Genomic DNA, 69862 nt, shown 5'->3' with positions numbered 1-69862 from the left:
TTAATGCGTATTTTGTAACAAAATCTGGTGAGAACCCTGGCTTTCCCCTGATCCCTCTCTCCGCTGTCTGGTAATTCAAGAAATTGCACAGCCTGGGCTGAAAACTTGTTTGTAGCAGAACCTGTCTGAGAAGGTAGGAGCTGTGGAGACTGTCATTGCAGCAAGGACCTCCTGGCCTCAGCAGCAGCGTTCCTCTCCAAAGGAGGATTCTGAGGATCTGTTCAGATATCTCCTGTCTCTGCCAGCAGGTCAAGATGCGAGAGCTTCATGCAGCTCAAACTCCTGTTTAATGATCACGAGTACAAACTGTCCCATCTTGCTCTTTCTTTCTGCTTTGTTTTTCTTCGTTTCTCCTGATGCCTGAACTCCTGATAAGACTGCCCTGGTTTGATGTAACCTGCAGCCTGACCACTGGGCTGTTTTCTATTTGTTGAAACAAGAAAACAAAAATGATACCGAGGCAGGAATCTGACTGCAACTCCTCTGAATGTAAAGAGTCAATGGTATGATAGAAGAACTTTTATTTTTTTCAGATCACCAGCACGGAAATAGATGTTTTCATGGAATACATCCTTAATAAATATTTTCTTAGGCAAGATTTCTTGTGATTGGTTGTAAATTTTCTTTAACTTGCATCATTTTTATACAGCCTCCCCCTTCTTTCAGGTTGACTGTTGTGTAGAGTAGATTTTTTTTATTGCTTCTTAATTTTCTAATTTTTAATAGCACATGCTTGTTTTTCACTATTGATTAGATTGTAGCAGTTCTGTTGTGGGAATCAGCATATACTGATTATGTACATTATTACCTGAATATACTAATATTTATTTTCTACCACTGGAGTTAATTGGACTCTGTCATGTACAGTGGTCAGAAGAACAGATCTGTAGATTAAACTTCTGCATATGTCTTTGTCCCTAATTGTTGTGCTGGGTGAAAATCTCTGAAAATCCCTTTCCCTTTGTCCTTGCTGCCAGGCAAAAGAGCTGCCTAGAGATAGGGCTGCCCTGCAAGGGGACAACTTGAAGTTACTTTGTCACTGTCCCTTGTTGTGGCAAAATTCCCTATTTGTAATGAGGCAACAAGTCTTCCTTGCTGCACGAGCAGGGGGGCTTGCTCAGCACTTTGCAGTTCCTGTTCCCAGATGCTCCTCTGGAGCTGGAGCCCGGGCAGCCCCCGGGCTGCCTTCCACCCTCCACGGAGGCCGATCTCTGCCTTCCCAAACGGCACCTCCTTTTGGAGCCGGGCAGGAACTCGCGTGTTGCTCCGGGGTGTGCAGCCCTCTCGGCACCCTGGCAGGAGGATGCAGTTAGTGCTGCCTTTCCCAGCAGATCCCCCTCGATGGATTAATTAGGCTGCTGATGGCCTTGGCATTTGCAGGGCCTTGATTTCCTTCCTCTGACATCTTTAAAGGTCCTCGCTGTCACATCCACGTCTCACAGGACTGAAGATGATGTGTCCCTGGGAGCTTCTGGCAGCTCCCTGTGGTTGGTGCTCATTAATGCTGGGGACGGGCACCTACCTGCCTGGTGCTTTGGCTCCCTGGGGAATGCTGCAGTGCCATAACACTGGAACACTTTTTTCTTTTTTTTCGCCCCTTGCAGAAGAGGAAAGGCTGTTGCCCATTCCTGTCCTAGTCCCATGCCTAAATGCCTTTGGGGAATGGGGATGGACAGATACGGACTCTGCCTCTTTCAGCCACACCAGGGAGAACAACAACACCAGTGGTCCTCACCACTGTGCCGTTTTCTGTCATGATTTAGATGTCCCTCTTGTCTGATCCCATATGTCAGCTCCTTGATCTCCTCCCTTCAGGCTCTGGGGAGGACAGCACATGGGCTGCACCAAGGTTAGTGCTGCACCCTGAGGTCACACTTAACCATCACTGTGATGCTACCTGAGGTACAGCTTCTGAAATGGAGCAAAAGCAGAGGACTGCATTAGGGCTTTTACAGTAAAATAGAGATGCCATTTCTAGGTAACAAGAAGACCTTGCACAAGTAAAGCTCCAGCCTCAGCTCTGGAGCATATAAAGTATTGCTTTTATCTTTCTTTGCTTAAAGAATGGAAAGATTGCTTGGTGATTAAGGAGCAAAAGAGACGAGGCCTTTACGTGTTTCCCTGGAAAGGTGACGTATCTGGGAAGAAGGTACACGGCAGCTGCCGGAAACGCAGGCTTAAGAAAAAAAAAAAAAAGGCGCGTGGCGAAGGCAGGTTGCTGTTCCGCTGCGAGGCTGCTCGTCCCTGCAGTGGGCTCCATAGGGATCTGCCACATCTCTCACATTTATTAACATAAAGTCCTTTCCAGTGAAAACCCCTTTGAAAAATGCCCAACACTGCGCTGCGCTGGCTGAGCTCTGCCAATTGCCTTTCCCTCCCCTAGCCTTTTTGCCTTTATTTCTGTGCCCTGGTTCTGTCTAAGAGTTATAGCCATAAATAAGAGCAGGAGACACTTTAACTGCTGGTGGCAAGCTGAGGGGATATGAGTGTGACATTATCTTTCAAGTTTATTGTAAAAGCAATCAAAACAAAAAACCTTACCCCTTCTTGTCTAGCAATGGCTATAGAGAGACCAAAGTTTAGCTGTAAGTTTGTGTGTATAGTGTTGTCAGCTTTTTGCTATTTGGATAACATTTTCCATATGTTTGCAAGAATTATGCCTTTCATTTTTCTTCTCCAGTCCTTTTGTGATGTGTGGGTAACGATACTCGATGGTGTTGTACAGCTGTGCATCTGAAAACGTTTTGTTGATGTCTTAGAGACCAGCTCTGCTTCACAGCAATTTTTTTCTCCATACAACAAAGGGAATCTATCCTAGGAAGAAGATTAGAACTGGAGAAGTCCTTAGACTGGAAAATATCAGATTAAACTGCCCATCTCTTAAACAAATTTTATTCATGAGATAAGAAAGTTGCTATAAATCCACTATAAGATGTTCTCAGCGTGGTAGCCCTAGGTGATTACCACTAGATGGTAATATTAGACCCTCAAAAATACCCAGGTATCTTTTTTTCTCTGACCTGTAAATAGAAATTAGGGCTTTTTTGGCAGGGCTGTGTTCTGTTAACACCACACACCCCAATCCGGCTCCACTGCTGCTGAGGTTTCCATTTGTAGTGCAATATAGCAGGGGCTTCCTACCAGCTTCCCAGTGTAGTAGCTCTGCATAGAGAGGCCAGAAGGTGGGTAAGCCCAGATGGGTTAAGGAGCTGGATCTCCCAGCCGGCTGGCAGGTGAGGGTTGTGCTCTCCAGGGACACAACAGGGAAATGTGGCTGGAGAGGGACGCCCGAAAGAACCTGATTTGTCCCGTGTCGAGGAAATGAAGGACTGAGGGACAAGGAGATTAATATATAAAATGGTGGGAAAAAGTAGTTTCATGATCAGTTTTCTAGCACACTCTAGCAAGAACAGAAAGTGATGACAATGTCAAGAAGGGAGATTCGGGTAAGTCATGAGGAAAAGCTTCCTTATGGCACTTGCGCCTCTCGATACGGGCCCTGCCGCTCCCTCACAAGGTGCTGAGTGACTCCTTGGTTGCAAACCACCTGCACTGCCCTCGTACAGACCTGGAGGCGACTGGAGCTGAAATGGGATAACCAGCTCTGCCCCGGGCATTTTGCTGTCCTGCTGCCTCCATGCCCTTCAGACACCCGCCACCAGGACCGATATGCAGCTCTTCTCTGTGAGCTGCTTTAGTTCATCTATGCCTGTTCTGGATTTTTATAGCTCTTAAAAAACCATGAGTGGTGTCTTCCATGACGGGGAGGTTTTATTTCACGGCAGTGCAGCTGGGATGTGCCACGCGCCACCGAGGAGGTGACCTTGGCATGCGTGCGCTCTCCGCTTGCCTCCTCGCAGGGTGTTTGAGCACTGCGTTCTGCTCTCCCGGCCAAGGGCTTCCACAAAAAGACAGGTGGCCCAAGGGAATTTGTAGACAAGTGGAACTTGCTACTTCCCAAATATTCTCACCTGCTCGGGAAGAAATACAAAAATAAACACCCAGCCCCCCAACAAAAGCCTTTCAATGTGGCCCAAGGTGGGAATGGTTTCAGTTCAGCTTTTGTTTTCAAAAAAAGCAAACTGTTTTCATAACTTGATCTATGTGTCTATCAATGGCCCTTGCTATTTCTGTTTTCCAAGGCTGAGAGCCACTCTCCCCTGCAGTTGGGAAGGGCACAGTGTAGATCACCCTGTCCTGTCTAAATGCCACAGAGCAGGTAGGCTCCCAATGACTTGTCCATTTCAAGAATAGAAGCTAAAATGGTTATGGGTTTTTCTACCAACATGATTTCCTGAACTGCATATAGAGTTTAAAGAAAGATTATGAGCCTTTTTTTTTTCTTTCCCTAAGGAAGAAATTTAAAGTTTTCATACAGATTGATCTTTGAAGTACTCTACTCTCTAGCTGGCTCTTCTTTCCAACTTACAAATGGGAAATACAGGGAGTAATGATCAAAAAGTACAGATGTATAAGGAGATTTGGAGGTAAGCTATTCAGAACTGCACATCCTAGCTTCCAAGACATTAATGCTCTGGATGGTCTGGTAATGAAAAAAAAAAAAAAAAGGACTTGAGCAGGTGGGGTCACAGTAGGCCACTGCATCTGAAGTGTAGTCTAACTGAAGTCTAACAGTGTAATAGAGATGAAAGAAAGGGTTCCCAAATACAGCAAGACTAGTTTTAGGAAGAAAAAATACCAAAAGCAGAGAGTGAGACTTGAGCATTTGATAGAGAACAAACTGCTCACCATGATTTGTAGAACCAAAGCTGAAAGCTCTTCAGAGAGAGGACACGAGCTTTTCTCTCTAGGAGTATCTGCCTATCCTGCTTCTTCATTTTCTGATTTCTACAGCATCTATAAGCTGTCTTCTGAATCTAATTCAAAACTGTGAACTCCTGGCTTCAATAAATCCACAAGGCAGCGTGGCACATGAACTGAAGTTAGGAAATGACAAAATCACTGGCGGCACAGAATCAGAGGGACGTGGAAAGCCTTCTAAATCTAGATGCCCTGTCTATAGCTGTTTATCGACTTCTGCTCAGTGTAGGAGGAAAAAATGGGCAACTTCAATTCAGTCCATGTAAGGAAGTGCTAGGCCACTGGTTCCCATGTTTTGTTAGCAGAAAAAAATGCGTCTGAGCCAAAAATGAGCTTGCAGGTTTGTTATTTATACTGCAGTGAAATTTGGGTAGGCCTCAGTTTAGGATGAATGGCTAATGACGTAATGGTTTGATGCCATCACAAATTATTTCTTCTGCAGATGATTTAAAACAAATTGAGATTTAGGTGGATATCTCTTGTACGAGTAACCCACCTCTGTTCTCAGTCTTCTCCCTTGCTATACAGCTGAAATTCACTCACTGCAGTAACTGTGCTCCTGTCTAGCAGTCCTGGCTGTGAGTCAGTCCTGAAGTGAGCAGGGCAGTGCTGAGTGTGCCAGGATGAGAAACAGCCCTTTGCTTCTCCTTGTGATGCCCCAGCCTCGGAGCCGAGGAATTCCTGGCATTCCTCTCCTGCACAAAATAGCTCCTCTTGCCAGGGGTCTCGCGCTGCAGCTCCTGCTGAGCTTGCAGGAGTCTGGAGTTTATTTTCTAGGTCTGCTGGACGCTTTTCATTGCAATTCTCATTTATCATTCCCAGCCTTACTGTCTCAGACCTTTTATTTTCCACTTCCTCACATCATAAATGGCTGTTGACCTTTGTTACTTAATGATAGGACTAGTTTTCTACTAGCTAGCAGGAACCTCTTCTCTTCCTTGGCTATCATTTGCACACTCACACTGCTGCTTAGCTCTCTTTTCTGGATCCAGGTGCAAGAAGAAAGCAAAAAGAAGGAGATAGGGAGAACTGGAGCATTTGCTTTTCTCTGTCCATTAGGGATTGGGGCTTTTACTTTCCTGAGTGTGATAGCTTTCCCCTAGCTTGTCCTGCAAACCCCTCTTTTTTTCCATCTGTTCCTTTTAAACCCAGTTTGTCTTCTCTTAATCTCTCTTCTCTTAATCTTCTCTTAATCTCTCTTCTCTTGTCTTCTCTTAACATCTTAGAGATGTTTCTCTAGAAACATCTCTCCCTGATTCATTGCTGTCCGTGCCTGCTGCGCGTGCACCATGCCAAAGCAAACCTTTGTGTTTCTGAGAGCAAGTCGTGTTTACTCTGTAGGCAGGAGGATGATGCACATGTATGCTCCCGTAGCCATCGTATCACTTAGCATTTCATCACTGTGTGGGCTGGTCGCAGCTCTGCTAAGGCCACCTACAAATTCAGGCAAATCTTAAGTAGTTTAGGGTGATGGTGAGATCATTGCCACACAAATCTGTACCAGTGTCAGTAATGGGACAACCTTTAAGCTGGTTTAGTGTGATGCTCTCAGACCAATTTGTGGCATAATTAGAGTCTTAAACTCAATTAAGTTATCCTTTAAGCTGCTGTGGTAGAAATGGCATTGAACCAAGAGGTAGAGCCCTCCAGATGCTGTTTTGGGAGCTGGAGGGTCACAGTGGGAACCGTACTGGAAGACCTCCGAGGATGACTTAAATGGCTGGTGTAAAGCCTAAAATATAGCATGTGGCTTTGCTAGGCCTTGTGACTGTTTTATTCATTATTTTTGTTAAAGGGAGGATTTGTCCATCGAAGAGTCATTCTGAGCAGGAGAGAACAAGGAGCCTGAGGCTGGGAGCAGATGTGGAGATGTGGGAGTAAATAATATTTCAAGCTTGCCCTGGCATACATATAGCAGGAATAGAGAGCCTTTCTCCAGCCTGTCACTGTGAAGGCACTTGCCATGGCTTTAGATGCATGAAGAGCCTTGCTGGATAGGGCATGGTGAGCTAGTACATGGGATGTGATGACAACCCAAAATAATAGGGATGGGTCCATTACAGATGGAACACGTAACACACGCTGGATTCAGCTAACGATGCTTCTGCTTTTCAGCTACTGCTTTGCTCTCCCAAACTTGACTGACTCACAAGTGCTGAGCTCACGTTTAACCATCTTCCCCCCCAACCCAGGCTAACTCTGTTCTGCACTCAGATTTAACAGAAATAAACAGGCTGCAAAGTGTTTAGCAAAATCACAACCTCCTCTGCCCTGCAATCCCACATGTGGAGGGGAGTTTTGATTTAGAAACCTCAGTCTTACCTTCATGTCTGACTCCTGCCTCCATACTGGGCAAAAATAGAATCTCAGATCCAAATGACCCTAGTGCTCTGAGAAATTTATATCCAGCAGGCCTAGCTTTGTAGTATTAGCTCTTCCACAAGAGATGGAAGAGCTAGCAAAGGAGGGGAGGGTACCTGGGCTTCTGGTTTACAGAAACTCTTGTTTTTAATGACAATTTACAATGGTAATTTCTGAGAAACAGAATGACTCTTCTCCTCCTATTTATGAGATCTACAAACCCTGGCAATATCCATGTTTCATTTTTCCTCCATCTTCTCCCATGTTTTCCTTTCAACCAACATTATTTATACTGCTCTAAGAATGAGAAGCAGGTTTTTCCCCTTGTAAATAGCAGAAGGACTTAATCCCAGGTTGTTACTTGAAAATAATTAGCTGTAACACCTCCTGCCACAGCTGAGAGGTATGAAATGTTGCTCTTCTCCTTGGCACCACTCTTCAGAGAGGAGTTTAATGAAATCAGATCTTTGCTCTTGAACAGCAAGCCGTGTTAAATCTGCATCTTGGTTTCTCTCTGAGCACAGGAAAAAATAAATGCCCTTGGAGAAAACACAAAGAGAGGGAATGTTGGAAGGCCTAAATTGGGAAATAAAGCTAGGCTTCAAAGCTTGCATTCAGCAGTGTGACAAGAGTGGCTGTGGGCGAAGCAGAGCTCTGAGAGCACAGCTGCTGCCCCCATCTAAGGAGGACATGGCGGTCCAAGGTCTGTCATTGGACAAGCCAAATTTCCAAATGCAGTGAGGCTGCTTACATGGCAGTCTTTAGAGAGAAATTCTACTGCATTTAAGGGTGTAATGGTGACAGAGCAGAGGAGGTGCTTTTTCCTAAATATTCCTTGAGACCTAGAGAATAGAAATCAGGGAAAACAAGCTTCCGCTTCAGCCACTATTACAGAGCTTCCCAGCCATTTGTGAGAGCCATCAAACGACCCTATGAGACACAACTGCCCTCCCCTGCAAGCTGCTCCCTGCCTGCAAGGATAAAGTGAACCTCAAGCTCTCCTGCCCTTCTGGCTCTGCTCCCTTCCATCACTCTGATGGCTTTCTCTGTGGCTCCCAGAGCCATTTCCAGGTAGGAAAAAGCTGCCTCTCCATCCTTGGGGATGCAGGATCATCCTGCTGTCCAGCCCAGGGCAGGCACCAAGGGAGACCTCATGCATGGTCAGGGAGCTGTGTGGGGGGACCAGGAGAGTCTCGTGCATGCTCAGGGAGCTGCGTGTGGGACTGGGACCTGGGCTTGCCCCATGCTCAACTGGGGCAGGGACGCCTTGCTGAGTGAGCATCCTCAGGCAGCAAAGAGCTGGGTTGCAGAGCATAAAAAGCCTGTGTTAACAGTGATGTTTATCAGCACTGGAGTCTCTGGAGGCTCAGACTGCAAGTAGTTGTATGAAGGGATTTAAAACCTGGGACTTAGGGGCCTACCACGGTGGTTATTTTAGCCTACGCAGTTTTCACAGCACTGAAATAACCTGTAGACATTTTCATTAGGCAATATGATTTTAATTGTCACATAGAACTATTTCCCATTCTCTTTCCATGGAGAAAAGTATGTTGTAGAAGAAAGACTTGTAGAGGAGCTGTATGCACAAGAGAATTGTGTGCTAAGTATTTTTTTTTCCTCTTCTTTTTAATCTTGCTGTGACCTTTATTAGCAGTCCTGGGGGATCTTATACAATATAAAAACTCTCTAAATCTCATTTTCTTTTGTGGGATGTGATCTAGAAATCAGGAGCCTCCTTGGCCTTCTACAGATCTCAGACATACTGAAGGTGGGATGATGTGATCTGAGTTCCCTAAATCCCTCTGTGGTTCTGTAAAGCAGATCCCCCCAACCCTCATCACCTTCAGCTGGAGTCAAGTACTCTCAGCATCTTGCAATCTTGTAATCAATATAAATTGGCCCTGTTGCCAAGGGGATAACAGGTGCCTGCCACGAGATCACTGCTGCTAGAGCTCCTTACCACCCCACCTGTCTTTATTTCAATATGATGACCTTAAATTAATGAGCAGGTCAAGCTGCTTTTCTTGTCTTCTTACACTACCTTGGTGCTTAACACCCGACATGAGAGGAATGCTGAAATCCTGATATTGAAATCCTGACAATGAATGAAAAAGGTCTCAGCATGACAAGGCATGGAGGAGCGGCTGTTTTGCACGGAAGCTCCTGGACTGCCCACTGTGTTATGCTACCAGTGGAGGCTGAGAGGCTGGAGTTGCACGGGGATTTACTTGCCAAGTCTTGCCAGTAAGAGCTCTTGTTCCTGAAAGTTTCTGATGGAGAATGATTGCATCTGCATGATCCTATAGTGTAAGAGTTTTCTGCACTGAATGACTTTATAGAGCTGCAAGAGTTAGTGACTCATTTGTGAAAGATTAGGAATCTTTCAATGAACTATCATTTTAAGTAATCACAATAGAAATGGCTGTTGCTAAGTCCAGAAAAGGTGCTTTATTCTTAAATGATGTTGCCTGGAGATTGATCTAGATCCTGGTAAGCAAAAGAGTACCTGATTGTTATGGGGGTGGTGTGGTGCCTCTGGAGTAGACAGGGTGCCTTTGGAGTGGACATAGTCCCTGTTTCTGGCCTTCTCCCAGTCTGAAATTTTGGATGCCTGGGGACAGAGTTGGAATGTTTTTACAATATTTTTTTTTTCATTAACTGTCTACTATATTTAGAGTGGTGGAGTTTCAAAAATAAATACATTATTCTTGCTTTTAGGGAAGTTAAGTATTTTTAGTGTGCTAGATTGAAAACAGTTCACTGTGTAGGGGTTCAAGCTGTTTTTTATGGGATGTGCAAGCAACAGTGTAAGGATATTTTTCTGCATTATAGTCCTTCCATGTGGTGTTCCTCGGCAGTGGAAGACTGAAGTTCCATCACTTTGCCAGACGAGTGTTTCGAGGTACTTCAGCTTTGCAGGAAAGAGAACTGTTGAGAGCACCAACCTAGTGGAACTGGTGGTTATGCTGGAGTTTAAAGGCTTAATTTCTATGAGGATTAAATTGCAGTTCAGGCTGTAGTCAATGTTATGGTATCTTGCCAGTAAAGGAGAACAAGTATTCATCAGATTGTAATAAAAAAGATTTTATTGTTAATTCATTCTGATAATCATAAAAAGTGCTATGTGCTTTGCCATCAAGGTGGGGGAAAAATCTGTCCTACAAGGGTTTATTAAAGATGCAGCAAGTAAAAGCAGCAAGTGAATTTGGGTGGGAAAAGGAGATGTAAGTTTTCATTCTCCCTCCTACCATTTTTCACATGAGGCTCATCAAGTTAATCGGTTGATTATAAGTGAATTTTATGGTTTAATTGTTTGTGTGCATGTGTAATTATTAATTTTTAAAATAGCTATTCCATTTTTACTTTAAAAAAGAAATCTTATGATGGGTGCATGGTGATCTGAGCATTTTCCTGTGCCATTGATCACTCCTGCTGTAAACTAATTTCTTGGACAGTTCTGCCACAACTGCACTCTTCATCCTTGCTCTGTTGGGTTCCTTGCACAGTCGATGCAGGATTGGGTCAGTTGTCTCCTGACACCACAGACCCCAGGGCAATTCTGACCACTAAATGTGGCTGCTAAACGTGGTGATTCACCTCAGCTTTGCTGCTGAGTTGTTCTGCTCTCTGTTCTCCTTACTGTTCACGTGCCAAAGCAGGAGATATTTCTGCCTGGCTCAGTATTGTTCTGCGTACTTGATCTTCTATCTGTAATATGCAGAAATAACTGGCATGAATGCTCTGTGCCTATTCTCATTATTTGGTATCAGAATAAACTAAGGATGCAACTGCACTTGGATGAGTGATTTGTTAGTTTGGCTTTTTTTCAAGTGCCTGTGTCTGTGGCGTTGGCAGTGGACAGCCAGGAGCTGTCTGAACAGCGTTTAGCTCCAGGCAGGGCAGGATCAAAATGAGCTCTAGGCAGTTGCACCTTGGTTCTTGGTAGTGATGGGGGACAAGGAGCTGGTGGGTCATGTATGACCTGGTGCACAGCAGCATATTTTGTTCAGAAATCCACATGCATCTCTACAGCTTCTGCCCATCACCAGGAAGCTTTTTCAGACAAGGTGGGTATTTCGGATGAGTAGGAATTTGACCAATTTAGATGAATAGTGGAAATAATATTTCTCACCACCATTACAGCATGGCTAAGCAGGTCTCAAAGACTTGCAGGGGTGTGACTTAGACATGGGTGAAGAGCTCAGCTGCTATTCACATGTTATGGAGACTTCATGGTTCTTTGGGACAAATGCTTCTCCTCCTCCTTTTCCAGTGAGGTGATGTGAATTTTTCTAAGCTGAAATCAGGGCTGAGTACTGAGTCCTCTCCCTCTACCAGGCTGCATTTCTCTTGCCCACCCCAACTCAGCACCTGGAAATGGACTGCTAATGCTGCTTGGGAAGAGACCAAGACCTCCTGTGGGGAAGGAGATGCCCCAGCACAGGGAGAGACCAAAGGAGGAAGAAGGAGCCACTTGATGGCATCAAGCTCAGGGAAAATCAGCCTGGGATGTCCCACCCCCTTCTCCCAGTTACCCTGCTCTGGGGCAGCAGAAGCTGCTTCCTGAGCAGGATAAAGTGCTGCTCTTGTTTCTCACTGCTCAGATGGTGGCTAATCTATGTCTCTAGGCAGGGAAGCATCTCCTGCCACCCCCATTATCAAAAAACAAACAAACAAAACTCCCAAACTGTCAAGGGTTCAGCTGCACATCTTGTCAGCATAGGTTCCTAAACCCTAATGGCAATTTTCTTGAAAGATTACTAACAAAGCTCTGGATGACCCTGCTCAAACTGTTTCCAGGGTCTAGGTAACCCTTATATTCATTTTTTGAATGGCATTTCCACGTCTGGAGGCCACAAATACAGTGTGTCCTAATTTCTCAGATCAGAGTTTTGCTAAGAAAAACCTTTGGAATTTTCCAGATGTTCTGCAGATGAAAGCTCAGCTTTTTTTTTTTTTTTTTTAATGCCAGATTACTCCAAAACTGTATGCTGTGTGCCTTGATAACTATAAAGCGTCCACACTTCAACTTTCTGAGGACAAATCCAGAGGATGCTTTAATTTTCTTTCATTGCAACAAAGTTCTCCATAGTGCTCTGTGGGCAGGCTGAAATGCAGGTCTGCCCTCCTCAGTGTTATCAATATTCTCAGCTAAGGAGACAAAACAGGCTTCTGAAGTCCACTCTTTAATATTGACAGTTCTAGGAGATTTCTTCCCATAAAAAGTGATGCTGATTAAGACCTCTAATTATAGAGAAAATAAGGTTTTTAACCTCTTTAACCCCTTTCACTTTTTTTTTTTTCCCCATGTAACTGGTCATATTCCTCCCTCCCTTTCTGTACCTAGACCATTCATCAAATACTTGGGCTAAGCCTGTGTTAAAGAATCAGCCACTTGGATTCTCAAGGAGTCCCTTACATTATTCCAGTGTGCAAAGCTACTGGGGTTGTCACAAAATAAGAAAAGATTTAGTGTCTTTTCTTTAGTAAATTGTCAGTTACAGAGAAGGAGCAGCTAGAAAGGAAATGGAAGAAGTATGATGGTGAGACCCCTAAATTCTGCTGTGAGGGCTGCCTAATCTTGATTTGTTGTTTAGTTTATCATATTACTTTTTAAGTCGCATCTCCCAGGCAATAGGACATTTATTGAATTAGTTCATGTTTTTGAAAAGATCAGGAATGATATATTATCATTGCTGATATTCATAATATGTCTCTATCGCAGACTGTACTGAGAGCTCTGGGCTATACTGCCTCTGGTACCCCTGTTAGCTGTGACAGGGCCCACCCGTACCTGTAGGCAACGCTGCAGCTTATAATGTAGCTACACTTGAGCAATTTGCAATTTCAGAGGTCCATATACAGCACAAAGTTAGAAAAAAACTATCATTTAATAAACAAAAGATTAAATTTAGGAGCAAAACTCTGCCACTAGAGAAGAAATCACTGTAGTTTTGTACCTGCAGAGTACAGGGCCTTGGGTACGACTAGCTCAGATCTAGGAGCCAGTCATCTTGTGGGGAGATTTGAGTCCTGGAGATGAAACATCACTGCTGAGATGCTTCCAAAGCAAGCAGATGGTCAGTGCTGCAGGAGCATGTGCCTTTTCTGCAGCAGCTCTGCTGGTGATGTCCTGCCCCTTCCAGGTCTGCCCTCTGCCCACCTGCCTGCACTTTCCAGCCCTCCTTAGACTGCATGGGCCCCAAGGATTAAAGTGTCTGCAGGCTTAGTTTATCTGTGCTGAAAGGGGCAGCCCAGCTCTGGAAGTGCTCTGTGCTTTTCTCTTTGCTGGAGTCATGGGTTACAGCAGTGCATGGTCTGGCCTGCTTTTCTGTTGGACCATTCAGTGCTTTATGTGGGTCAATTCATGCTGGTAATGGGGGTGTGTGTGAAAATGACTTTCTTCTAGGAGACAAGACCTTAAATTTCAGCTTTTCATTCCTGCATTGGAGCTGACCTCTGTGCAGGGCTCTGCTGAGACTTGCTGCAGAGCGGTCTGCTTGCTCCTAGCAGCTGCATACAGGGCATCCAGAGAAGGAGAAGGGTGTTCAGACGAACATGCTAGTTTGAGTTGTTGTCTCTTGTAATTAATGAACTGATTTTAATGAACTGAGTTAATGAAAGAAAGCAGTGATTCTACACAGGACAATTCCTATCATTTGTATATTTTCAGCAGGCCATGTTGCCCATGTAGTGCAAGTAGACTGAGTTCCTGTTTTTTTGCTGCTCTTTTCTGAGAAGGAGCACCTTGGAAGTGCTCTAGAAATAACGGTGTGCTCAGGACAGGATAGCTTGGCAGTGCCGCTTGCAGGCATGAGGACTTGCTGCTTAGAGCTTCAGAGATCCTCCTCTCTGGGAATGCAGCTCAGGAGGAACTGAAGTGCTGCAAAAAATATAGGGCATCTATGGCCCTGGGCCTGCAGTGCAGAAAGAGCACCAGGCAGCTCTGCCTGGAAGTGGTGTTCCTACTAAAAAGGGAGCAGCAATTAAAACAGTGCTGTCTCTCAAGACCCTCAGCAATAAAGAGTTGGGCAGCTGAGTTTTCTTCTGAGCAAAAAAAGAAAGCAGCTGCATTATGTTATAGCGGGCTTCTCAACTGTTAGATATTTGGCTGGAAGATGGTTGTGGGGTGGGATTCATGACTGTGGTGGAGGCAATTGAGAGGGAAGCAGCATGTAGGTGAGTTGGGAGCGCAGTTGAAGAAGTAAATGCATGGCTGATGTGGGAACTCAACAGAAAATGCCATGGAAAGCACTCTGTTCAGTCGCGCTGGGTCAGAGGGAATTCTTTTTGTTTCAAATATGCTTCTATTGGGGCTTGAGTGACCTGCTTTTCTGTAATGAATCTCACGGGGCAGTGAGAAAAGACCAATGAAGAATGGAGAAATGTCTGGTATCTGCACAGGAGTGAAAGGGGAGATGGTATGTAAGCTGGCCATGCTGTCACAGCTCACAAGCACAAATATTTTCCTTTTCTGGATGAGAAGCTCTTCTGCTTGCTTATCCCCATGTCCCCCTGCGACCCACACTGAAGAGCTGCTGCATGTGAACCTGCCTGTAAGCGAGCAGCACCTTTCCTGTAGGACTGTGAAAGAAGTGGATGCTGGAGGTGGTAGGAGTGGAGACAGGCATGTGCTAGTCACACAGATAAGCTCAGTCTCAGCCCTGCATGCCCCAGGCCCCTTCAGCGGGTTGCTTAGCCCTTGGACTCCCTATGCCACGCAGTTTGTCCTCGTGAGCCATGTGCTCTGGTGCCCGAAGTGCCTACGGGGCTGGATTTGAGCAGTTTTATATGTATGACAAATCAGTGCCATGTGTAATGTCATCATTGTTCTCCTACCCTCATTCCCACTTCTCCCACCAGTGCCCAAGGTGCAGCATTGCCCAGGATGCCCCGGTTCAGGGGCTGGTTTTGACCACTGCCTGCGGAGGTGCCCGCCTTGGAGCTGGGCCTGTGGCTGCCCAGGGGCTACTGTGGCAACCACTGGGCTGCATCCAGGCACTGAGGAAATCTGTTTCCACCGGCTTCATCGTCACTTCAGCTAGACCAGCTGCTCGGGGAGGGACCATCTCTAGCAGTGCCAACCCCGCACTGGTGGCGAAAAACCCTCACAGCGAGGGAGGGAGGGAGCTCCCCTTTGCCGCGCGCCTGGAGGCCGAGGTGCGAGAGCGTCGGTCGGGGCTGGCAGAGCCGGGGCCTGGCAGGCGCGCGCGATAGCACCCTGCGGCTCAGCCTCCGCACCGGAGAGAGCGGTGGGAGCAACACAAACAGCTGGGGCTGCGAGCGCCCGCCCGCTGTGCCGGGCTGGAGGAGCAGCGAGGGGGAGAATCCTCTCACCACTCCTCTGCCGCCGCCTCCTTCCTGCGCTCGCCGCCTCTGGAAAACTCTGCTGCCAGCTGAGCCGGGGCGCCGCTGGGGCTCTCGGGATGAGGAGGATCAGGGCTAATGCCATCGCCATCCTCACCGTCGCCTGGATCCTGGGCACTTTCTATTACTTATGGCAGGACAACAAGCCGCATTCGGCAGCATCGGGCAGATCTGCCAGCGGCAGCAGCAGCAGGAATGGGCAAAGAGCAGCCGGGCGGCTGGAGATGCACCGGGAAGAGAGGACCATCCCCCTCATCGTAAGTAAGACAAACGGAGCATGTTATGTTCCAGTTCTTCCGCGCTCCTTGTTTCGGGGAGTGGGGATCGCTTGTCACTGCTGCTCGCAGTGCTGCCTTAGGCAGAGATGCTCGTGGGAATGTTAATCCCAGTTTACCAGGAGACTGGGAAGAGGAGGGTTGATGAATGAATGGGGTGAAGAGGGAGAGGGGAGAGGAGGAGTTAGGTTGGCATTTGAATTTCTTTGTATTTGTTTTAACATTTTTTTGCCTGTAACCATGGCAGCGGTTACAATTGGGGAGCAGGATCGGCAGATCTCAAGGGAATAGAGTAATGCTGTGTGTAAAGTATTTGCAAGTTGTCTCCGCTGGCTTGCCCAGGCTCTGCTGCTCTGCCAGGGAGCAGGCTGTCCTTCCTGGGGGGGGAAAAAGGGTGGATGAAGCAGCTGGAAGGTTTCTGGTTTGTGCAAGAGGGGTGTGTGTGTATGTATATGAATAGTAATGCATGACTTCTTTTGTTTTTCCTGGCAAGATGAGGAAGATCTGCATCCTCTAGCAAGCCCTTGCTCCTGCTTGCTGGGCTCTGTGCAGCAGGGCTGGCTGGGGAGATGCGAGCAGCACTTGCTGCAGGGGCACTGCGTGCCATTTACTGGCCTCTACGTCTTCTCCCTTTAATCCCAGATAGCTAAAACACAGGAGCACAGCCCTTGCTGCCTATCTGAGGCTTGGGTTTGGCAGGGTGGGAGATGGAGGAGCAAAGAGGGGACCTCAGGAGCGCTCCGCTGACCTGAGCAGCGTTAGCTGGACTCCCTACATGTTGCCTGTTTGTACTGTTTCAAAACTGCTTTCAAAGCCCTGTGGTCTCTGGATTATCTGTGGGCTTGTTGCAGTGATAAACCAAGCTCTTGACTTAAGGAGGACGGCAGGAACCTTCCTGCTCTGTCCATGAAGGACATTTGTGCCCTTGTAGCCTGCAAGGTAACAGGAATGATAGAGCTCCCCTAGCTCTAGGCAATAGCTTCATTAATAAATAAACTGGCCCCTGGGGTTGCAGTGACCCAGCAAGGCCATTCCTAGGAGTGACCCAGCCAGCAGCTGGAGAATTGCACTGCGCGTCACTGCCTGTGTCTGGCTGCAAATCCATTTATCAGCCGGCTGCACACGGACAGCAGCGAACAAAAGCGGCTGCCTGGCCAGAGCTGAGCAGGGGCCAGGCGCTGGGGCTCTCCACTTATCTTGGGGGGCTGTGATTTTTAGCCTGAGTCTCCATTTTCTTTGCCTGCAAGGCAAGGGTGGCAACGTGGGGCTTGGGAAGCCTTGCAAAGGTTTGGAAAACGCTACTGCAGCAGCCCAAGTCCTTGGGCAGCGAGGTGGGAATCCTTCTGCTTGGCCCTCGAGGCATCACTTGTAGTGGCAGAAAGTCACGAGTCTAAAGGGAGAGGCTTCTCAGGGAGATGGAGGATGTTGCTTGTTGCTTGCTGTGACCTCTGGGCTGGTGACAGCTGGGTCTGTTTTGCTCTGGGAGCCTCCCTGGCACAGAGCGGTGGAGCTGACAGTGGTGTCACCTCCCAGTGAGGAGCCCCGTGCAAGTGCTGGGGCGGGCGGTGGCAGAGTTGAGCAAAGCGAGGATTTGGAGCACCATTTGAATGCGCTACTCGGGTGGTTTTTTCTCTGTTCCGCTGCTTATCCTTATTTATTTTTGTTATAAAATAACATTTACTTTGTTCCCTCTGAGGGTTTGTGAGGTTTCACAATTCCGTGCCTGCCAAGCTGCTGGGATGGAGGTGAACCTTGGGGAATGGGCGTCCTTTGGCCATGCATGGCCTTCAACCCCCATTTCATTGCAGGAGGAGTTTAATTGCTTGACTTAATAACTAATGGCAGTATTGTGTAAGAGTTGGCGTGTGCATGCTCTGGATGCTCTTGAGGCCCTTGGCCTTCCACACAGACTGTAAGGCAAGCTGCACATTTTAATCCAGCTTTTGGTTTCCTGAGCTCTGTACGGTTGGTGATTCTGGAGTTTAGGTTTGGGCTCATCTGCAAATAAGGGTGACTCATGTGACCTATGATTCTTAGGAAAAAAACTTTATTTATTATTATTTTTAAATTGGCTGCTTTTCTGTCTGGAAGAAAAAGTGAGTCAAAGTTTCACTCTTGCATCTAGGCTATAACATCCCAAATGCTGGGTGAATTAAGGCGAATTGAAATTGAATTGCTTTTAAAATTGAAAAGCATGTCTTGAATTGAGTTGTGATTTCCCTAATTCTCTCTTGATATGAGGAATAAAAAACAGTTAAATTGTAGTGGTTCGCAAGCCTTAATGTTAAACCAATTTGTTTATTGAGTTCATATTTACCTGCAGAATGTTAGCTTAAAACCCTGTTGTCTGACTCTGGCAAAGATTTGCCTTGCAGAATTTGAATTCTTAGGAGTAGCCCTTGGACTTCTGGCAGTTTTGCCATGTGCCTTCCCCTCGAGCCTTGATGGGCCTTTCTGAAGGATGGGCTTCCTTCCTGTGCTCTTTGCTCCCTCCTTCTGCTCCTTGGAAGTTTCCCTGAGGCAGAACATGCAAAATGCATCTTTGGAAGGGTTTTGGCATCATTTTCATACAATGCACAAATGGTTAATTATTTGCCTCTTGCTGCTCCTCTGTTTTAGCACAGAGCTGATGGACAGAGCCCAAGACTCTGTCCTTCCTCCTTAAAAGATTGGAGAGTGGGAAACATGCCCGGTATGTTTATGTCCCATTGAAGAGATCAAGGCCACCATTGCTGCACAAGAGAAGCCTGTTAGTCAGGAGGATAGCTGGCGTGTAGCTTTGAAAAAGGAGTTTTGCTGGCAACGTTCGTGGTGAAGATGCAGGCATTTGCTCTTATTTCCCTGTCAAAAGCTGGATGTGGAGCTGCCCTAGGGTTTCTTCTGGTTGCTGGCATTTTTGGGAAGGTACGAAAGCAAGATTAACGGGAAGGGGAGATGGAAAAGTGTTAGGTGAATGCTCTGAATCTTGTTAGGTTTGTGCCTGACTGCTGCTTGAAGCAGGTATCTTGTTACTGTTGTCCAACCACCTTTTGAGACCTGCACAGCATCCCTATGGTGGCACTAGAGACCAGCTGGTAGCTGGTGGATCCAATATTGGAACTCTGCCTCATGTCTCCTGGCTTCAGCTCTTGCTGTGCTCTCGAGCTCTGCACTCGGCCACCTGAACACCAAGGAGATGAGATGAAGGCATCTCTTCCTTCGTACCGAAGGATTTCTACATGCTCTGTAAACATTAGTGCACATCACACATCTCTTGAGGCAGATCATAGGGGACTCTTCTGGGACATGCTGGGAAAGGGAGATTCCTCTATGTACTCAAACTTGAGAAGTGCAGGTTAAAGTAAGCAACACTGCACATACAGGGAAGAACAGACTGAGTAACATCAGGTAGTAGAGAAAACCTGCTGGTCCACTTGCATCTCTTAAGCTTATGGTGTTACTATAAATAATTATTAATCAGTAGATGTTATTTTCATTAATTTTATTGGGCCTGATATCTCAGCTTCTGCTAAGATGTACTATGAGTTGAAGGGAAGCATGGTGGGAAGATAAAAATGATTGGTCTCGGCAGGGCTAATATATAAACAACTTTTTGTGTGCATATGTGGAATGTATATGCGCGCGTGTGTGTATATAATATAAATGTTTATGTATATTTTTGGTCTGTTTGCCATTTTTCCCTTGGGGTTTTCAGCCCTGGCCTGTGAGGTTGGTAGCACCCTGCAGCTTGCTTTGTGTGAGTCAGTGGGACTGCCTGAGCACTCCTGTGGCTCTGGTTTAGACTCCTTAGCCTCCATTTGGCAATACTGTGGCTGTTCAGTCCGCTTGCCCCTTGCCAGCATCCTCAGGGCAGTAGGTCTTACGAGCTGCTGCTTGTGCTCACTCACTGAGGAATTTGTGGGGACAGTAAATAGGGAGTGGACCTTGTCAGAGAAATATGATGTGCACAGAGCGGAGCCCTTTAAATCTTAGTGTCCTAGTTAAGAGGGATTTATTCCTTCCAACCTGTCATAGCCCATCTTATTTTTCCCTCTTCTTTCTTTTTAGGTGGAGGATTATAATTGTTGCACTGAGTTTAAAGAGGATTGGAGTGCTCTATATCTTCCTCTGCTTTCCCCAATCTCTCCTAAGAGACATCATAAAGAAGGGGCAGGAATGGATAAATGGGTATTAGCATCACTGCAAGTACTGAAGAATTCTTCCTCACCTTTCTTGTCTCCAAATTTCCTTGCAGCATCTGCACAGGCTGCCTCATGAGCTGTTGGAACTCATGCTATTTTGTACCCCACTTGCAAGACGTGTGGGAGGGGGGACTTGGGGCAGGATCCTGGCGTGCTATTCACCTTGGAAGAATCCTTAGGAGTATTAGAAAGTAGAAGTGCAAAATAACTATTTGAACTCTAGTAGTGAAACCAAGGAATTGGGAAATAATACCAGGGCACCCAGTATTAATTAGATGTCCAGAAATATGCTAAGCTATGACAGATTCATTAAGATCAATTAAGCTTTGAGGAACCATATTACATCATCAATTTTCTGGTCTGACTTTCTGCTAATGCTTTTATAATTCCCCTAGAAATGCCTCCAATAGCTATATTTAACTTGCCAGTCTCGTGTGAAGCTTAAATGTGGTCTTACCATTCTGTGTGGCAAGGGCAGCCATAAAGCATTTTGCCAGAAGGTCATTTTGAAGTGGAAAAAGGAATTCATATCTTTTCAGTCTTGAGTAGGGGAAATGAATTTCAGTGGGGAAGATTTTTTTTTTCTTTTTGATCTAGATTGGAAAATCAGGATTTACTTTAAGTTATCAGTAGTTCAGTACTTTTCCTCCCAAAGGAAATTTTGATATCATTGTCAATGGGAACATGTGATGTGGGTAAATTCAGACTGATTTTTGGTCACTGTGCGTCAGTTGGTGGCTGGCCCTTTGAGTCGGCAGATGTTGGTTGACAGCAGTAGACCTGGTCCCCCTCCAGTCTGTGCCTGGTAGGGACTGGGGTGGCGTGAGCCAGTGACCTGCACTGCTTGGCGGGGTTGGGTGCCATCCGCCTGGGTTGGCTGCTGGAGCAGATCTTGCGCTGCGGTGCCTCGGGGTGGCTGAGAGCTCCCTCCTCACAGGGGATTTTTGGTATCCAGGCTGGGGGCTGATGTACACGAGGTTAATGATCTCCCTAGTTCAGTGAGACAAGGGTTTGGAGAAAGAAAGTATTCTTCCCCCTATATCCTTCATGTAGGATGAAGATTAAGTCTAAATCTTTGCCAAAAGGAGAGGGAACAGGAAGAAAAAAAAAAAAAAAAAAAAAAAAAAAAAAAAAAAAAAAAGCAGATCTGTTTTTCAGATCTGCTAACCTCTGGTAATTAACTCTGATTAAAATACCAATAAAGTCTAGACAGTCCGGATATTAATTGTGTACTAACGTGAATTCAAAGAACTTTGTACCAAATTCGAACTACTGCCCAGAGATTATTAAAATACAGGCTGTCCTATCTATTTTATTTACCTATTTATTTTATGTACCTATTTTAATTTTGTTCTCGCTAGGGTTTTGCATTTTGTCTTGGTAATTGCTTTACCCCTTTCCCATATCTCCCCTGTCCCCCAAATTTCCATGTAGATGGCTAAGCTGGCCGCCTGAAACCCAGTTTTGCATTTAGCATTGCCTGAAGGGGCTGAGACAGGCTAGGGGGATAAATTCTGCTAGGGCCTGTGTCTAGGGGGCTCAGGAATTTTCTACCCATTCAACCTAGTGCCAGCTCAGGTTTTGGCACGCACTTCCCCACTGCTCCCATCATTTTGTGCAAGAAGTGTTTGAGAAGAAGCTGCTGCAGGCCATGTGTGAGACAGGATAGGGAAGCTTATAAATGATTCCTGTATGTGGAAATGTTAATCAGTAACCCCGCTACTGCTTAACAGCCCTATGTTTCATTAAATTAAACTGTCCTCTGTGTGAATGGAAGTAAATCCCAGGGCACTGCATGAGCTCACACGCAAATTCTGTGAGCAGAGAACTGGATTTCGATCTCTCCCACCTTAGCCCTAATACTGAATAGGTCCTTAAATGCTCGTTAGCTGGTAGTGGCTGTGACTGGCACATCTGTGTGGCTCCCTAGAGGTGGTTGCTGCTGCTTCAGTCTTAACTCTGGTCTCTGTGGGTTAAATTCTTCCAGGGCTTTATCGGCGTAAAGTGAGGTTGCCCGTGTTATGTTGTCTTTAATGTGCAGTGACATCCATAAGCAATGCTTGGGTTCTGGTTCTCCACTCAGACCAATAGCCTGTGTGATTTGCTCTTGTCGGTGGGGAAAAATACATTAAAGACAGTCTCAGGATTACTGTCTGTGGTGGCGGGGGGGAAAGAGAGAATGTTTTCCTCTCGAGCATACGCTCCTGGCCTTTGGAGTGCTTCCTTGGTCGTTGTCTTGCTACCAAGCTCTAACCAGGCAGATAACAGCAATGTAATGCCTGTCTGCTTGAACACCTATGTTTCTGTCCAGTGACAGATGGCACAAGTTATAAAGGGTAATAACATGTGATGGGGCTTATGGCCCTTTTGCCACTAGCTATTAATGGTCAAATGCAAGCACACAGACACGTTTCCTTTGGTAGCAGCAGAATCTTACAAGGATGAATTCAGCTATTTGCATGTGTTGTCATTCAAAATAAGAGTCTGAATGTGGTACATCCAAATCTGGATGTTGTACTCCCCAGTTTTGTGCCAAGTAGTAGTGACCAATTTGAGCTGAGCAATAGGAATGAAATCCGCTGGATGATCCAAAGGCACAAAAGGATGAAGGGGCCTTTATTCCCGCTGTACTGCACCTTTGTTGCTAACGTATCTGTAACGCAAGTAGGGAAAACTCGCCTATATGTGAAAATGTTGAAGGCCTTGAGTTGCAATCTGTACCTGAGCACAGCTTAGCCTGTGCCTCCTGCAGACACCCTCTCTCTTCCTGGGATGGGTGAGGAGGAAGGTGCCCTCCTTGTTTGGGCAGCAGCAATTTGCTGCCTCAGGAAGGCTCTTGATAGCCACACATAATGCCAAGCTCCAGAGGGACCTATACTGTTTGCCCTAAACTTGTTCTTTCTCCTTGAATGTTTCCTCCCATCTTTATGGGATTGGGAATTCATGCCTCAAAATGGCTCTTCATCATAAACAGAAATGTGTTAATTACTTGAGGGAAAAATGGCCTTAAGACAGGAAACCCTGATGATCCTAATGAAGCTTTTTGCTTTTCAAAGCTGTTCATTAGCCAAACAACTTTGCTTCTGGAAAAGATGAGTGGAAAATCCTCCCCTTGTTGTGAGGGGTGTCCAGGCACTCTGCAAGGCTGTGTGTTCCAGGACTATTTGCAGTTCCTCTACTGTTTCGGTACTTCCAGCATTCCCAAAGTACAGGGCAAAAATAGCTGTGGGAGGATGTCTTGGATGTCATTTGGAGGACAGTTCAGCTATCTGTCCTCTGGACATGCACTGAATTCAGCAGAGAGAAAAGCTTTATACTGTGCTTTAGTGAGTTCTCATTATTGCCTTAAAGACTTGTCACTGTGTATTTATCAAACTGATAGTTAGAGGAGGAAAAAAAAATACTCTTAGCTTTTAACTAAATTGATTTGGTGCATTTCTGAGAATGTGAAGGTGAGCAGCGATATGCTCCTTGGCTGGCCGGGCTGGCTAACGAGAACTTGGAGGGATTTTCCTGGTGTTACTCATGACTGAGAAGCAGGCAGTGTGGGGTGCAAAGACATTATTATGTGCTTATGAGGCAGGGCTACTTTGGGAATACTGAAATGCATTTAAAACACTTTGAAGGATGGCTGAAATGTAGATTCTTAACAGTGCCTTCCTTCATTTGCCAGTGCAGTGATTTGAGCGAGGTAGGGAAGAAGAGGTGTTTTTTCAGGTGCCTGATGGTGTTACTGTGGAGAGCAGTGGTTTTCCAGGAGCGCTTCCTTGGCTGTGTGGGGAGGGGGCTGCTCCTGTCTGACCTGGTGGTGGGGCAGCCAGATTTCTTTGCTGATTAACGAGCAGCAAGTGCTGTATTGTGCCCCTGAAACAGAAATACTAGCTCATATATGTATCAGTTATTTTCTAATATAGGACTATTTGGTGCTGAGATGCTGCACCAAGCAAGCCAAGGATCTAACTATCTAAAGAATTTAGTTTCAGCCTTTATATGTTACATATGCAGTAAGCAGATATGTACTGACATCTGTTCTGTTCCTCCCGATATTTTCTTTACAGAAGAAACAGTGCTGAGACAACACTTCAATTGTTACTTTTATTAATAAATGATTTCTTGCATTGACACATCTGTCTGGCGCACTTGACACTTCAGAATGTGATGGGTGTTAGAGCATCATTTTAACAGATCAAGAATCTGAGGCAGAGAAAGGTTAAAGTCTTGATTTACACTGATTGCTCAGGCTCTTTGAGACTTTCTCTTTGAAAGCCTTTGACTCCAGGCGTTTGACTGACATCTCTTTCCCTCAAGCTTCAGTGCACGTTTCTATAGCCCTTTTGCAGAGAGGGGAGGCGGATGAGAGCAAAACAAGGTGGCTATATTCCACCAAGGCACAGTGCCCACGTGCCTTGTGTTGCAAGGATGGCACTTTGGGAGGGATTTGGGGATGCAGTGCCGAGGCCTCGAGGCTGGCTGCAAGTGTGGCATCATGGAGAGCTGCAAGGCGAAGGCCCTGGGCTAGTGGCTCACATGGGAAAGCAGCAATGGGCTGTTCCAGCTATGGTTCGTTGACTGCTGCCTGCGGAAGAAAAGGTGTCACTGTGATTTGTGCTTACCTGGCCGTGCAACTGGATTTTATTCTGTAATCAGGCTCCTGGTTAAACTGAAATCCCTCAGGTGAGACACAAGCCGTTTGCACAGGGCTCTAATTACAAGTTCATTATAAACCTAGCCATCTTTCTCTTTAATATGACAGGGGATGGAGATGAATTACATAAGAGGAAGTGTCTGTTTAGTGTTTATATGAAATGTGGCAGTCCACAGTGTCTCCAGACAGGATGAGGTTGCATAGGATATTGCTGTGCTGACTCTATTAAGTTTTTGATTATTTAATGAATTGCTGACTAAGTTGAGGTGCAGCTCTGCAAGACTAGCTCCCTGCTGATCAGGAGATGCCTAAAACTTCCCTACTTGTATTGCAGTGGTAAAGAGGGAAAACCACGAGATGTTTAAGCTTTTAACACCACCTTTCTCCTAAACATCTTGGTTTTCCTCTCTCACTGCCACTGGTGGAAGAAAGGTTAAAGTGACTTGTCATGACAACCTCAAAATTAACAGCTTAGTTCAGAATGTGGGTAGGTCTTGCACCCTCCTCGCTGCACTGTCACCCTGCATCTCCTTCAGTTCGGCTGCCCAAAGGGGTAGCACAGTGACAGTGACCTAAGAAGAGAGAGTTTATGAAGCCCGTTTGCTGTGTAGAACTCAAAGCAGAGATTAGGATTGCTTACTGGGTCTCTCTATATGAAACCCACCTTGCTGCACCAAAGATTAATTGCTTGTGCCCAGATTCTGTAAAGTCTGTCTTTACAGATAATAATATAGAAATGGATCTAACGGGCATAAATAGACTTTAAACGCCTGCCCGTGGGGTGCAGCAGGATTCCCCTCTGAAGTTAATGGGAACATTTAGGCCACTAGAGTGGCTTTTTTTTTTTCTCCCACCAATAATTTCCATCTGGATTCTCTGTGAAAACTTCTTCCAGCTTCTTTGACTCCTTCCTTTCTCCCCAGATAGATAACAGGTTGTAAGCCAATAGGTTTTTTTTTTTTTTAAAGAAAAAGTCTCCTTCCCTTGTCCCAGGAAACAAGCTAACACACGCGAGCTCTCCCAGCAGCAGGCCCTAAGCCCTTGTTTAACTCTGCAGGAGCTTCAGTGTCAGCCCAGGAGCCTTGGGGAGCACTGGAGGGGGCAGGAAGGGGAGTCCGCGCGGGCGCCTTGTAGCAGGGCATCTTGCTGGCCCTTGGGTATACCTGCTGGCTCCAGGGCCCAGCCCCACCGCGGCTCTCCCTGCCCATGAGAGCTGGGTTTGTCAGCACTCTCTGGTTTCTAGCACAGCAGCTAGGCCAGCTGCGATCTTGTTAGAGAAGATTGCTGCCCAAGCGTTTAACTGCAACCTCTTCAGCGAGTGCTGGTTTGCAGATCTCCTGTGCACACATTTCCCTTTTCTTTAGGGGAGGGTTAAGGGGTTAAGAAGTTTCCTTCTTCCCTTCTCTTTGCTCTCTTGTTGTGAGTTAGGATGAAAGCATCTCTGCTGCCAAGTATGACTTGATAGAAGGTCTTGCCTGGAAGATTTATTTACTTGTGTGAGGTTTTTCAAGTTTAGTTGGAATTTAAAGAACTGAATAAATATATTCTCCAAGAGTGTAGAAGAGGCTTTTCTATTTGTTCTTGTTCACTACTGTGCGTATAATCTGCATCACAGAAGAGAGACTACTGTGAAGTTTAGCGTGCTGGAAGAAATGCTGACCTGTGGGCTGTGTAACTTCTCTGTTCAGGATAGCCTTGGGATAGTTTATTTGCAGAGTTTTCTAAATGTTTGCCTTGCAATTTGGGGGTCAAAACATACATATATATTTATATCATATATTTATACATTTAAATCTCAAGGACAAGAGTTGTAGATGAGTAATTTAAAATAGATAAGCTATGGGTTGTCAGTAAATTCTTATTGGATTTCCTCTGTGTGAAATTTCATGTACAGCACTGAGGATTAATTGATTAAACCAACTAGCAAAGTTTATTCTCTAAGATGTGACTAACAAAAAATTGCCTCACTGGCTCTAAAGAGGATAAAAATAGGAGTTGAAAATGGCTGTTGCCAAGCAGAGAACACTGGTCTCTGCTTTTAATTATAGGACATTTTTTTTTCTTTAAAACAAAACAAAGACCTGGTGAATCCAAATCTCTTATGTCCTAGTGGAGAAAAGCAGTTAATTAAAATAAACACTTTGGACCGAAGATTCACAGGGCCTCTAAGATGAAGGACTTGGGTAGGTTTCAAAGTAGGTATTTTATGAAGCTGTTTCCTGCTTTGTGGCTCTTCCTTTGAGCTGAGATGGAGAAGAGGTGTTAATTACTTCCCCAATACTCTGCAAGGTGTTACTGTAGTCCTGTGAGCATCCCTGACCATGTTCTCCAAAGACCCTGCTGAGGCCATGCAGCTGGAGGAAGCTCTGGTAGTTTGCTGAGAGCAGCAAAAATATTTGATTCAAAAGCCTGGGGCTGCTGCTTACCTGCTCCGCTCACTCTGCAGAGATACTCTTCTTGTGTTTGCTCTGCAGGTTGCTGGGATAAACTGCCCCCAGATTTTGAGAGTTTCCAGTGGGGAATGGGAACTGGGAAGTCAGGAAGCACAAGAGAAATTAGCCTTTCCAGACATCCCTGGAACATCCACTTCATCTGCGTGCCCGGGATGCTCCTATTTCCTTGCACGTTGGTACCACCTCTCTTCTGAGCTGTCAAGAGGGGCAGGGGCTGGGGCAGTGCAGTGCCCTATGGGCCAGAGATGGGGGTTCTGCTAGTTTTGGAGTGGTGAGTCTTGAGGAGGGATCTTCCAATAACTGGGCTGAGAAGAAACTGAGGGATGTGAGAAGGGTGAGGGGTTTTGGAAGCAGCAGATGGGACCAAGAGGAACAAAGGCCTGGGCTGGTAGCTCTTCTCCCTCATCACCTGTTGTCACATTTGAGACTTCATGTGGCTGGATATGAACTACATAAAGCTGGTTACTGTTACATCGCCTTCTCCAAAGTGCAGGGTCTGTATCAGTTGTCTCTCTTTAAGCAGCTGGTTTTGGAGCAGTTCATTGTGCAACACCATTATGCTTTTCCTGAAGAAGTTTCCTTTTCTACCAAGGGAAACATCATTTCTTCCCTAATCTATCATTAAAATCAGCGGGCTTCTGAAAGTTACCTTTTTGAAAGGTTTCTACTTGTGTTTAACAAAATTACCTGTTTTATTGTTTTGCATGGCTGATGGATTTCACCTGAGGCCCTTAGCACTGCAGCTGTACTGTGTGCATTTAAAGGCTGTTTTTTGTAGGTACTGGAGGTATCCTCTGAGCCAGGCACAGAGAAGAGCATATTGTGCACTTACAGCAAATCAAAAGGATGTATGTGCAAATGTTGCTCTATTCTATGAATAATATACATTATAAACACTTGACCCTGTGAGACAGATTTCTATTGCTTCTTAGCTACTAGTTTCTAATGAAGAATGTGTTGCTAGGCTGTTTTTCTCTTCCACTTAGGTAGGGAATTGCTTGTTAAAGCTCCAGCTTCTCAGAATTACCTGAATGTTCCAAGCCTTGCCAAATGTCTTCTGGCAACAGACACCTTTCTCTGCTGTTGAAAGGCTTCTCTTGGGTGCCCTTAAGCCTGAACTGGCCGCAGTTAGTTACTTAGTGGGTGGGGGGATAAACTTCTGGGCTTGTTGCATCTTATTTTTGCAGGTGCCCTGGAGCAGCCCATGAGCACATGTTGAAAAGCAAGCTGTTAGCCACTGTGTTGATACAGCAGCTCCATGGGGCATCCTTATGCTAACTGTATTTAGGCATCTGTAGATCAGCAGCAGATCCTTAAAGAAGGGTCTTCACTGGTAGCAAAGGTAAAGTTGACTTTGTAGTTTGTGCCCATTTTGCAGATTCCTTTTGCCAAGCTGTTTGGGGGAAAAGGTTGGAAGTGGATGTAGTAACCCCAAGCAACTTTGATGGTCTTCACAGTGGAGAAGAGTTGATTGCAAGAACCACATGTGGAGGTGGAGATGGTGGCTGGGCCCTCATCAGAGCGGTCAGGAGTGACAGTGGCAGGTGCCAAAACCAGCTCCAGGGAGTGAAGTGGGCAAAGCCCTGGGATGCACCTGGGGCCTCTCCCTGTGGGCAGCCCCTGCAGTGTTTGCAGTGCACCGAGTAGCAATTGCCTTCTTGCATAACTGGCAAGTGGCTTTGTTTGCACTGGATGAGAACCTAGCTTTAGAAAAAAACAAAAGCAGCAAAACAAACGAAAAATTACTATGGTATTGCTATGGTAACAAACATCCGAGAAAGCAGACGGATCTCTGTATCAGTGCAGACTCGGGCTTTGCAGCCTATGCTTGTTGCACATGAATTCAGAGGCAGAAATGAAGCTGCAGAGGGAAGTAGCAGCGGGTTTATGACAGTGATAGCTCCCTGTGCTACGAGGGGTTGCAGGCTGTTGGCGACTGCCTGATTTCTGCTGTCCCTGACAGGGAGATGAGGGGCCAGGTGCTGCTGTGCAGCCCTGAGCTGAGGCAGGAGCTGAGCAGGAGCAAGTGCTTGCGGGGTGGGAGTTGGAATAACTCTCATTTCAAGCTTTGGAGTGCTTTGATCTCTACTAGGACGTGTCATGGTGGTGTGTTTTTTTTTTTTTTTTTTTTTTTTTTTTGGGGGGGGGGGCGGGAGGGGGACTCTGCTTAGAGTAGTTGGAGGAGCTTAAACCCAGCTTGCACATGGTGCATCTCTTGCAGCTCAGAGCACATTCAATGGCTGGCCTGGGAGGAGGCCCAAAGGGACGGGCAAAGGGAGCTTGTTTTTTTTACCCTTGTGTAAAAAAGGTACCAGAGGGTACTTAAAAGCTGTGTAGCACAATGTGCATGTGGAAAGGAAGCTGCCTACTTTAATGCAAAGACTTCCCTGGTCTGGCTCACTACCATGCTGGCTCCTCTCAGGGACCAAGTGATGGGCTGGTCCTGCCTGACTGCTGTTTCTGGCCTCTAATTAATTGAAGCCACTAAGTGAGATATCACTGGAGGCTTGTTTTGGATGAGTTTGGCAGGCTGCTTGTTTCTCTTCCACTTTGTGTATGACTTTGAAGAGGCAGGGGAAGAAATCCCAATGGAACTCCAGGAAATTCGATCTCGGATGAGGGCACATGCTGGCGTGTACTTAAGTGGTCATGTCATTTAATGCTTACACTAGCTGTGCGTGGTAGAATTAGCCCTGCACTGACACCTGTAGTTCAGGATTGTCCTTAGTGCTGAGTATTCAACCCTAAAACCCGGATACAACTTTTAATATTAATTTGGAGAGGGGTGTGGGGGAGAGAGAGAGAGATGAAGTAAATTATATATTGATAGACAGAGAAGTTCCCCTCATTTAAAGAAGAGGAAATCCTGAAAAATGTGCTCCTGTGGAAGTTCAGGATGTCTTTCATCACTGCCTTGGGACAGTTGGGATAACTCATGCTGCTTAAGCCTCTGCTAATTAGGGGTAAAGACTGAAAAAATGCCTTTCAGCAGCTGGCTGCATCCCGCGCAGTACGTGTGACTCACGTGCCGGAGAGCTGCTCTGCTGCTCTGGTCCATGCCCTGTGCCCCCAGAGAGCTCGGTGGCTGCTGCCTTTGTGCTGATCGATATAAAATTCCACAGGCCACTCTGGACTGTTAAATCCATTTTATTCGGTAGGAGATTCTGCTGAGCTCAGGTTTTGCTCTTCATTGAATTGTGGCTTGTAGCTCAGCCCTCCTTCAGCTGTGCTCTGCACGGACTTGCAGAGATGGAGCCTGCAGGGTAAATACCTCCCAACTGGGTGCTGGGGGCTCTGGGGTCCTGATGGAGTTGGTTGCATTACTTCTGCACCTTATTGAGCAGAGTAAGGGATGTTTGCTCCAGACTGCATAACACAATTACAGGAAAATGCCTCTTTCCATCTCTCAATAACAGTTCTTAAGAAATTCTTTTTTTTTAATCAGGTAATATCTTCAGTGTTTGTCTCCATGTTTGTAATGAAAGCTCCATTTTATTTATTCTATTTATTTATTTTTAACCCACTTAAACCAAACCTGGCAGCACACTCCCTTCATTTGTGTTTGTAGCAACACTAAAGCCATACAAGAGTGTGCTAGGAATGTTTCCAGCTTTGTCTGTTTGGGGGGAAAATGAACTGATGAGCTGTGATGGAAACTCAGGGGCTTTAATGAGCTGCATTGTGTTTAACCTTTAACTCACCACCACCAGCTATAAATTTATACGTTATTTGTATTCTGTGTAATGAGGACTATTTAGCAATATAATTGGGAAGGTTTCTGACACGACTAATTTTCCAGGGCAAATAAAAACTTGAGGAAAAAAAGAAAGGGAATGCCTAATATGGTAAGTAGCTTGATATTTCCAATAGATTGTACAGTTCCATGCTATAAAATCTGAGTGTGAATAATTGTGCAAGATGGGGGAAAACTGGGGCCCCAGTTAGCACAGGGTGTGCTTGTCTCTCTCTGTTTATATCTTCTGTAGGGGCTGAAATCCTGTCCTGCTGATGTCACTGGGAATTGTGCCACTGGGCCAGAATTTTGCTAGTAATTTGCAACATATTTAGCTTTTACATTGTATTCTTCCCAATACAGAGAAAATGTCTGTGTTTCATGTTGCTTTGTGTAACTGAAGAGAGGAGAAGGCAGCCCTTGCTCAGCTGAGCTTATCCTCCTGAATAACCACATGGCTTTCGTGGAGCTCTGATAAGATTAAATACCTCTCATTTTTATTTTTCCTCCATATTTAGAAAGGCCTCTGAAGGTCCAGGGCAAGGTTCTGTGGCTATCACAGCACTGGTGATGTTTTGGAGCGCTGTTCTCTCTGAAATAAATTTAAGTGGTAAAAAATTAATCTGTAGTGCTTCAAGGCATTGGATGACAGCTAGACTGTCACGAGTGAATGTGGTTCACCCAGTTCTAGGGTTTATCCTCAGCTGCCCTATTTTGAAATAAGGGAATAAAATAAAGAAGGCATCTGGCAGAGCCTCAGGAGAAGGGCAACCCTGTTCAGTGGCAGTATTGGCTGTACTCACAGAGCATCTCTTTCTTTTGGGAAACCATAGGTTGAGGTTGCAGCCCCAGGTACTGGAAACAAGCACTCAGGTTACTGAGAGATGCATTAATCTTTGAGGTTTTATTTACAGGTTAGAAACTGCTGCCCAAGCACTCGGTTGGTGATGGAGTGTGAGCCACACAGTGCTAGTGAAGTAAGAGTGCTGGGATCTGCAGTGTGGGCTGTGCTGAGGAGAGCGGAATTGGACTGCTGTGCTCCTGGAAGCTTTCTGACAATTAGATGTGAGCAAAAACTCCCCGGTTGGATATGTGGACCAAAATGTCAGGGGCATATCTTTTACTAAATGTGCACAAAAACAGGGGTTCGCGAATTTTGCCTGGCCAAATCCATGCTTTAGCCAAGCTAGAAGCAGCTGTAGCCCAAGGTTTCTGTAGCCGTGTGACCATTGACTGCAAACATACAAGCGTTATGAGATGAGGTCAATTCGATGAATGCCTTGTGTCTTCTGTTTCTGCCTGCTGGGTTTGGAATTTATTGGTGTTATTGCAATTAAGGCAAAAAATGTTTCAAAAGGAACCATGGCTTCTCACAAAAGCATAACCCAAGAGTTGCAGCTTTGAGATGATCTTATGAGACTTGCAACAGAACTGTGAGCGCTGTATGTGTAGAGGCAGATGGTGGCTGCCTGTCTTTACATTGTGGGGGGGAGTATTGACAGTAAGAGATTTTTTAAGATCCATGCTGGTCATAGCAATCAGCAGGTTTGCTTTTATTGCACTTGGCATCTTTAGAGTGAGACCTGTGGTCACATGAAAGTCATAGTACTTGACCTGTTGAGCGGGTTGTGTGAATCCACGAGGAGCATTTCTGGCCAGACCTGCCTGCAGGATACTTCAGGGCTTCACCACATGTACACACGTGTTTGTGTGCCTGACTCAATGGTTCTGCTCCTCCTTATATGCTAACTCTTTCTTAACGGACAGTGATTTAAGGGCAGAGCAGGGAGGCTGTTGAAGAGGCCCCTATTAATAATGTGAAAAGTCTAGAATGATAGAGGCCTGCGCAATGTGGCACAGGGGATTTTCGTGTTTGACAGTCATATATGAGCCCATTGCATGATTCTTCATTGGTATGCACCACCCTTGATGAAATTTGCTTTGGGGGAGGTGAAGTTAATGACTCTGCAAGTGGAGACCCAGGCAGGAGCAGAGCACAGCTCTCAGGGCTGTCAGTTCAAATTGATTGTGGAGTCCTGGAATTGGAGCAAGGCTGTAAGTGAAAAATTCAATCAATTCAACTGAATTTAATTTGACTTCTAAACAAAATGCCAGTGGCCTCATATTCTCAAATATTCACTGACAAACAGAGAATGATTTTTCCCCCTCACCCCCATTGGAGGAATATGTTGTGTGCCACAAAGCTGTGTGTGTGGCAGAGAACACATCTGAATGAACAAGACCTTGTGAGGAAGAATAATTTTTGTAATAAATCTGGGATGCATATGAACCATCTGCCTTATTGCTAGTACAACCCATGGGGACAGAACTTGGGGCTTCAAACCTTGGAAATACAAATCTTTGCCTTCTGAGCTGAAGGTCATTTCTGAGCTTCTCTAAGAAATCAGATCATAACTCAGTGGTGGCTTGAGGATTTATAAGAAGCTGTTTTCTTAAACACAAGTTTTGCTGTTGCTTTCCAGGTTAGCTGCACTTTTGTATCTTCTCTTGCTAATTCCCAGCCAGTGGTCCTGCCAAGAGCCCTTCTGTGTGATGCTCAGAAGCTGCCGTGAGGAAGAGCCCTGTGGAGCACTGCGTGACTCCTCCAGGTCACATCCTACCAGGGGTTACTTGGTGGTAAGACAAGCCCTTGGCAGGCTGGTATTAGCTGGGGGCTATGGGCCAGACTCTGGAAACAGCCTGGCAGCCAGAGAAACCAAAGGTCACTCTGCTCAGTTCGCAGGGCAACTAGAGCGAGTGCAGAACGTGGCAACTTTCAAAATCTCAAGACTGAGCAGCCAACCCCCAGCAAAACAAGCATTAACACAAGGGAACCCTTGCCCTGCTGGAACTTGAGGATAAATTTACATGTGCTGCCATGGGGCTGAGTTAATCCCTGATGAACGTGTCAAATGGTCCCTCGTTTTCCCATCTCAGCTGTGCATGTGCACATTATTGCTGAGGAGGGTGAATACAAGCTAGTTGCAAACCCCTCTATTTTATTCTTAATCTTGTAATCTCTGTTTTAAAGCCTGGGCTCTTCAGAAGGAATGATTTAAAATGTGTTCCTGCTTCCTTTCTCTAGCCTTAACAAAAAGCCCTTACAGTGTGGCCTTGAAGGCAAAGAAAATGAGCCCCAAGCAGAATTAAATTAAATATTTTAGAGCTTTGGGAGAACAGCTCCTGAGTGTCACTGACCTATGATCATCTCTTGGGTAAGTAGTTTCTTGCTGACTACATTAGCAAGAATCACCTGACTACTATGGGAGTCTGGACTGAGATGCTGCAGGAAAGCAAATTTATATATATATATATAGAGAGAGAGATAGATAGATATTTTAGATCATTGAAAGTTTTCTGTTTATAAGTAGTTAATCCCTTGGTTTCACGGCTGAGTAGACTTCTTCTAGGGAAGTTTAATAGCACAGTGCAAGTGTTAGACAATGCAGTTGCAACATTAGAGATATGGGTTATATTCTTCAACTTTGCACTGTTCTCTTTGTGGAGAGCTGGATGCTAGTGGAGCTTCACCTCTCCTCTTAGGGAGGTGCATGCATAGGCATGCAATATGTGCAAAACCATCCTGATTTCTTCAAATGCTTGTTTTCCCTTAATTCAACTGTTTTTTTTCTGTGGCTCATGTTCTCCCCATCACTTGGCTTCTGCCTTTTGTTGGCCTGGGTAACACCAGTAAGCTGCCCCCCATGGCTTATCAGATCCGATCTTCCTTGGAAAAGCAGCTTTGGATGCATCTGTCGCTCTAGACAGTTGCGATTCACTAGAAGAAAAGGGCTGAGTGTAGGTCACTGGAGTTCAGAGGGAATAGATTAATATATTGGCATATCCATATGCTCTGTACACAATATCTGTGCCCATAGCGGAGGTGTGGGAAGGGGCAGAGAGGAAATACAATTCAGGTGACTGAGGTTTGTATTGAAGACCTAGTCCTCTCATCTGAACTGTCTTACTGACTTCCTATGTGTTACCAGGTGATCAAGTGTGTGTCATATAAATTCTGATACAGGATGAGGTGCCATAAACCAAGGTTCAGGTAATGCGTAAATGTCACCAAACAACCAGCACTTGGAAAGCAAACAAAAAAGACATTTTTCTAATTCTTAGTTTTTTATAATTAAGATAAAGAAAAAAACCTTCTTCAAAATCACTTAAACTCTAGGGACATGTGTCATGTGTTTACATGATAATAAAGACTAAGGTATTTTTCCAGAGGGGGAAAAAAAATGCCACATTCCATAGCATCCGTTTCCCTCAGAAGGACTGCAAAATACTCTTTTACAAATTATATGTGTGTAGCCTTTAGCAGAGAGGTACCCCCGTGCACATTAAGCAAGCCAGAGGGCTTTTGCCAAGGAGGTTTGCAGTGTGATGCTGAGCAGGCGCCTGAACGCAGGCAGCCTCCTGTCCATGTGACGAGCACTTCCCTGCCCAAAATGTTCCTTTCCCAAAGGCGCTCGGCTCCCCCTCAGGATCTCTTCCCGACAGTGCTGCCACTTTGGAGGGGGTGCTGCTGTCAGCTGTCTGCTCCCTGGTTATCTCTGGGGTTTCCTTTCATGTCTGTCTTTGCTCCCTGCAACCAGATGTTGTCATGGTTATGTATGGATAGCGAGAGTTCTGCTTGGAAAACAAGTGCCGTTTCGGGGGGAAAAAAAACCCTACAAGCCCGACTCTTCTCTTTGTGCTGGTGCTCGGTAATTCTGACAACTTTCCCTTGCTGTGTGATTCAGCGTTTTCTCCACATTGTTTTCCCCCAGAGAGGGATATAGAAGAGCAAGGATTTCTATTGGCAGAAATGGCAACCTTCACTTTCTGACAAAAATTTATCAAATAGAGGGGAAAGAGCTCTCCAAGGAATGAGATGAAAGTCAAATGAACACAGAAGTCATATGGGTGTGTGTTTGGACATGTGGGTTTTTATCTAAAAGCAACGTATGGTAATGTCATATAAATATGTTTTTTAAAATTATAATTTCTAGTTTTCTATAATGGACATGTGTGCATTCCACTTCAAACCCAGGGAACACATAGGTCTTGGCAATTGCTTCACCTCATCTGGGTCCTGGATTTCCATGGTTCTGAGCAGCTTCATTTCCTCTAAACTGTTCAGATGGGAGTGCCCTCAGGCAAATACCCTTGAAGCTCTTTTGACTTCCACTGCTTTGCTTTGTTCAACACTCCTAAAAACAAAAGACTAAAAGGGTGTCTCAGTGCCCTGAGAATCCCATTCCTTCCAGTTATGGACGATGTCTTCCTGCCTCTGAGCAGCAACAAGCCCCTGGTAATGTCTCATGGCATGTTTGAGGGTCCCGTAGCGATGTCAGAGATGGACTTACTTTGCCAAGATTGCCCTCTGTTATAGGGAGGGAAAAGTCTGCCTTGCTCAGCAGTAAGCATGATACGGATATTAAAATGTAGCTGTCGCATGCAAGGTTATGTAACGAATTCCTGTTTGGAGATGATGATTCTACAATGAGTATACATCAGGACAAATGGAAATTGTGGACCATGTCCACAGGGTAATCCAAGCTGACATTAATTTTTCATAGGCTGCTAATCTGTGTGGGTTTGGGGGAGGGTTTGCTCATGCTGAGGTTGGTCACTGCATGAAGAACGGACTTGCTGGCCTGCAGTGTGGTGCTGACCTCATGTAACTGGCATGGCAGCAAGTGCCCCGTGCTCTTTCATCTCATATCTAGCAATGAGTCCTGCTGCTGTCTGCTTCTGTACTGCTGCTTATGTGCTTACTGGTAGATCTCTAGCTACCAGGGTGTTTCTCAGGGATTTTTCTCCACAGAGTCACTAAAGAGATGGCTAAATAAGATCACTCAATGCTTTAGGTCTCCCAGAAAACCAGACTGTAAGTTCTTAGATATGAAAGTGAGCAGCTAGGGCTGTGGTAGGACAGATACTATCTCTCCACGTTCTGAGAAGCCGGATGCGGTAGTGTCGTGTGAGCGTAGTGTTGTGTAAAGATATTTGAGAAGGAGACCTTGTGATAGATCTCCTGATCTCTGCTGAGCTACCTTATGGCTGAGTGTACTCCTGGAAGAAGAAATGACTAAAAACCAAGAACTTACCCGTGAATGTTATTCTTTGGTTTCTAGAGGATTAAGTATCTGGAAGTGTATGTACAGTGTTTCATAGTAAAAAAGACACCAAACAAAGCAACATGTTAGTCTTCTGGAAAGTGATCTGTTACAGGCAACCTATTCTTCCTCTTGTTGGCCAGCCCCTAAGACGACAGTTCTTGGGATCCTATGTGTGGCATATCAGCTGGTGAGCATTTATATCTCAACTTAATACAGCCATTTTTGTTATAAATATGAATTACGCATTGTGCTAGATGATCCATGTGTTTTTTCTCTTGTCATGCACTGGATACTGCTGTATTTGGAGTCATAAGCCAGTAGTTTTCCTGGTCTGTTAGCACCTACACAATGTACTTAAAGTGGAAACCAGATGAATCTTTTAAATCTAGCCTTGCTGTGTGCACTTTAAATGTTCTCCCACCTTAGCTAGGTAAATTTTTGCTCAGCCCATCACAGAACAATCCCTCTTTCCTAGTGTTCCTTTTTCGCTTCTGCCTCTGAATTCTTAGTTTCAAAAGAAGGTTCACAGTGGTGAAAATCATGTTGTAGGACCATTATAGAGAAAAGCATAGCATATATTTTCTTTATTCACCCTAACCTTTGTATATAAGTACTTTCTTTGCTTCCTGATGCGTCACATCTGTTCTCTCCTCTATTGTATTAAGGCTAACTACAGAGGAAGTTGTTTAATTATCCTTGGGCATTTTTTTTCTTTTAACTTCTTAAACTACTTTCTTTCTAATTTTTCTCTACACAGTCCTTGTCTCTCTTACATTACCCACTTTCTTCCCTGAACTGTTTGTAAAACCAACTTTGCCAAATGATGAGCTTACCTGAAAGGCAGTGGCTAAACCCTCTCCATCAATGCCCTGATGTGACCACTAAGTCAACAACATCCCATTTTGAAATTCCATACACTAGTAACCCGTGAGAGCTGGGTGCTTGTGATGAACAGCATAGGAGAACACGACGGGCGCTGCAGTTGGACTGTTGGTAATAGCATGGAAAAGGCCATGCCCTCTTCTATGTCTTGAATCTTGGAGGGTACTCTGAGAGTAGCATCCAAAAATTGATGGGTGTGGGGAGAACATTTCTATGGAAACTAAACAGGAGGAAAATAACTACTTCTCCTCTCTTGCTTCACGCAGTATTTCCACCTGCTCAGGGCCAGAAGCTCGAGGACATTTTTCTTGTCAACAGGTCAGTGTCTGACAAAACTGTGAGGAAGAAGAACTGAACAAAATAGGAAATTCCTGATGGAATCCTGTGGCTTCTTGGCAACCAGACTGGGACATGTAGGAGAGGAAAGGATTTCTTGGGCTGAACAGAAGAGAATGGAGATGCAGTTATGTGTAGCAAGAGTAGAGCCTTTGCATGCACAAAAGGCAGTAAGTCAGGAGAAAGCAGAAAAGAACAAGAAGGTGAAGAAATGCCTTGGGCAAGCAGCGATGCTGCAGAGCAAGCCCAGTGTCCTGCTCTTTACTCCTCCTGTCACTTGGCACGCTCAAGTGGTTGGAGAATCAAGCAACTACAGCTCTGTTCTCCGCAGGCTCTGGAAATACCCCATGAGCTGTCAGCAGCACCTCGCCAGCCACAGACGCTGAAAACAGCCTCCCTGGGAGTCCACCACTGAGCTCTCCAGCCCTGTTCTGGAACTGGTAGCAGCCCTCAAGATAGTCCCGAGCTGATGTAAGTTTAAAAAATAACAAACAAGAAAAAAAACAAAACAGAAAAACTCCCAAAGCTGATTGTGTGGCATGTAATTTAATCAATTCTAGTTGCTTTACTGCTTCCACTGTGTTATTTTTAATCGGTGCAACCGAAACTAAACCATTTGAATCAGTTTTTGAGCCCCTTTGTTAGCAATTACCCTTATCTAAAAACAGAGGTGATTCTACTTAACTGCCCTAATTTTTATTAACATTTCATAACAGCAGCTCCCTAGGAGCAGGGATCCTGAGCCACATTTAAAATGCTTCACACAGTTAAACAAAACATGAATAGAATAGGCCCTATGCTGTCAGGCGCAATTTCTGCTCTAAAAATATTTTTTTGTGTAATTTCTCAGAGAAGTATATGAATTTTTTTTTCATGAGGCATAACAAGAGCCACATGCACACTGGGATTCATAAACCTGCCTGGATTACAACATATCCTCTAAAACAACTGGTCTCAGTAACAGATGTTCAAGGCATTCCACAGGTTCAGCCTGTGAACAGGAGCTTGTCTCAGGGGAAGCAGGATCTCTGGGGACTCTCTTGGGAGCTGCTGTGGCTCTCGGTCCTGCCTTGCACAACTGATGTGATTCTGCACTGCATCCCCACGTACAGAGCTGGCTCGTGTGCGAGGCTGGCCTGTCTGTCAGCCCCAAAGGCATGTTTCTGGGGGGTGAGGGATGTTTCGTGGGGTTTTACTCCCTGCTTTTGTGTTTGTATTCATTTTTATAGGAAAAGAATATCAGTTACAGCAGTCCTATTCTTCCTTGAAAAGACACTTATTGGGGTAGGTGTGTGATTGATGCTTTTTGGTATTGGGATTCAGCAGAGCTGATACAATCATGAAAATGAGCCTGAAACAAAATAAAAGAGAAGTCTGAAAGCACTTCAATTATTCAATTTTACAAACACCCATAATAAAGGTATGCAAGATCTGTAAAGTATACTTCCTACCATGTAAAATTGCTACTGGATTAACCTTCCACTGACTGCAAAATGATTAATTACCTTGCATTTATTTTGCATCCCTCAACCCTTGAAGTATAAGAGTCTTTTAGAATTTCACCAACCAGCTGCGACAAAAAACATCTTGGTACCCCGAGTTCCTGAACTGCTCTGATTTTTGGAGGTTGTTTCTTCATGGTAGGAGCTGGATTGCCTGTGTCTGTTCACAAACTCTGACAGCGTGGTCAGGTGGTTGGTACTATTTTATAGCCTTGTTATCTTGCTAGTGACCAAGCCTAAAGGAGTATCTCTATGGTAGTAGAGAAATGAGATACTCAAATTTCCAAAAAGGTGCATAGTATTAATTTTGTTCCCTTAATCCTGTTTTTCTATGACCTTAGTTTAACCACTTAAACAGTTGATAGTCTCTTGAACCATGTCAAAAAGCAAATAAATACACGCATTCAATATTAAAAAAAGAACTCAGTCTTCTCACTGAAAGGGTGAAAATGTGTGGGTATGTGAAAATGAGAAATGGTGAAATGAGATTAGAAAAACACAGTATTTCTCAAAATACTGGTATGTGAATTTTGTTGGAGATCTCAGCAACGTCAGGATCAAACTTTAGTTTATGCAAACAGCTTTGCTAATCCCTAGTCTAGACACTCAAATTTCCAGCACCTATTCATCTTCAGCTTTTATGTAGCAAATTTCTTTGATCTATCACAGAGCATTAGTCGGAAGGAACTGGGCACTTCTGCTCCCACAAGCCCAACCTGAAGTGTGGGAATACAGGGTGTGAAGCTACGCAGAGAGCTATAAGGTATGAGGTGTCCTAGCGATTTGGAGAAAGTCAAACTCTGCGCTCAGCTGTACATACTGAGCCTTAAATGCACTCAAAGCTCATATGTGTTTATATTGACCACTTCCTGAAGTGCGAGCTGTTAATGTCAAGGGAAGGGAAGGGGGGGTGGATGTCAGCCTGCTCTCTGCTGCTGGTTTGGCAGGGAAGCGGCTCCTGCTCCATGGAAAGCCCATGCAGCTCCTGACAAGAATGTTTTGAATTAAGTGATAAATGTCCTACAGTCAAACAGCTAAACTCCAGGAAGGATCCTGAAACAAGAAGTCTGTCCTTAAATATTTCTTTTGTGTTCTCTTTGCCAGACTTATTTGTAACAGTTTGGGCTCCACTAAATATGATATTTGTTGTTCTCCCAATATTGACCTTTGCTGTTATGTCGTTTCATGAGCTGTAACACTTAGGGCTTTTCTGCAGAGCTGCCTTTTTACTGTTTCTACCATGTCTTAGATCAGTGCAGACTTGCTGAATTGCAGTAGTTTATGGTGGCTTTATTGGATTGCATTCATTGTTTTCAGACAATTTTTGTGCTGAGATAATTTTAAATTATATTTTTTTTCCTCAAATGTCTGATGTTCTTCTTGGATCTTGTGTGGATTTAATAAACCTACTCTCTATCTCAACATCCAAGCTATTTGTGAAAACATTGAATAATGCTGGATCCAGGGAAAAAACCAAAAACTTCAAGACCTGCATTCACCACAGCCTCTCTTCTGATAGGGATCGGTTGCAAGCTCTGCTCTGGCTATGGCTTTCCATCCTGTTTTCTGATTGGAAATTAGAGATTTCCAACCTGTTGCACAGTAATTCTATCCATATTACTTTTTCTCTAGATCGTTAGTGAGAATGTCTTATGAGACTGTCGCAAACGCCTTTCCAAAGACATATAATGTGTCATATTTACTGCTTTTTCACATCCTTAAAGCTGGTTATCAAGTCATAGAAGACAATTAGGTTGGTCTGATATGATGTGGTCTTAAAGAATCTTAGTTGACTTTTATTTATTACTTTGTTATCATCTAGATGCTCACAGATAGCTTCTTTGATTGTTAGTGTCTTTCTGGGAATTGAAGTTAGGCTGTATGAACTATAAATCCTTGAATCTGCCTTTTTTTTTCCCCTCTTCATTTAAAGAGAGCATGTAGAGATATTGATCAATTGATCAAGACAAAGAATGAGAAATGTTCTTAAGCGAAGTTTAATTCCTAGTCATCTTTCCTTTCTAACTCGATTTTAAAGTGATGATGTGAGAGCCATGTGCTCTAGATGAATGGGGTATAGTAGCTTAAGCTTTATCATGGCCAGGTCCTAAGGGCAATCCCTGACCCTGCCCTTGCTCAGACTCCGTCAGTCTGGCCCGGCCGTCAGTTTGGTCCCAGCTAAACTGCTCCCTTGGGAGCATGGGGTGCATGTCCTGGCAAAACGGTTCTTACGGGTTTGCGCAAGGTGCTGGAGGCAGCAACAACGTCCGTGGCTACCTCAGCCATAAGCAGCCGATAGTGACCTGGCCCTTGGAGGACAGAATAGCTAGCAAAGTGCCAAAAAGCTAGAAATGTGCCAATCCTTCCTCCCAGGGGCTCTATCAATGGATTCTGGATGTTGGTGTTGCACTGACCCTGTATCCTTTGAAAGAAAGCTATAGAAATATGGAAAATATATCGAAGCAGATTGATGAAGAAGCTTTTAGGGAGAAGAGACAGGCCAGTTGTTCAGGCTCTTGCCTGGGAATGGGGATGATCTCATGGAGCTTTCATGTCTATCATGGAGTTGTTGTGTGAGAGTGCCTGTTTGCATATGTGTAGGCATTCACTATTAACAAAAGCCTGAAGCTGTTTTTCCTCAGAACACAGTATTTCAGCACACAGGTTGGAGACTGCTTTCCAACCCATGTTGCCTGGAAGGGTTTCCAGATGCCTGCAGTCCAGCATGTTGTGTATACCAAGTGCTAAAGAGACCTCGCCTCCATTTGGACTATCAGCAAAACAATTTTTATCCTGAGCTGAGTTGTTGGTGAGAGAGAGGCCTGTAAATTTCCTGGGAGAGGACAAGTAAAACATTACTTCTGTGAGGGCTTTCCTTTCCAAGTCCTTGCCTGTCCTGCCTTCTTCCACTACCTGCATCTCTTCCAGACTTGTGGCAAACAACCTGCTTCAGTACACATGTATCTGAGCTTATCACGAGTGTCTGAATGCAAGTCGGCTGCTCTCCCTGATGCTGATGCTTCTCTGCCCTAGGTGACAAGGGCTCCCCAAGGAGAGAAGAGCAGCCTGAGGGGTTTTGACGAGAAGGCCTACTTGTCTTCCAAGCTGCTGAAGGCTGGAGAGGACCCCTACCGCCACCACGCTTTTAACCAGCTGGAGAGCGACAAGCTGGGCAGCGAGCGGCCCATTCGGGACACGAGACACTACAGGTACGTGCGAGCTTGCTTGGCCCAAACCCCAGCCATGGCTTGGCGCAGGGAGCCTGGCTGCGCTGCAGTGGTAGCAAAGGCAGCCCATGTTTTTCTTTGGCAGGCTCAGTCCTCTGCTTCACTTTGTTTCATGGTTAATCTGGAAGGGTCTCAATGTGCAGAGATCCCTGATTAATTTGGCACCCTCACATTGCCCCACGTTGTTGCTTTTCTAGTATCTCTTTCTCAGCCTAGCAATGACTTGTTATTTCAGCCTTTGGGTTGCAGCACATCTCTGTTGCAGCTCACATTGCTCGTCTGGCAGCTGTTTTTTTGCGTAACGCTTCTCTCATTCATGTATTTTCAGTGTCTTCTGCCCTTGCCTGCAGGTTGCACCGTTGTTGCAGCCTTATTCTGGGTGCTGTGTTTCTCAACATCAGCCTGGTCTCTCTGCAGTTCCTTTGGTGCATTCGTCCTGTCCTGTGCACTGCAGTTCAGATGAGTGCTGCTGAGTTGGGGATGATGCCGACATGATTTTAATATTCATGCAATGAATATTTCATGGCTTGCAAAGTGCTCATCGGTCTGTCCTTGTTTCACTGGGGCTGAATTTATTCTGCTAGCTAAATCTTATCCTTAAATTGTTAGTGCTCCTGTAATTACCCTGTAATTTCTACAGTGCATTTCACCTGGAAGGATAAGGCTGTACTTTGAAAACTGTAGGTTTCGTGCTAATAGTATGGTGTAAAACAGCCCACCTGAATGCCTACAAACCATGGTGCACATCTCCCTGGGCTGGAACACAGGCCCTTCGTAGGCACTGTGCAGCAGTGCCTCACAGCTGCTGGAAATGGGAAACCTGTCATCTAACTTGATTGGAGCTGTGAAGGGATGTCAGAGAAATAAGCTTTGAGCCTGCCAGCACCGACAGCCATCAGGTGCTTTGGGAAAGCAAGCGTCTGGGGCTCTGCTTGTGGGATGAAAGTCTCGGGCTCCTGTGCCCCATCCTGCTAGCGAGTCAGAGGCAGCAATGCTGTGTCCTGTGTTACCGGCAACTCTCCTTGCCCTGCAGAACTGCTGCTTTCTGTTGAGCTACAGTCACGTTCTGACCCAAAAAAAAAAAAAAAAGGCCCTTTCGAAGCTGAATTATTATTTATTTTAACTGTGCTCTACAGTAGCGTGCAGAGCACCCTTGTGAAAAGCCCCATCTGTGCACTTGCACTGCAGTGCGTGGCCTTAGTTTGAAGAACTACATATGCCAACATGACTTTCTGGGAAGGTACAGCCACTGCAGGCTCTGGCTTTACAAGGATCCCCTTTAGCACTGGGAGACTTTGCGCGGATAATCAGAGCTGATAAGCCTAGTCCCACATCCCTCCCCTTGCAGGGGAAGCGGTGAGGGAATGGGGAAACTGGGTTTGGATCCCTTGTTTTGTAGCAATCTTGGCATGGATACAAGGATAGCTCTGAGAGCTGGTACCGGTTTGATGTGGTTTCAGAAAGCCCTTCCTTGTGTTGTGAATTGATCTGACCCTCAGTTTAAGGGCTAGGGGGATTAATAGGTCACTAAAACATTGCTTTTCTCCAGCATACAGAGAGTGCTTGGGCATACTTGAGTTGGTAACCTACAGTCTCTTTTTGGCATAGCATACAGGTGTTCTTTGATGCAAAAGAAGAGGCACAGCTTTCAAGCACGAACGTCTTGTCCTCTGTGATGCTGTACTAATACTGAGATCTTGGCTTCTCTTCCTCAAAAAAACACATACACCAGCTCTTCTGCTTTTCCTCTTCCCCTTGCCTTAATAGCTTTTATTGTTTCTAGGTCATGGAGTTATTTTGAAGCAATAACAACTATGATATGTCTCCTGCCTGGTCTCAAGCTTTCTTCTTTGGCCTTTATCAAGGCTTTATATGCTTGAAAATTGCAGTAAGATGCTACTCTCCTCCTAACAATATATTGCAAGGAAAAATATTAATAGTTTAGAATAGTCATAAAGCAGTAGGATTGAGTGTGGGTATTAAGAAAATAGTAACAGTTTAGTAATGCTCATAAAACAGTAAGTAAATGTGGAAGTAAAATAGTGGTTATAAAGTCATGAGAGATGAATGGTATTCCCTCTCAGAACTGATTTGGTCTGTGTGGCCTTGAGTGGTTAAAATATCAGGCCACAATGCCAGGGCTGGGCTCTTGATCAGGCAGGAATTGAGCACACACTGATTGCTATTTGTCATCGGCTGAAAGTTAGGAAGAAGGCAGAGTCTGGAGGAGCAGATCAGCCGTTTACCTGGGCTGAACCCAGGATGCAAGGCTAAGGTGCTCTCCTCCCAGAATCCTTGTGCTCCACAAGGCTGAAAGAAGTCCTGGTGCAGGCTGATCCTGAGCTGAACCATGGTTCCCTGTGCATGAATGAATGGAGGTACCCAACATTACAAAGTCAGGTCGAGGAGTTACTTCCACTGCTAGCAGAGATGTTTTCTCCCACGTTAGAAATTCTAGGCGCATTGCCGCAGCGGCTGCTGCAAGGCGGTGTCTGACTTGCGCTTCGGCCGTGTTGCAGGTGCGCCTCGGTACGCTACGACGCGGAGCTGCCGGCTACGAGCCTCATCATCACCTTCCACAACGAGGCCCGCTCCACCCTGCTGCGCACCGTGAGGAGGTGAGTTCAGCGGAGGGCCAGCTGCTTGCATCAGGGTACCCAAAACCAGTGCTGGCACTGGTGGGGGTCAGACACTTTCCGGAGGTTGCGTGAGAAAAGTGGTTGCATTTCCCCCAAGTGTTTGAGATCTGGTCTCCAGCTGGCCCCTAAGGACAGGTCAGAACCTGAATCAGTGGGACCAGACATATCTTCAAGGACAGAGCATATCTGCAAGGAGCAGCTAGATATGCCTTGTGGGGGGATCATTAGCAGCAGGAAAAAGATTTTGGGGTCTTCATTCATCGATAGAAACAGTCTGACTGTGGCTTGCAATGCCACAGTGTACAGACCCTACCAAACCTGCAGGACCTTTGCTACCTTGTATTTGTGACTCCTCATATCTGTGCATCAATAATGCCACAACTAACTAGGTAAAAGTGTGGTACAGGACCTGACAATATCCCCAGGTAGATGGGAATATACAGATATCTGCACCACAAAGCTGTGCCTTCCCTTCCTTATCACCCCTGCAGAACCTGAGGAGGCTTTTTTCCTTTTAGTTTTTACAAAAACATGCCCTCTGACTCTTCAAAGAGTTGCTCAAAGGGTCCCTGATGCTTGCAAGCAGGTCCACGAATGACCTATGGAGGCTGAAGGAAGAACAAATTGCTCAGGTGGAAGGTCGAGCTGATAGCACTGCTAGCCAGAATGCATTATTCATCATCACTGGTTCTTCCCCATCAGGTCCTGTGGCCTCATAGAGAATGTGCTTTGTGAATAAATAATAGGCTTTTTCAAACTGGTCTCATGGTTGGAAGGCTGGTTTTCTGTCTGCCAGGTTTGGTGCCACACTATTTCCAGAAACCTGTATATACTGCATTAACACATTTTGCCTGTTTACCGCTCTCCTTTCCTTTTCATCTGAACCACAAAATGAGCTCTGCAGAGCCACTGTTCAGAAAACGAGCAGATTTGTTTGGAGCCATGGTGCTGCTAGGGCAACGGCAGGAGATTTCTGCTGGTTACGTCATAGGTCAGACAGTAAATGATCTGGTGCTCAGAAACCAGGCTAGCAGGAACTTTAAGAAAATCTCAAGGCAGCCAGTTAAATAGCCAGATGCCACAATGGTTAAATTATTGAGAAGATGACATTTAGCTCAGTGGTAACGTATAGTGAGAGAAACTAATATTCAGATCTTACGGTGATGGTGTGTATTAATTAGCAGCTGAGGGTTGCTAGTGCATTAACAAACCAGGGTTGCTAGGGTGGATCTAAACAAACATCATGCCCTCAGAATCACACAGAACAGTTGAGGTTGGAAGGGACCTCTCGAAATCACCTAGTCCAACCCCCTGCTCAAGCAAGATCACCTGGAGCAGGTTGATCAAGGCCATGTCCAGTTGGGTTTTGAATATATCTGAGGATGGAAACTCACAACGTGTCTGAGCCTTTTGTTCTCCAAACTTCCCTCCTCCAGAGTCCCAGCCCCTTCAACCTCTCCTCTTATGTTAAGTGCTTTGAGCCCCTCAATTATTTTAGTGGTCCTTTGCTGAACCTGATGCCAGTACAAGAAATACATGAAGGTAGTGGTAGCCCAAAAGTGGGCACAGTATCCCAGATGTGGCCTCATCAGTCTCAAAGGTGGTCCCAGCTGATCTCCGAGGCTTTCCACAACTCAGACCTGTCAAGAGAGCTCTTGAAAGGGTGTGACCCATCTGTTCAAGTTGATCCTTTGATGTTACTGCAATTGAGGGAGTGCACTTGTGAGGGACCCGGTGTGCTCTACTGCAAACAGTGGGCTGGTTGGCATTTCCTCCCTGGCCTCTGTCTGCCATTGGCGTTGTTATTGCCAGATGGTTTATAACCAGTGTGCCAGATATACTCCTTGCTTACATCAAAAATCTCCGAAAAACTTTCTTCCATTTATAACTGTCTGACTATGGATCACAGGGGCTTGATTCTAGCCCCTGTGGGGCTCGGGTTCTAGCAGTATTTGCAACATTATACAATGAAGCATTGATTTGTCTTTTGAGGTAGATTCACCACCCAAGTGCAAAGGTGAAGGCTCCGGTCATGGTTATCCTGTTGGAAGAGGTGTGGGACTGAGTCCCGTCTGCAGGCTGACGGAGCTGTTATGAAGGGAGTTGAAGATTTTAAGGTGTTCTTCAAGATGACATCTTTACCCCCAGAGTCCTGTCTTTCAGCAAAACACATTTGATTGTGCCAGGCTGAGTTATTGCTGTGAGAATAATTGTTGCTGAATTCACCTACACAGTCAATGTACCGACCATTTATTTTACAACCAATTATCTTGCAGCACTTTGGGATATGTCAAGTATGAAAGGGACGGGGGAAACTGTTCTGTTTTACTCCATTTATGGCCTGGTTGTGAGTCTGCAGAAGACCACAGTGATGTTAAACTGCAGGAAGCATAAAATTGCACTGCCTTCTACCCTGCTGACTGGTCAGGCTTCTAGGCTGTCATTATTTCTACATTCATAACAGTCTCTTTAAGCTGGATAGAACAAGATGATTTGAGTTAACCATTTGAGATGCATTTGGTGAAAGTTAAATATGATGTCACTGTTGTTATGGGCCTTTTCCCAGATTCAGTGATCATAATTATGCTATGGGTATTCTATAAGAGGCAATAAGAGGCAACTTTGCTATATCTAACAATTTTTTTCAAGGGCCCAGTCTTCAGAGGTGAGTAGAATATGTGCTGCCAGATGAAATTTTGATGCTGAAGACTTTGCAATCCTGCCTGGTAAATGCCTGAATTTGGGCACTCCAAAATCACCTGTAAAACTGTGGGAAAGCCTAAGAAGAAATACATGAAGGGGGGCTGTGGTTGAACTGAGCTCGAAGTAAAACAAGAGGCAGTTCAAATGTGTTCTCCACAGCCAGATGCTGCCTCATGTTGTTCAGATGACTCTGTGGGGCAACCCAACTGAGTGGCAATGCTGGTAGAAAAAGGTCTGGGGAAGAAACTCAGAAATGAGACTCCTGCATTATGTTTTTTCATGTTGGCCTAATCTTGGCAGGCGTAGGGTCCAAATCCTGATTTGCGTGGAATACACCAGCAGGTGAGCCCTTGCAGGACCCAACCAGCACATGAATGGGGCATCTTGCTTCGAATGTTGTTGATCTGAGACAGGGAGTCCATCTGACAAACTTTGCTGGTTTATTTTCGGTGCAAAGAAAGGCCACTGGTTGGAAAGATCCAGCAAGAGACTATGAAGGGGAGTGTAAGGGAAAAAACGTGAAGTGGGCCATCCACCAGAAACTGCGAGCTTGCCATTTCAGAAGGCTCATTGCCAGCAGCTCCTGTTCAGCAGGAGTGGTTTGTCTGCTGGATGTCACTTCCTCTGCAGGACACAGCTGTCCCACTCAAACCAGTTATTTGCTTGGCACCCCATAGGCCCTCAGAGACAGCCATTGTTCAAAACCCATTTTGTGTGATTGGTAGATTTGCCTGATTAGTCCTTAACTAATTAACTAACATCACTTCTGCTGTGGTGACCAGTCTTGGAGAAAGGAAAGTCAACTACTCTGCGGCCTGCTCCCTTTCTCTTTGATTTCAGTCAGTATTGTAGGTACTGTCTGTCTCCGAGTGGAAATGTAAAGGTGAATGGTTAGCTTTAAGTCAGCAGACTCGAACAGCTGTCAGTGGTTCAGTGCTTATGCAGAGAGCTTCTATATGATCTGCTAGAGCATTTGGTACAACAATTCACTGCAAAACTTTACAGAGTGGCTTTGACAGTTTAAGTAATGACCAAAAGGGAGACAATTTCAGAGCAAAGGAGAAGAGATGCTCCGCTGCTAACACCTGGAATAAGCACGGGCATCTGTAAGCTACTGAGACATGGATAGATCGCTGGGGAGAGAAACTTGTTGGCAATGCTGATGTGATAGAGCAGAATGGTACTGAAAGAAGGGAACTAAGAACAGGTAAAGGAGACAAGGAATCCATAAGACAAGGGAAACGAAGTGACATGCATCTGTTTCTCTGTTGTTTAAGGCAATTGTCATTTGGATTTTGAGCCCTAATAACACATTTTGTGCCTCAGACTAAAAGATTGTCATGACAGTCTCTGCACCTTGCTGAAGAAAAATACTAGAATTAGTGTTCCTTGTTAAAAAAGACAGGGAAAAGAGGTGCTAAGAAGATTAGATAACTCTCCTAAGGTTTCACAATAAATTATTGCAGACCTGGGAGCAGAGCTGGACATTGAACAATGAGCTTTGAACTCCCTGAAGAATACTTCCTCTCCACTGGGAAATCGGTGGAAAGTTATGGAGGAGGGAACAAAATGTTTCCTTTTGCTTTCCAGTTATATAGAGTTAGAAAGTCTGAAACTTGTGGAGAAGTCTGTTGGCCCTGCTGAGAGGGTAGCAGGAGAGGGTGTAGAATTCCCACTGAGGAGTGGAGAATGCAGCTCATCCAAATTGCTCATGGTCTACGTGGAGTTTTGTACAGACAAGACTGCAAGGGGCAACCTTGTCTGTAAAATACACGGGTGATTAAGCTGGGAGAAATTGCAGTCATCAGTGCAAAGAGTAGCACTTGCCACACATATGCCCTTGACGCTAAAGGATCCAGAAGGGTAGAAGCCAAGAGAAACAAATGAGATTCAGCTTTAAAAAATAAATGCAGGCTTAATCATCTAGGGACATATAAGCTCAAAGTACAAATACACAGAAGGAGGTATGAAGCAAAATAAATCAGAAAAAGTGGGATGTGATACTGAGCAGCAGAGCAGTCAGGATTCTGCAATGTGCTGAAAACCCTCCCAGACTAAGGGAACTTTGTCTCAGTATGTGAAGCCATCCCTGAAGCTGCTTAGCAAGACAGTAATTTCTTTCTCTATGGCTTTAGTGGCCCATCCTCGGGAGTACTGGATTACTCATGTTGTCTGTTTCCTGTATAAAACAAAGCCAAAGAAGAAATTAAAAAGCCAGCAGTCTTTCTCCACATTGCTCAAAATCAGAAAAGTGGGTGCCAATGAAATGTGGTGTTGCTAGAACCGAGAGGATAGTGCCTCTGTTTTTGTTAATATTATAGTTTTCAAGCCTATCCTCTTAATCAGGGTACTTCAACATAACTCTAGTTTTTAGCCCGTGAATCATCTTGCTGAAGGCAATGAGGACCTGGTCTGTGTATAGAGGCCCTGCACTGAAGGAGATTTGAAGGGTGAATTGCCTGTGGTTAAAGGAAAGCCAGAGAAGGGACTTGAAAAGCATCGTGAAAGATTAATTTGAGCATTTTGAACAAATGGGAGGAATGAAGGAGTCAATATTTTGGACCCAGTAGTAGAAAGATGCTGATAAGCAAGCAAAGTAAGTTTTACAAGACTGCAAGGAACACTTTATAAGAAAATTTATAGAAGAACAGTGGGTATCTTAATGAAACCATTCTGACTCCTGGGCTCCAGACTGCACTGATGTCCATGGAGCAAGGAAGCTTTTATTTTTCCCTCCCTGTGTGTGAAAGTCTCTGTCCTGCAGACTCACTGCAGGCGTGAGGGTTTGCAATGCACAGCAGGACATAGCCCAGGAAAAGATCTGTGCTTTCAAGCCATAACAGCCAGTGTAGAAGAACAACAAATAAGCAAAAGAGGGCAAAAAAATCCAGAACACGACAAAGATCTCCTATGGACAGGCATTGGACAAACTGAGAGTCCTGAAGCCAGCTGTGGGTTGCTGTGCGCTTTGGCCCAGATGTCCTGGTCCTCTGTGGCAGCGCTCTATGGGTGTGCAGAGAGCTGGTGCTCCAGCCTGTCCGCTGGGTCCTGATGGACCCTGGTGCAAGGGGAGGGTTATCAGTTCCATGTTACCAGATGTCAGGATTTCTGCTGTTTGTGTCAGTCCTACTGTTGTTGTGATGGCCACTCACCAAGGTCATCTTTTTCCTCCCTGTCTCACTGCAGTGTCCTGAACCGCACCCCTCCCAGCCTCATCCAGGAGATCATTTTGGTGGATGACTTCAGCTCAGATCGTAAGTGTGGTTCTGTTACTCTTGCTCTTGTTTCTTGTCTTCTCTTTTCCCCCTTGGTTTGCTCTGCTCAGTCCCTCTCCTCACAGGGTTACTCTCTTGTCTAGACTAGGGGCCCCCAATGGGATGTTTTGCAGACTGACACTGCCGTGTGTCTGGGACAAGCACAGTACAGGGCTCAGCTAAAAACTCCCATTGAGGCTTCTAATACAATAGAAATATTTTCAGAAAGACCCATTCCATGACAACTCCTGTTTTTCCCATAGACAGTAGTGGCATGATGGACTTTTTTGGTCTTACAACCACTTCACTTAGGCACATACATGCAGACATGGAGCTCTTTAGTACACATTTGGGATCTGACTCTTTCCTTTAAAATCTGCCTTATTTGCTCCAGAGCGTGTCAGCGCTGGCAGTTAGTTAGTCAGAATGATGCGCCATTTACCAGAGGGTAAATGACTTGATGTGCATTCCTGTTCTCACCTAAAATTGTGATTTGGCCAACATAAGAGCATTGCCTCCCCTTGTCGCAGATGTCCAGCAAACTCTCAGTAGTTTTTAATCAAGAGCACCTGCCACTTCATTTGGATGTTGGAGCAGCTGCCAAAGTGCCCACGTAAGAGGAATATTTCAGATTGCCTGAATGGAAATGCTTCTGCGCAAGCACACCAAGAGATGCAGTTTGGCTAATGGCCTTTGCACTCTGTCCAGAGCACTGAGTCTGTGGGAGGGTAACAGCAGAAAAGAGGCTGTGAGAGACATGAAAAAGGGAGGCCCTCATGGGAGGGTCTGGTGGAACAGAGAAAGCACATTTTGTGGACACGCCATGGTGAGCGTGTAGCCTTGCAAAGTTGTGATACCTGGTGGTCACTGGTACACCTTGCCTAAACCCAACAGCTGTTGCTCTCCATCATGTTTCCTGGTGGTAAATGAGGGGTGCCACAGGCTACTGGCCAGCTGCCAATGGAGATGTCGAGCATCCATCTATTAATGTAATAGTGTCCCTGAGGAATTGAGTCAAATCCCTGTTGCTGATATTAAATGAAATCAAGCAGAAACTGTCCTGAGAACAAATGATGGGAAATGCCCGGCTGAGGTGCTAAGGGTAAAGAGAATGGATGAGATCCCTCAGTGTGACAGGACTTCTATTTGGTGCTTTGGTAATTTAAAGCTCTGTCTCCCTATGGTCCCTCCGTCTCGCCAGTGCTCATCCTACTCCTGGCCCTGTTCCACAGGGCCAGCTCTGGTCCCATTGCTCTGAGCACAGAAGGGTGATGGCCCCATCCCTCCGAGCGTCAGGAAGCACAGGGCAAGCTGTCCAAAGAGGACAGTTAGGCAAGCAGTGCTCTTTGGTGTGCCCTTCAGACAAGGGGCCTGTTAACTAAGGCCATTAGGGTGATCAATACAATATTACCTGAAAGCACAATTTCCCCTCCCATGGATATGCAGGAGCTCTTGCTTGAAGGCAACTCATTAATGCATTTGTGCCAAATGTCTTTTGCCTTATCTAAGCTGAGGACTGCCAGCTCCTTACCAAGATCCCAAAAGTCAAGTGTCTGCGCAACACTCGTCGAGAAGGTGAGTGCGGAAGTCTTTGTAAGGAACAAGATTTGGTTGATTTTTTTTCCACATGGCCATTTGTCTGCCAGTTGTCTGCATGTTGTTTCTTCCGGTTACAGGTTGTACTTTCTGTACAAGGGTTTGATCTCCTACTTTGGAGGTTCTGTGAAGGGAGAACCTGGCTTATCAACTCTCAGGCTTTAGTGCTCTTCTCTAATGCTTTAAACAGAGAGAAGTGATATTCACATGCTCTGGCTAGAACAAGAACTGTGTTTTGTTAAGATCTTTATGAATATAAATGTTTTGTTTAACTTGCAATATAAAGTACCAAGTCATCTTGCAGATGTGGGAAAGAATTAAAAAAAAAACAAGCATGTATCGTAAATAGCTACAATTAAGGAAAATTATTTGTCGAATATGCACGTGCGATAACACTGACTTTCTCCATCTCCTTTTTATAATCTCTGAGGATCTGGAGGGGGAGTCAGTGATTGCTCAGTTTGGGAAGGGCATCCCAGGCAGTGGGATGGTCTGTACAGAGACATTTGAGGGGCAAGTTAACATCTCTGGACAATGGGCAAAAGAAAGGAGAAATGTAAATGAAGTGGTGAGAAAGGCAGCAAGCAGAGAGCAGCATGTGGTCCCGTGGTTCTGGGAGAGCTGGGAGGAGTGTTGCAATGAGAAGGAGGCTGAGCAGACACAGCTGAGGCAGCAGTAATATTCCTGTCACAAGGGCTGGAGGGGAAGGGGTCTGTCATCAAGACAGGAACCAGATGGAAGTTCAGTGGTATGGAAAAAAATGAGATATGAGGCCATTCTGTGCGAGCTGGGGGTGCTCAGCTTGGCGCATGTTCTCGGGAGAAACTGCTCTCTGTTTCGCGGGGTCATGCTGTAGAAGAGCTACTTCTCTTCTCGTGCAGTGGCCTCACAAGGTGCTTTAATTTCTGAGTCAGGCTCAACTGTTTGCCTTCCTCTCGCTCTCGCGCTGTTTCTTCATCCTAGGGCTGATTCGCTCTCGAGTGCGAGGAGCTGAGATGGCTGCTGCTGACATCCTCACCTTCTTGGATAGTCACTGCGAGGTCAACACCGAGTGGCTGCAGCCGATGCTTCAGAGGGTGAAAGAGGTGAGCACGGTGCCCTCTCCCTGGCATGTGTGGGACTGGCCTGGCTTGTACTGGTGGACCCTCTGCCCCTGTGTGCCACGAGCAATCCTGGTGACAACAGAGCCTTCTCCAAGGCTTCCAGAGGAAGCTGCAGCTGAGCTAGTCAGGCATGCGGTGCTTCCTGACAGGCCTCTGCAACCTCCTGCTGATGAGGCAAGAGGTGGTGAGGGATGAGACGTAATGCATAATCCTTAAACCATGACTCCTACTTCAGCTCTCCCAGAGGTGCCGCCTTTCTGTGCATGGTGTAGACACCTTCCCAGCACACACTGTGGAAGTTTACGTGTTTTCTGTCTTCTTTTTAACTGCTGGACTCTGGCCTCTGCCTTGCTGCTGGCCAGAACTTACTTCCCTTATTGGTTCCCCCAAGCTTCCTATGTGCAGGTGGCTTCCCAGCACAGAGGTGCTGCCTGTATGTGCTGGCTCACATGGGAAAGGACTGATGTGAATAAGAGAGATGGTTGTCAGCTACAAACCTACTTCCCGCATTTCCAGTGTGAGTCCTAGTTCAAATTTCGGGGTTGCCCTGAACAGTCCTGTCACTTGAAGGTTGGAGCAGTTGCCACCAGGCTCTCTGAGGTGAGTGCTGGCAGAGCAGAGGCTGTGCAGACATGTTTCCTCTGCGTGGCCATCCACAGCACACAGCCAGAGGGAATATCCATGAGCAATAGGCCCTGGCCTAGGATGTGTCACCGGGCCAAAGGAAGAGCTATGGCAGGTACCAAAGGGAGGTTTGACAGGAAAGGCATGGAGGATCCACCAGTGGAGGCTGTTGGGTATCTAACAACAGAACACTGTTTCCAGCATTGCCAGATCTCAGTTTAATCATAGACTTCCGTTATCACAAAACTCTTACTAGTACCATCTCTTGACACTCAAAAATTGTTACAGTCTCATCTTCCACTTAAAACCATTGCAAAGAGGAAAAAAAACTAAATATATATTCCCCTTAGTTCAAATAGAGTAATTCCTAATTCTTGATTTTTTTTTAAAGTTTCTTATGTTTTTGAAGTAAGGGTCTCGATTGATAGAATTTGTCAGGAAAATGATTTATTAGTGAGTTGATTCCTATCAGTCCAGAAACTAGGAGTTAATTCAAAGAAGGCTGAGTAGTAATTACTGTCAACAAATAGCAATAATTAGCACAAAGCCTTTAGAAGTGATTCATGTTCTGTGACTCTGGCAGGAAATAGAGCTGTGCCTTAGCAGCGTTTCTGAGTGTCAGGGACTTGGGCTTCATTTTGTGTGTGCTGGGTGCGCAGGTTCTTTAGTAGCCACTATCTCCGTGTTTGGAGGTAATGGGCATGGATCTCTGCCCATATCTCAGAATTGTGCTAGAGAAGCTAGGCAAAAATATATATGTTACATGTCCAGGTTCATGTTTTCTGATCTCAGGCAGCTTTGCCAGTCCTTCAAGAAAAGTCTGATTGTTTTCCCTTTTTCTCTCTCTCCTTCAGGATTATACCCGAGTGGTGAGTCCAATCATTGATGTTATCAGCCTGGATAATTTTGCCTACCTGGCAGCATCAGCAGACCTGAGGGGAGGTGGGTACAAAGAATGACTTGTGTGAGTTAGACTAGAAGGATGGTGCACAAAAAATAATTGTGGTTCTCTTCAGCTTTTCAAGAAAGCAGAGTGATGCTCGCTCTTGATGGGTTCTCTGTCCTTTCTCCTCCAATTTGCAAGGCAAGATTTTTTGCAAAGTTAAAACAAATTCAAACTACATCAAGTTGCACTCGAGCTTGTTATAGAGCTTTGCAAATCTATAGCTTATTTAACTGAAAAAAACCATATCACCATGTCCTCTAGCCTCCTCACACCTCCAAACTGTAGGTGAATGGAAGGATTCCTCAGCTGCAGCTCACATGCCAGATCTGAAACGCGCCCCTTCTGCACTCTCAGCTCTCTTGTTCATAACTCAGAGAGCCCACTCTTTACAGTTTCCAACAAGAAAAGGAAGGTGATAAAGGAGGATGGGGAGAAGGGCTACCCCTAGAGACTCTTGACTTCCTGTGCTCCACCTGGTCCTTCCAGCATCACCTGGTATCTCAGTATGATGCGGTTTGCTCCTTGGGAAAGACCCCTGGCACTAGAGGACGGGAAGCCCTATCGGCGCCCAGCACGTCCCGGCTCTCTGTCTCCTCCAGGCGGTGTTACAGCATCACAACAGCCTTCAAATTCGGTTCTGCATGGACTTCATGCTCTGGGCATGTTGGGGCAGCGCCTGAGCATGACCCTAGAGAAGGGCCCTGACAAGTCTCCTGCACGCATGCGCTACCACAGACAAGCATCCAGAGGGCTCCTGGACCTTCACACACGTGCCCATGGCATAAGCCACTGCATAACCCATTTGTATCCCTGAGAATGATTCATCTTGTGATAGTAACTCAGTTAAGACTACCCACCGCCAGGAGTCGTCAGCAAAATCCCTGTCTCCAACCAGCATCCTTCTCCATTAGCTGCCCAGACAAGGCCTGCTTCCTACCGAGAGTGCAGACGTTCATCCCCTGCCTGATCTGCAGCTGCTCCTTATGCTGCAGTGCCCCGTAGGCACTTCCAGTTGCTGCTCCTGGCTACTGGGCCCTCACAGGGTACTGTGGCTCTTCCTATGATCTCCCGTAGTGCCCAGCTCTGATCTTCCTCCTCTGTGGCAAGAGAAAACGTGGACATCTGGGATTCACTTGGCTTCAAAAGGCAGCTTGCTCTGTGGCTACCTCTCGCAGTGGTGTCGACCACAGTCCAACTATAAACACGTAATAAGTGTGGAAGGGGATGATTACAGTGAACAATATTTTGTTTTGTTGTTTGTTTTGCTTTGTAGGGTTTTCTTGTGTGTGTTGTGGGTTTTTTAATTTTATTTAATTTTAATTTTATTTTTTGATTTATTTTTTCAGAATACATTGTATTCTACAGAGTATCTTGATTAAAGCCTCATAACTTTGGCAGACTATGAGGTATAAGACAGATTGGCCAAAATGCAGCAGTGTTAATTATTATATCTCCTAGTGACAACCCCCTCCTGGTGATGTGAAATGTAACAGAGCAGAGACCTGTGCTGCTAAGGGGTGAAGGTGCCAAGAGAAAAAATTAGCAGCCTCTTGGCTGGATTAGGATAGACTCTTGCCATTTCTGGATAGGCAATGAGGCAGGTCAGGAAAAGAAAGGAGGGACAGCCTGTGCTATAAATGCTGGTAGTATAATTGAAGCTATTAGAAAAGCAAGAACAAAACCTGTCTGTGTTTTTTTTTTTTTTTTTTTTTTTTTTTTTTTTTTTTTCTCCCTCCCCAGGGTTTGACTGGAGCCTTCACTTTAAATGGGAGCAGATTCCTATAGAGCAGAAGATGTCAAGAACAGACCCGACTCAGTCTATAAGGTAGAATATAAAGCCCCCAGAATACCCTTACTAAGCCTTCACCTGTATGGTGAGGGCTACACATGGATTGTAGTCACAGTGCTCACTTGATGATGACAAATTCTTTGTGTTATTTGTGAAGAAATCTTGCAATTAATTGAGATCTACACTTTTTTCCTGAAAGTATTACTCCCTGAATATTATAAGAAATAGCAGCTAAATACCATCGAAGGTTTCTAGTAATGCAAGCTCTGCAAGCCACTTGTTCTATGTGTTTATTTCTTTGGTCTGGCCTTCCTCACTCAATTTGCTGAATGCCTCAGAAATCCTTTTAAGGATGGGGAAATTTAATTGTCCATCTCCAAGAAACAGAATGTGATAAATTCTGGTATATAAATATGGCACAGTCCTTGTCTGCATAGACGGTTTCCTAATTGTAACATAAAAAAGCACATATCATTCAACTCCGCTACGTGTTTTGCAAGCCCCTGTTTGCACTCCAAAGCAGAGCGGTGCATGCAGCCAGCAAGGTCTTTCTCACTGTGTTTAGCTGGTGAACACAATCATCAGATGGTGTCTCTGGTATTGCTCCGCACAGGGCACACATGTTTCTGTAAATGCAAAAGACAATTTTACTCATGTAGTGCTGGCAACACAATTTAACAAAGGAAGGAGGAGGATTTAATGAAAAAGACCATGAAATCCTGCTGCAAGTTCATGGTATATGATTTGTCGGTCCTCGACAAGTTACCCCCCTCTAAAATGGAGGTGGTGGTTAGGGCTGTGCTAGATATGCAGAGGTGCATGTGGTAATATAGTTTTCTTTTCCAGAACCCCTGTCATAGCAGGGGGCATCTTTGTGATCGACAAATCTTGGTTTAACCACCTGGGAAAATATGATACTCAGATGGACATCTGGGGAGGAGAGAATTTTGGTAAGTTTTGTGTGTTTCAGGGGAATGTCACACTTAGGGAGGAATGCTTCCAAGTCTTTGCTGCCTACCACAGCTCTCCTCTCAAGATCTACGTGGTGATGTGAGGTTAAGGACATGGTCAAGTAGCTCCCTGCATCAGCTAGAATTGTATTGCTGGCTGCTTTGTGCACAACAGAGGCTTTTTTGAGATCAGGGCTGTCATTCTCTTACATGCACATGCATTGTTGTATAGGTACTTCTACACTACAGTAGTGTTGTATAGCTACTTCCACAGGCAGAGGAACATCCTGATATTTAAGTTATTTTTCTTCAGAAGTTATTCCTCTAGTCCTTCACATGACAGTCCATGTTGCCCCCGCTCTGAGATGTTTTCCACACTCTCCTCATGTACCTGTTAGTCGGAGTTCCTATCCCAGCCTAATAGCTCTGAAGCATGTTTTTCCTAATAAAATGAGCCTCTTTAAGTGTGGCTTGGGTATAGATAGACCTGGAATGAAAACACATGGAAGCAGACCAGAGCATCATCTCAAACAGCTGAGCTGTTCACGGGCCTGGGGTAATCATTACCAGTCAATTTAAATAGACTTCTCTGTTATTCACACTGTCAGAAGAAAAAAAAAAAAAAGTCGCTATGCAGTGTCCAAAGCTATTACGCATTTGTAGATTAATAGATTAATTCCTTCAGAAAAGAATTCATATGGTGCTTTCAAGCAGATATGCTGCCATCCAAAGGGACCTGAACAACTGGGCGGTGAAAAACCTCATGAAATTCAACAAGGGCAAGTGCAAGGTCCTGCACCTGGGGAGGAATAACCCCAGACACCAGTACAGGCTGGGGACTGACCTTCTGGAGAGCAGCTCTGCAGAGAAAGACCTGGGTGTCATGGTGGATGATAAGTTGACCATGAGGCAGCGGTGTGCCCTCGTGGCCAAGAAGGCCAATGGGATCCTGGGGTGTGTTAAGAGCAGTGTCTCCAGCAGGTCGAGGGAGGTGATCCTGCCCCTCTACTCAGCCCTGGTGAGGCCACATCTGGAGTATTGTGTCCAGTTCTGGGCTCCACAGTATAAGAGGGATGTGGAGCTTCTGGAGAGAGTCCAGCGCAGGGCCACAAGGATGATCAGGGGCCTGGAACATCTGCCCTATGAGGAGAGACTGAGGGAGCTGGGCCTGTTCAGCCTGGAGAAGAGAAGGCTGAGAGGGGACCTGATCAGTGTCTATAAGTACCTCAAGGGAGGCAGTGAGGAGGATGGGGCCAGCCTCTTTTCAGCAGTGGCCAGCAACAGGACAAGAGGAAACAGCCACAAACTGAAACATCAAAAGTTCCACAGGAACTTAAGGAAGAACTTCTTTCCTGTGAGGGTGATGGAGCATTGGAACAGGTTGTCCAGAGAGGTTGTGGAATCTCCTTCTCTGGAGATCTTCAAGACCCACTTGGATGCAGTCCTGTGCCAAGTGCTCTAGGTGACCCTGTGTGTGCAGGGGGGTTGGACTAGGTGATCCCTAGAGGTCCCTTCCAACCTTAAGGATTCTATGATTCTATGAAGGACCATGGAGGAAGAGAGAGATAGGAAACTTCCATAAAGATGTTAGTGTGTTGAGTGACTCGTTATCATTATTTTTCAGCTATCTTAAAGCTTCTATTTTTATCCTTCTTTTAAATGAGATCCAAAGTTAAGAATGCCTCATGCAATTTGACACATAAACAAACACCCACCAGGTTGTAGGAGAATAATAAACTAAAAGTCCTAGTCGTGCCAGTGCTTCAGGCTGGTTGTTAGAAGAGTACTGTGGGTAGGAAAGGCTCTGAGCATAGCTGGGCAAGGGGAGAGCTGCCTTTTTGTGAAATGCTCTCCAAAACTAGGAGATAATTTTTATCAAGTCACCACTGTTCTAAAACAAAATACCCAGTGATGAAAGCTCTTGTTCTGTTTTCCAAGACCTTGCTTCATATTATGATATTGGTGATATTAAAAAGATGTGCTCAGCCCTGAGGCTTGCTTTGGCATCTCAGCAGTACTAGTAGCGCCAGCTGATGCTCCTGTTGGTGCAAGTAACTGAGCATTTTCCCAGGAATACCGGAATGGCCTGTTTTGCCTTGGTATGTGCTTTGTTGTCTCCCACCCCTTATTTCTTATTCTGAACCCAGACTCTTCACGTAGCAGGGCAAGGTTAAGTGTACAATGCACTGTATGGTGGGGCCTGGCAGTGAGACATGGTCTGCAGCATGGCAATGGAATGGCAATGGGAAAATATTTTTAAAAGAAAACACAATACTTACATTTTGGAAAGCCTTTTTTTTTTTCTCTACCTCTTCTGCTACCCATGAGACAGTGACTCAGTGGCTTCAACATTGAGCCTGTTGCTGCTACGCAGGAGTGGGTTAGAAACCAATTCGTAATAGGTATCTTTTTTCCCTTGTTTTTAAACTCCTTCCTCTTCAAACCTAGAATTCCATGTTGAAAACAGACTGAAAATAATGATCCATGGGAAAGAGTCAGGGAGAGATTAAGACAGCAGGAAACGCCACAAAATATAGTCTATTAAAATGTTTTTTACTTGGAAGCAAAAGGTACATCAAAAAATACCCTCTTCCCTGTTAAAACCTGCTGTTGAAACAGCCTTTCCTATGAGCCAGAGGGGGGAAAAAAACTCTGGAGGAAGAAGGATGGGAAGATGTTAGTGTGTATACTTGCTTTGAAACAGCCATTAGATGTAGATATATCTTTTCTTTTTAATTTCTAAACATCAGTGCCCCATAATTCAGGAATCACTGGAGGCAGATCCCAAGTGAGTAAAGTTTTGAAGTCATCTGTCTACACAGTCTGAAACCCTTTGGTAAGGACTTGATCAGAAATCCTACCCAACTACCCAGCTACTTTTCATTTTTCCTCTTCTCCCTTTTCTTTTTACTGCCACCTGAAAAGCAAGTGCAAAACCCCTCCAGTGTGGCAAAGATTAAACCTGCTAGGACAGACCCATAAGCCTGAGCAAGGTCATGTCTCTTCTGTGATGCAAATGAGCTTCTGTACATCAAAGCTCTATGTTCCTTCTAATCCTTTAACAAAATGCTGAGTTTAGCTTTAGGACCAGCTGGGTTTCTTCAAGTAACGGGGTTCTCAAAATTTTTATGCTCATGCATGCTAGACTGAATTTTGTTCTCAGCATCTCCCAGGTTTGTCAGCTGGAGACAGGCTACAACCCAGTCACATTTTTCTTTTACTGGAGCCAAGAGGATTACAAATGATAGGAATGACATACTAGAGGGTGAATAACATGTTATTGCAGGTTTAGTACAATTGCTGGGGACTTGAGGGGCTCCACAGCAGCAGCAGAGGGATTTCTGCTGCCTGTGGTCCTTTGAGTCTGCAGGGACTGCTCTGGGTTCCGGGCAGGGGGATGTGTCCACCTGTATGTGTGTCCGTATCATCAGCTGTGCAATAACCACCCTGCGTGGTATGGAGAGAGCAACTGCAGGTCACATTTAGCTGGTGTTCAGGATGCTCTGCTTTCAAGTGGTATCTTAGGGGGATATAGCTGAAGGTGTGGGGGAGAGTATATCAGTTTACTTCTTACACCTGAATCTTTTGCTCTTTCTCCATATCTCCAAGAATCCCTTTCTTCCTCCTATGGTTTGCTTTTCACAATGAGTCTTCTCTGTGGAGAGAACGGAGTTCTTCTATTCGTCCTTCCTTCATAGGTATAGAGAGTTAAAGAAATCTTTAGAACAAGATAAGTTCTCTTCAGACTCTTGGTGGATGCTGTCCTTAAGACCAGACAGCAGCCATGATGATCAGATCAAAGAAGAAGGTGTCTCACAGAAAAACTTCAGGGACCAGAGAGAGGAGAGGAGCTGGATGGAGAAGGTTAGAAAGTCTCTGAGAGGGAGGTGTTACCTCCATTTCAATAAAGGGAAGAGTTTTTTCACTGTCACAACGGTATCCCTTTTCCTGGTTTTGCTGATGGAAACGCATGCAGAACATAAGAGTAAAGGTTTTGGGTGCACTGCTGAAGTTATTGTTCTTGGAAACATTCTGGTCTGACAGCTAGGATCTCTTTCAGAGCTCTCCTTCCGAGTATGGATGTGTGGTGGCAGCTTGGAGATTGTTCCCTGCAGTCGAGTGGGACACGTGTTCAGGAAACGCCATCCCTATGACTTTCCCGAGGGGAATGCGTTAACTTACATCAAGTAAGTGTTGAGGAGATCATGGTAGCAACAATATCACCTCAATATTTCATATGTCTAAATAAGCCTAAACTTTGTTGTATTTCTGCCTAATGCCAGAGGAGAATGAACATTCATTCTGCAAGGGAAGAATGAGCTGCTGGTGTCTGTGCACAAAGTGTGTCCCCTTATCCGTCATTTGTGCTTCTGTGTCCCCTTTTTGAGCAGCAGGTTGGACTAGGTGGTGCCTCGAGGTCTCTTCCAACTTGAAGTACGACAATATTCTAAGCTAGGGAACCTTTGTGGTTAGAGAAGGAGGTGGAGACTGAAAAGCAGATGTTTGAGACAGCCAGTTAGCAGTCTGTGATGATCAGTAGAGCTGTCTCTGCAGAGAGGGCAAGGGTGAAAGGACTCATGGTGAGCTACGGTTATTTTTTAACTTCTGAAGTGGAGCGTCCTAGCAAGGTTTATACACTTAACATATCCCCTGTGAAACATGCTATACTCCCCCTGCTCCTTCCTGGCAGGCAGCCCTTGGTCTCTAGCCGAAAGGGCAGGTTCTGCAGCAGCAGGGAGCAAAGCCTCTCTTTGTGCCCACGCAGGAACACCAAGCGCACAGCAGAGGTGTGGATGGATGAATACAAGCAGTACTACTACGAGGCCCGGCCGTCTGCCATTGGCAAGTCATTTGGAAGGTAAGTTGCCCTTTATTTTTCCCTAGTAACCCCACAGAAATTACTTCCCAATAAAAAGCTGAAGGGATCTATAATGCAGTTAAAAGGCCAGCTATTTTAAGTGGAAAGTTGATATTTTTTCTAACCCAGCATGTAAATGCTCCAGAAGTCTGATCTGTACAGTTACTACTCCAAATTCTAATTTCTTATGTGGATGCACAATCTGGGGCCAACTGAGGTATGTTGAAGCACAGTCCAATAGTGACTAGTCTGCAGGATCTGCTGACCCTGTTTCTTCTGTGCAGAGCTGGGCTCCTTATGGTGCCTTGGTTGTGTCCTGACCACATGGAACTGGCTGTTACGGGGTTAGGAATTCTTTGTGGCCCAGAAATTGGTGATAGGCACCAAAATCTGGAACAAGGAGAATTCTCTGTTCTAGCAAGCCCCTATAATTCCCTCACTAAGAGCGTGTGGGCTATACTTGCCTGTGAATAAGAAAAACCCTATTGCTGTGTTAATTGAAGACACTTCCTAGGTCTTTTCAGGAGCTGATGGCTGTGCAGCTCTCATGGGCCCTATAGGGGCACCCAGAGGCAGAAACACTTTTGTGGTGCTCCAGTAGTGTAACTGCTCTGTGTAGTATGACCCTGGTAGGTCCTGAACCCTGCTACCATTGTTAGCCAAAGGAAGTGCTCTGAAAGGAAGATCTCTGAAGGTGCCTTTCCTTGCTTTCTATTTCCTGCAGGTTGCCTCTCTTCTTCTACAGTTCAAATCACTGATACTGTTCTGATTTTAGAATAACTAGGTGGGAGAATGCGCAAAGGTGAAATTTTGTATAATCTCTCTGTAACTTGCTGACCGCTTTTTATTGCTCCCCTCCCTTCCGGTCATTGTTTTATCCTGAACAACCTCCATGTTTTGCAGCATTGCAGAGCGAGTGGAGCAGCGCCGCAAGCTGAACTGTAAATCCTTCCAGTGGTATCTGGAGAACGTCTATCCAGAACTCAAGTGAGTCAGTTCTCAGCCCATATAAATCTCTGATGAGTCTGCAGGGTGCACAGGAGCGTTATAGATTTTATATATACCCCTCCTAACTAAGCTCAGGCTCTGTCTGTTGGATGCTCTACCTGGAGACAACCGAGCTGAGTGGAGTTAGGCCGCCTCAGTGTGGAGATATGAGTAGGCCAGAGAAAGGCCCGATGAATGTCAGAAACAGATTTGTCCATGGATTCCTCTTATGTGGGTCAAAATGGGGTAGTGCTGTGGGTCCTATAATGCCTTCCAAAACAAAAGAATAGCATCCCTCTGACCAAGTTCTCCACTGGCCTTTGCCTCCCTCAGATATTTGCAGTGGAGAGCATATCCTTCATTTTCTGTTAAAGCAAAGGCAACTGCATTTCAGCCAGGGGCCAGTTTTGCCCTTGTAAATGTGTAAATGCTTTGGTACATTTTGGGGTATGAAATGACCTGACACAGTGTTTTACTTCAAGGGTTCCTGAAAAGGAGTTGATTCCAGGGATAATTAAACAAGGAGGAAATTGCCTGGAATCTCAGGCACAGGACACAACAGGGAACATGCTGGCTGACACGGGAAACTGCAAAGGGACAGTGAACAACCCACCTGTCACTCAGGTAAAGTGGCCTTTGTTTGGATTCTTTGCTTCTGCCCTTTGTACTACCAGCAAATGGGAAGCTGTACTTCTGATCTTGGTGGATTTGTAGAGACGTGAATGAGGGAAGAATTTGGCCCTGTTAATGATTTTAATGGCAAGCAGAAAAAGGAAGCTATGCAGCTTTGAGTATATCTCTCAGCCTAGGGGCCTATGAGTCCCTCCCATGAAAACCAGTCCCGGTCTGTGCCTGGCTTGTACCCCAGCATGTAGACAGAAGATTCCCATAGGATCAGAATTCCTTGCCCTACTAGTTTGGCTGTAGCAGCAGATGGCTTGAGCCAAGACCTCAGCTGCAGTAATTTGGCTCAGCTTTCCTAACTGCCGTGGAGCTGTACTGGTTTATAGCAGTTGAGGATCTGCACCCAGTCTCCTCCTTTGGTAGTCACAATGCAGCAGGGAAGTAGCTTCAGAAGTTGAGTGTCACAGTAAGATAATTTATGCCAGAAAATATATGTTCACATCTGTTAGTTGTTGGAAAGAAGTTTGCAGCCAGCATTCAACATGCCATTAAATCTGATGCTACCATTGTTCCATGCCGTTAAAATCTGAAATCTCTGAAATGCACTGCACTTTTTGTTTATTCCTTGGGGAAAATGTAATAGTAGTTGATTGGGTTGGGCTTCCATCCAGTGTGAAGAAGGGAAGATGAAATGGCTCGTGCTTTGTATGTGCTAGTGATGTTTGTTACTCGTGGATGTGGCTGTGTGTTTTGCTTTCCTTGATAAGCAATCTGTAAGCCCCAGTTGCCTGTTACAGAAACATGTCTACTGTGTAAAATATGCAGAAGCAATTGCACAGCATGTAAACCAGGGCTCAGTTTCCTCCTTGTTGTGTAGACCTGATGCTGTAACGCTGTGGAGCAAGGAGTTGTGTGGGATCTCAGGCCAACAAGGCAGCTCAAATGGTCAGGAGAGCCAGTTGCATGTTTTGAAGTAGTTGTAGTGCAGCAAGTCTGAGCATCAGCTTCAGATTTGGTGAAGACTGCTGCCATGGTCTTCCTAGGAGCCTTGGGTAGGAGCTGAACAAGGGATCCAGAGTGTGGAGATATTTAACAGAAACAGCTTTTCCTTCCCCTATTTATCACCTTCATCATCATAAGGGAATCTTTCTTATGTCAAAGGAGTGGATATTCAGTGACCCGCTGATCAGGCAGCAGGACAAGTGTCTCTCCATTACGTCCTTCTCCGCTGGCTCTCAAGTCGCGCTGGAAGCCTGCAATCAGAAGGACGGCAGACAGGTAACTGTGTACCTTTCTTAACCCTTTCATTGCCACGTGCTGGCATTCCTATATTGTACAGCTGCTGTGCATTAAGCCTGTGCAGAGTTGGGGGATTTATTATTGTTTCTGAATACTAACAACTTTGAGCCTATCTGACATGTATTTAATATTCTTGAGGAGGTTTTAGAGCCTTATAAGCTGTATGTAGAATATTACCTCAAAATAAGCCTAGGTCCTTGCAAACAGGAACATACTAGAGAATGGTCCCAGTCCAGATGATTTTTGGCTCCATGAGGCTATTCTCCCTCGAGCTGAAAAGAACGAGGAACAAAATGTGTTTGGCATCATGATCCTGCTCATCATCAACAGCAACAGCCGGCACCACTAACAGAAAAACAGCCAAGAGCTTTTCGGCATAATCAGAACTAGATTTGAAACCAGATGGATGCCATCCATAGCATTGTTTGAATAATAGCATTTTTACTTGAATGCATAATAAATTATTGCCTTTAGTTTTGGTTTTGGCTCTGAGGGATGGTGGGAGTGGCAGTTTAATTAGCGTTACAGTGAGGACAAATTGAAGGCAAAGTGAGAGTCAGACACTAAAACAAGAGCATAAAAATGAGAAACATTGGCATAGCATTTCCCAAAAGAACAGAAGCATGCTGAGAAATCCTATTAAAAACATATTTCATTAAAATCTGCTGAAGGAACATGACCTATTTGAAACCTAATATGCCTTTGGACATACGATTGGAAAATTTTCCTCACCTTGCTTCTCGATTTCTCATATCACCTGAAAAGCAGACAATTTCAACTTTATACAGACTATCAGAAAAGAGGCAGTGAAAACCTATTTATTCTGGAAGCATCTAACTCAACATCTTCATACCAATAAGCTGGTAAAATCGTCCTTGCATTATGCCACTGCCTGAAAATAATTTTCAAGAGACCAAAGTTTTTTCTCAGCTCTGATTCCTACTTTTACAAATGCAGAGGTCAGAGACAGCAGTTGCTAGATGTTGATGTGAGCTTTTCCATCATACCCTCTCTGCTCATGTATTTAAAATTGTGTGCATCATCTTCGGTACTAGCTTCAGGCTGCCCATGGCTGTGCAAATACAATTACAATTTATGACACCTGTGTCTGTTCCAGTTGTCAGTTCTCTGTACAACTGTCCAGGGTGTCTCAGTCCTAATCAACATAATCAACGACATCTGTATTTCCTGAGCTTGACTGACTCTGCTACACTTCCAGGCTTACAAGGCTCTTCTCAGGAACTTGAAAATGGATGGTGGGATTAAAAACAAACTTTTGATTAGCCTGAAAAGTTACTCCTGTAAACACTTTCTGCTCTTGCATATATTGGGGTTTCTCATTAACTGGTACAGGATGGCTGACTTTTCTTTCAGCTGTTTGCTGGATGTAAGTAGTCAGTGGATGTAAGTATCAGTAGATTTTGACATTTAGTCTTGTTATTGTAGAAAATTTTTACTTTGCATAGAATTTCTACAGTAGCTTTGAGGTCCATCAGTACTGTTAAGATGTCTCCTTTTCTTCATCAGTCCTACAGTCTGGCTGAAGCATCCTCATAATATCCAGGCTGTTGACTGCCCGGGCATCTAGAACCAAATTCTAACCGGTTCATGTGTGCAACAGAAACAAGTGATGGGAAAATCCCAGGATCCTGCAGTGTGCAATCCAATAACCAATAACCTGCTGTCCCACTGAGGGGAACAGCGTAGCCTCACCTGGGCCATCCTAAGTCTACACAATTGTCTATTTTTTTTTTCTTTGTGCTAACAAACAGAATGTGCCCTGTTCCCATCAGGGGTGGAAAGTACAGCCCTTTCCTAGAGGAATTTGCAATTCAAGGTTAGGATATATGTTTTGCTTACCAGAAAGCCACACAACCAAGTAGACCTTCAGGAAAGAGCAGCCCTCTTAAGCCCTGTTTAGCCCAGTGGACAGGACTGAAGGAGCAGACCAGGAGGACAGCATTGTAGAAAGCAGAGATATTTACTGAGAAGCTGTCAGAAGGACACTTATGAAATGTCAGCAGAGCAGACAAGATCATCAAGAAGAGTCAGTTGTGAAGGGTACAGAGATATAAAAACCTTTCAGTATAGTGCTGATAAAAAGTATTGAATTTGATGAGAAGAGAGATATGTTCTAGTCAAGCAGCAAGGAGTATGATTTTTTTTGCTTTGATGCTTTCTGCCAGTTGGAGAGAAACTGTGGAAGAAATTCAGGCTGAGCGAGGTATCTGGGTGCCTAGAGATACAGGGCAAAGCATGGCAGGGAAGTCATGAACACAGTATGTTTTTGAAAATTCCCCTGCTGATTTTGTGTTCTAAAACCTTCTGAATGTCTAGCCCTACCATCCAGCTCAACTCAAACCTCAGATATTGCTAATACAGGACACCAGTGTCCTGTGGTCATGCTGTCCATGTTCTGATTTTCAGTTTCCCTGGTAGCTGTGATTGGCTTGTAGCTTGTTCTCAACCTTTCTCCTCCAGCTCGGGGTCACTGTTCCCTGGTGAAAAGAAAGTAACGAGCTGTTTCTTATGTACCCTCTTACAGAAGTGGAAGATGAAAGGTGGCTTCATTCAACACTTTGTCAGTGGTCTCTGCTTGGAAAACCAAGCTGGAAGAGTGGTGACCAACACCTGCCAAGCAGATGTACCTGGCCAACAGTGGGAGTTGCTACAAGCCACATGATGGTAGTACAGAGACAGCCTTGTTTCTTTGTGCATGAGACCTTGGGAATGGAAAGTGATTAGGAAGGAAGGAATGGTTTAGTATGTCTAACCTTAAATGTTTTCATCATGCCCATCAGCAAGCCATTTCAGCTGAGCACTTCGTGGTTTTGAGCTTTTCAAAGAAGAAGCTGGGGATGAGAGAGGGTGAAGAGCGTTGTTGAAATCAGCCCATCTGATTTCTTCTCTGTAACTGATGTCTGTGCACAGCGGCACACAGAGTGAGGAAAGGACCCAACCCAATACTCTGGGTGACCAGAACTGCCTTGTAGCTCTCCTCATCCGTTCCTTTCGTGGCATCCAGAGCCCATGACCTTCAGTCCAATAACGTAAATGATGGTTGTACAAGTACTTGGTAGCTCTTTATCTTCCCTGCTTTTTTGCTCTACCATCATGCATCACTTATGCATGTGTGCATTGCTGTGTTGCAGTAAGGACTGGCCAGCAGAAGGGTCATCATGATTAGTGGAGGGTCTAGAAGAAGATTAGTAGACCCTGGAGGCAGGACTGTCATTTCTTTGTGGTCAGCCTGTTCCTTCCTCTGCCTGCAGAAGCTGCTCTGCAACCTAATGGGCCAAGATTGGGAAATGGGGCCTTGTGACTAAACAGTTGGGAAAGGGGTGATCTGTTCTAGCAGCACAACCCAAATTTGCTTGGGGGTTACTCCTTATTAAGTTCCTAGTCACTGTTTTCTATGTCTGGAAGGCCTCAGTGAGTAAACTAACTCCTGGCCAGTCCAGCTGGAACCTGCTTGAGGGGGAATTCAGGGTGCCAAACTCCTGTGGAAAAGCATCTGTGCATGAGGGATGCTCCGCACAGGAGCCTGGCACCCCCGGCCTGCAGCGTGTGCGTGTTCCCCCCGCTGCTCCTTGGTCTGTC

At 45.3% G+C, this 69862-nt stretch overlaps 1 protein-coding gene across 1 annotated transcript; it reads left to right on the top strand.

The window, feature by feature from the left end:
• The first annotated feature begins 15564 nt into the window (after positions 1-15564).
• GALNT16 (polypeptide N-acetylgalactosaminyltransferase 16) lies at positions 15565-69137 on the top strand. Its single transcript, XM_088536570.1, has 15 exons — positions 15565-15806; positions 42697-42872; positions 45410-45508; positions 51419-51486; positions 52996-53061; positions 54046-54167; positions 55664-55751; positions 57496-57580; positions 58391-58494; positions 62555-62681; positions 63260-63352; positions 64256-64339; positions 64822-64963; positions 66125-66241; positions 68808-69137. Exons 1-15 carry the CDS (start codon positions 15609-15611, stop codon positions 68943-68945), a joined length of 1707 nt encoding a protein of 568 aa, XP_088392696.1. The 5' UTR covers positions 15565-15608; the 3' UTR covers positions 68946-69137.
• Positions 69138-69862: the final 725 nt, after the last annotated feature.

This window comes from Tinamus guttatus, unplaced genomic scaffold (assembly GCF_059628265.1).
Source record: "Tinamus guttatus ecotype Peru unplaced genomic scaffold, ASM5962826v1 Tinamus_guttatus_pri_ptg000676l, whole genome shotgun sequence".
In the NCBI taxonomy this organism is placed as follows: domain Eukaryota; kingdom Metazoa; phylum Chordata; class Aves; order Tinamiformes; family Tinamidae; genus Tinamus; species Tinamus guttatus.
Note: the sequence above shows the minus strand (reverse complement) of the source record. Positions and strands in the feature narration are given on the sequence as shown.

Coding starts and splice junctions, on each gene's coding strand:
- GALNT16 (XM_088536570.1), top strand. CDS start 15,609: ATGAGGAGGATCAGGGCTAATGCCATCGCCATCCTCACCGTCGCCTGG. Junction 45,509..51,418: donor CTGCTGCGCACCGTGAGGAG/GTGAGTTCAGCG, acceptor GTCTCACTGCAG/TGTCCTGAACCGCACCCCTC. Junction 55,752..57,495: donor ATCAGCAGACCTGAGGGGAG/GTGGGTACAAAG, acceptor CTCCCTCCCCAG/GGTTTGACTGGAGCCTTCAC.